This window comes from Bos mutus, unplaced genomic scaffold, assembly GCF_027580195.1.
Source record: "Bos mutus isolate GX-2022 unplaced genomic scaffold, NWIPB_WYAK_1.1 CTG384, whole genome shotgun sequence".
In the NCBI taxonomy this organism is placed as follows: Eukaryota; Metazoa; Chordata; class Mammalia; order Artiodactyla; family Bovidae; genus Bos; species Bos mutus.
The window spans coordinates 1-65,128 of record NW_027219870.1 but is presented as its reverse complement, the minus strand read 5'-3'; the positions used below and the strand labels follow the sequence as shown (position 1 = coordinate 65,128).

The window sequence follows — 65,128 nt, the reverse complement described above, 5'->3', positions numbered from 1 at the left end:
CCTGATGTTCAAACTGGTTTTAGAAAAGGCAGAGGAACCAGAGATTAAATTGCCAACATCCGCTGGATCATTGAAAAAGCAAGAGAGTTCCAGAAAAACATCTATTTCTGCTTTAGTGACTATGCCAAAGCCTTTGACTGTGTGGATCACAATAAACTGTGGAAAATTCTGAAAGAGATGCGAATACCAGACCACCTGACCTGCCTCTTGAGAAACCTGTATGCAGGTCAGGAAGCAACAGTTAGAACTGGACAGGGAACAACAAACTGGTTCCAAATAGGAAAAGGAGTACATCAAGGCTGTATATTGTCACCCTGCTTGTTTAACTTTTATGCAGAGTACATCATGAGAAACGCTGGACTGGAAGAAACGCGAGCTGGAATCAAGATTTCCAGGAGAAATATCAATAACCTCAGATATGCAGATGACACCACCCTTATGGCAGAAAGTGAAGAAGAACTAAAAAGCCTCTTGATGAAGATGAAAGAGAAGAGTGAAAAAGTTGGCTTAAAGCTCAACATTCAGAAAACGAAGATCATGGCATCTGGTCCCACCACTTCATGGGAAATAGATGGGGAAACAGTGGAAACAGTGTCAGACTTTAGTTTTCTGGGCTCCAAAATCACTGCAGATGGTGACTGCAGCCATGAAATGAAAAGACGCTTACTCCTTGGAAGAAAAGTTATGACCAACCTAGACAGCACATTCAAAAGCAGAAACATTACTTTGCCAACAAAGGTTCGTCTAGTCAAGGCTATGGTTTTTCCTGTGCTCATGTATGGATGTGAGAGTTGGACTGTGAAGAAGGCTGAGCACCGAAGTATTGATGCTTTTGAACTGTGGTGTTGGAGAAGACTCTTGAGAGTCCCTTGGACTGCAAGGAGATCCAATCCAGTCCATTCTGAAGGAGATCAGCCCTGGGATTTCTTTGGAAGGAATGATGCTAAAGCTGAAACTCTAGTACTTTGGCCACCTCATGTGAAGAGTTGACTCATTGGAAAAGGCTCTGATGCTGGGAGGGATTGGGGGCAAGAGGAGAAGGGGACGACAGAGGATGAGATGGCTGGATGGCATCACTGACTCAATGGACGTGAGTCTGAGTGAACTCCGGGATTTGGTGATGACAGGGAGGCCTGGCATGCTGCGATTCATGGGGTCGCAAAGAGTTGGACATGAATGAGCGACTGATCTGATCTGATCTGATCTGAAGGCTGTATATTGTCATCTTGCTTATTTAACTTATATGCAGAGTACATCATACAAAATGAAGGACTGGATGAAGCACAAGCTGGAATCAAGATTGCTGGGAGAGAGATCAATAACCTCAGATATGCAGATAACACCAGCCTTATGGCAGAAAGTGAAGATGAACTAAAAAGCCTCCTGATGAAAGTGAAAGAAGAGAGTGAAAAAGTTGACTGAAAGCTCAACATTCAGAAAACTAAGATTATGGCAACCAGTCCCATCACTTCATGGCAAATAGATGGGGAAACAGTGGAAACAGTGGCTGACTTTATTTTTCTGGGCTCCAAAATCACTGTAGTTAGTGACTGAAGCCATGAAATTAAAAGACTCTTACTCCTAGGAAGAAAAGTTATGTCCAACCTAGACAGCACATTAAAAAGCAGAGACATTACTTTGCCAGCAAGGTCTGTCTAGTCAATGCTATGTTTTTTCCAGTAGCCATGTATGGATGTGAGAATTGGACTATAAAGAAAACTAAGCACTGAAGAATTGATGCTTTTGAACTGTGGTGTTGGAGAAGACTCTTGAGAGTCCCTTGGACTGCAAGGAGATGAAAGCAGTCAATCCTAAAGGAGATCAACACTGAATATTCATTGGAAAGACTGATGCTAAAGTTGAAACTCCAATATTTTGGTCACCTGATGCAAAGAACTGACTCATTGGAACAGACCCCGATGCTTGAAAAGATTGAAGGCAGGAAGAGAAGGGTACGACAAAGGATGAGATGGTTGGATGGCATCACTGACTTGATGTACATGAGTTTGAGCAAGCTCCAGGTATTGGTGATGGACAGGGCAGCCTGGCGTCCTGCAGTCCATGGTCTTGCAAGGGATTAGACATGACTGAGTGGCTAAACTTAACTACTGGGTTTTTTCAGTGTTTGATCTGGAGAGTCTGAGAACTTTGGCTCTACCCTTGTGGAATATTGGGATTTTTATTTTTTATTTTTTTTATTTTTTTGCACCATAGTATGCTGTGAGAACATTAGACAGCAAACTATTCAGTCCAGATACCCCCTCCTCCACACTCCATATAAGCAAATGTGGTGGCCAGTAAATTAGAACTGTTTATGTTCTCCCTCAAGGTGAGGGGGGGTCTGTGCCATAAATAATACCACTGTTTTCTTGAAACAGTAACTGATAGTATGTCTTAAGGTCACTGCTGAAGGCACCAGTAAAAACAGGGACACCCGACTGCTGTATTCAGAAGGCTTAAACTTGCTTCATCCTTGTGCTCTGAAGGACTACTGACGTCTTGAGGTTTAGTTTCAGATCCTACTGCCAAGCTGCCTCTGGATGCTTAGGCTGACTTTTTTTTTTCTCAGCTTAATGACAAGTATGTAGCTGCTTTTCATGGGTTTATTGGGTACCTATTTGCAAAAGTGAGCATAACAGCAGTCACAGAACAGTGCATAAAATCTGGATGGCATTTGGTTGCCTTTCTCTAGCTAACACTTTTTGTTTGTTTTTAAAACTTTTAATTTTGTACTGGGGTAGAGCCAAATTACAAGCAATGTTGTGATGGTTTCAGATGAGCAGTGAAGAGACTCAGCCATAAATATATTTGTATCCATTCCCCCCCAAACTCCCCTCCCATCCAGCCTGTCACATAACATTCCATGTACTGTACAAAATAGGCCCTTGTTGGTTATTTGTTTTAAATATAGCAATATGTACATGTCTATCCCAAACTCCCTAACTATCCCTTCCTCCCATCCTTCCTCCCAGAAACCGTAAGTTCATTGTCTCAGTCTGTGAGTTTCTGTTTGTAAGTAAGTTTATTTATTTCATTTTTTTAGATTCCACATATAAGGGATGTCATATGATATTTCTCTCTATCTGACATACTTAATTCAGTAAGTAATGACACTCTAGGTCTACCCATGCAGCTGAAAATGGCATTATTTCATTCTTTTTAATGGTCTAAACAACTCTTCACATTTAGCAGTGCCTGAATGATGAAGCCATATCCAAATTCTGTCTGAAAGTGTGCTGTGATCAACTAGCAATGTCTGCCACAGGCATTGCTGGCAGAAGGTTAGCATATTTGCCATGTGTATTCAGACTATGGATCCTCATGTCTGCTGTTTTAAGTGTTCTCATACCAGATTTCTAGGGACTTTATTCAACCTCAGGTGCTTAGTAAGATGTACAGTAATGACTAAGGTGGTTGGATATTAGCTAAGGAAGATTTGGGGTTTTCTGAACATAAAGTCTGGAGAAAAATATATTTAATCACACATGGGGATCCCTAACCCTCATTATTCTCCCTCTGAGACATTACAGTTGGAATTAAAAGCAAAAGCATGGGATTAAAACAGAGTTGGGTCTGACACCTGCTCTACCATTTAGGTGGGTTAATTTACTTAATCTGGGCAGGGAGTGCTCTTAATCGCTCAGTCTCTGGAAGTCTCATGAGGGTTTCTGGAGTCAGTGCTTGTCAAGTGCTTGCAGACTACTACCAAAGACACCAAAACCTTGAACATGAGGGAATTCAGAGCATAATAACCACTAGCAGGTCTCACATAGAGTGATGATAACCCACAGCAGGGCTATCAGCCAAGGGTCCTTGCATGTAGTTCTCTGCCCTCCCCCTGCCAGGGAAGATCTTCAGTCTTTGTGGGGTGTGTTCTGAATCTTCAGGGTTGTGGACACACAGCTGTCAGTCATATGAAAGGTAGGGTTACACGTGTGTGTGATTGTAGACTGACGCCTTGGCTCTTATAGGATAGTGAGCTCAGTGTTTGTGGGAAAGAGGGTATTTCACTGCCCAAGATAAGACCAGGGCCTTGATATCCCCACTTCCCTGACCAGTTAATCTTCTGTGGATACCCTCCAGTTCACTCATCCGGGAATCCTGCTCAGCCCTAAGTGGGGTTTGAAAGAAACAGCATAGATTTTCACTGTTCTGCATTCCCTTGCTGCTGCCAAGTTGCTGCAGTCGTGTCTGACTCTGTGCGACCCCACAGACGGCAGCCCAGCAGGCTCCCCCGTCCCTGGGATTCTCCAGGCAAGAGTACTGGAGTGGGGTGCCATTGCCTTCTCTGTCTGCATTCCCTTAGACCACTGTAACTGTTGGATATGAGGTGAAGTTGGTGATGGGGTCTTTGAGTTTCCTAGTGTTTAAACGGGGTGACACAGGCTTCTAGAGTTGACCCCACCCTCCCTACTGGAGAGAATCAGCTGCAGCATTGATCTTCTGACAGGGAAGCAGGTGAGGGAGGCCATGCTGAAAAGTTCTCTCCAGGACTCTCCCTGGGTGAACAGCCATGTGCTTCCTCCTCAGAAGCCTTGTTGGTGATGAACATCACAAGATTTGTTGACATAGTGTTGACATCACAACATTTGCTGTGGAAGTGAGAGCCTGGTTCTAGTGAATTTTCTGTGGTCTCTGTAGTTGGACTCTTAGTCTCCTCCTTACAGGATGATGGGCTCAGACTTCACCTGCATCATCGCTGTGAGCACCCTACTTCCAGATGTACTGAGTTCTGTGGGTGAGTTGGCATACCTGCTGGGGCTGCAGAAAAGGCCTGTGCAGAGCTCCCAGGCTTTCTTATTTGGAGCATGAGCTCAGTCTGTGTTCATGTTGCACTTACAAGTACAAAGTTATAGGAAGCTAAAATAAAAAGTTAATAGGATGGACAGAGAGACCAATGTGGATGCTGGAATAAGACCACAGACATGTAACTATACAGTCATAAACACCACCAAATCATTTCAGGCTCTTTGCCTAAATTAAGTACAGAGGGGAAATATTCGATCTTGTTCCAATTCAGAGGTTTTTATTTTATTTTTCCCATCACAGGTCAGGGACTCTATAATTATGGTTCCTGGTCAGATGTCCCAGGTGGAAAGAACCCAGGACTGAGTGGATGGACAGATAGCCCCAGCCCAGACTTTCCTCCCCCAGCCCAGGGCTTTCAGCCCCCTCTGAGCCCTGTGTCTCACAGGAGGAATCCTGCTGTTTCCTCCTTGTAGAACCAGGGACGCTAAGCACAAAAGGTGGTTCTGTGTCTTTGCTCGTTTGTACCCCAGAGCCTTCCCATACACACACACAGCTGCAGTGCCCATATGCTCGTCGGTACCAACTGAACTGTCACCCAGATAGGCATTCAGTTGCCAGGCTAAAGAGTCATGTCCTGAAAATATTTTGGAGTTTCCATTTTGATTCTTTTTCCTCCATCATTTAAAAAAGTTTCTGTATTCTCCTATAAGATAAGTTACCCTAACTTCCTCAAAACATCCTGTGAGGTTTTACTTACAGGTTTTCTCTAGGAGATGCATAGGTAACAAAGTGATGTCAGTATTTTCTGATGATAAAGCACAAGTTATCACTCATCCCAGACAGAGGACACAGGCTCACTCTCCGCCCCCAAAACAGCTAGTTACAGCCTTGTTTCTGGTGGGGAATGAGAACCATAAGGGTCCTTCCTGCCCAGCAGCCTGCAGTCCACCTGTTCCAGGATGTGCAGAAGCCTGACCCTGGGGCTTGTGGTCAGCATGCTCTTAGAGAAGATGGCAGGAAATGAATGGTCAGTCATGTGTCACCTGACCCCAAACCTATATGAAGTCACTCAGAAGAGAATGGACACTAAGGCTACTGTCAGATTCTCAAAGGGTGATGTGAATGTCACAAATCACAGTGACCTCCAAACACCAGGACACGCATTCAGCAGATATAAAAACACCCATCAGGTTACCCGAGCAGAAGTCAAGACTGTTCAAAAGCTCCTCATCTGCCGGGTCCTGTGGGCACAAGGGTGGTGCAGTGTCAGGTGCTCCATGACCCACACAGAGGCTCCTGGCACAGATGCAGGGAGACGCCCAGGATGGGGGAGGCAGCAGACTGTCCCCTCCCCTCACTTGTCTCACCCTCCACTGTCTGGCCCTGCTCCAGGGTAGGGGATGTACTGACTCTATCCCAGCCCTTAGCTTACTCATCTGAGGTGGAGACGGCCCATAGGGAGCTCAGCAAAATTCAGGGTGGTGAGGACTGTCATGGAGAATTAAATTTTGAAATGTTACTGTCTCAAAAATTAGTAGTAATTACTCAGTTATGGAAAGGAATGACGTGTTGCCACTTGTAGCAACATGGATGGACATAGAGGGATATTATTCTTGGTAAGGATAGTAAGACAAAGACAAATACTATATGGCATCCCTTCTATGTAGAATCTACAGAATAATATAATGAATATATATACAAAACAGAAATAGAGACAGAAAGCAAACTTACAGTTCAGTTCAGTTGCTCAGTCGTGGTCAACTCTTTGAGACCCCATGAACCACAGCACGCCAGGACTCCCTGTCCATCACCAACACCTGGAGTTTACCCAAACTCATGTCCATTGAGTCCATGATGCCATCCAACCATCTCATCCTCTGTTGTACCATTCTCCTCCTGCCCTCAATCTTTCCCAGCATCAGGGGTTTTTTCCAAAGAGTCAGCTTTTCTCATCAAGTGGCCAAAGTATTGGAGTTTCAGCTTCAGCATCAGTCTTTCCAATGAATATTCAGGACTGACCTCCTTTAGGATGGACGGGTTGGATCTCCTTGCAGTCCAAGGAACTCTCAAGAGTCTTCTCCAACACCACAGTTCAAAAGCATCAATTCTTCGGCACTCAGCTTTCTTTATAGTCCAACTCTCACATCCATACATGACTACTGGAAAAACCATAGCCTTGACTAGACAGACCTTTGTTGACAAAGTAATGTCTTTGCTTTTTATTTATTATTTTTTTTTACTTTACCAAGTAATCTTTTATTTTTTTATTGCACACTTCAACATTTTACAGAAAAAGGATAATCATTTAATGTTAGGCTCCAGATAACTACATATATGCTTTCTATTGATGCTTTTTAATGTAGTGACCTAAATTTTTACATAATCAGTAAACAGAATAATTTATATTCTACTTAACATTTTTGAGTCTCACAAATATTTTTGCATATAATTTACAATTATTATTTAATAATTATAAAAAACCACCATAGCAGTAACATTACACCAAAATTCATTTATCCATTTCCTAATTTGGTAGCTTTAACAAAACTCATGTGAATGAAATTGTTAGAACAACTTTGTACAAGTAGCTTTTTCTTTTAAATATTTTCTTGGGCATGTTACTCAAAGTTAGTATGTCAAAAGATAGACCTATTATAGAGCTCTTATAAAAGATTAATTAGTGTACAATGCTATTGGCATGAGGGTACATGTAGTTAATTTTTTGCTAATATATTAGCAGGAACAAGGTCACAGTTTCAATTTTCATTTTTAATATTAGGAAATATTATTATTATTATTTTAATATGCTGTCTGGGTTGGGCAAAACTTTCCTTCCAAGGATTAAACGTCTTTTAATTTCATGGTTGCAATCACCATCTGCAGTGATTTTTCAGCCCCCCGAAATAAAGTCAGCTACTGTTTCCACTATTTCCCCATCTATTTGCCATGAAGTGATGGTACTAGATGCCATGATCTGAGTTTTCTGAATGTTCAGCTTTAAGCCAACTTTTTCATTTTCCTCTTTCACTTTCATCAACAGGCTCTTTAGTTCTTCTTCACTTTCTGCCATAAGGGTGGTGTCGTCTGCATATCTGAGGTTATTGATATTTCCCCCAGCATTCTTGATTCCAGCTTTTGCTTCCTCCAGCCCAGCGTTTCTCATGATGTACTCTGCATATAAGTTAAATAAGCAGGGTGACTATATACAGCCTTGACTTAATCCTTTTCCTATTTGGAACCAGTCTGTTGTTCCATGTCCAGTTCTAACTGTTGTTTCCTGATCTGCATACAGGTTTCTCAAGAGGCAGGTCAGGTGGTCTGGTATTCCCATCTCTTTCAGAATTTTCCACAGTTTATTGTGACCCACACAGTCAAAGGCTTTGCTGCTGCTGCTGCTGCTGCTAAGTCGCTTCAGTTGTGTCTGACTCTATGCAACCCCATAGACAGCAGCCCACCAGGCTTCCCCATCCCTGGGATTCTCCAGGCAAGAACACTGGAGTGGGTTGCCATTTCCTTCTCCAATGCATGAAAGTGAAAAGTGAAAATGAAGTCGCTCAGTCGTGTCCGACTCTAGCGACCCCATGGACTGCAAGGCTTTGGCATAGTCAATAAAGCAGAAATAGAGAAATTTTTCTCTTGCTTTTTCAATGATCCAGCAGATGTTGGCAATTTGATCTCTGGTTCCTTTGCCTTTTCTAAAACCAGCTTGAACATCTGGAAGGTCATGGTTCACATATTGCTGAAGCCTGACTTGGAGAATTTTGAACATTACTAGTGTGTGAGATGAATGCAATTGTGCAGTAGTTTGGGCATCCTTTGGCATTGCCTTTCTTTGGGATTGGAATGAATACTGACCTTTTTGAGTCCTGTGGCCACTGCTGAGTTTTCCAAATTTGCTGACATATTGAGTGCAGCATTTTTATAGCATCATGTTTTAGGATTTGAAATAGTTCAACTGGAATTCCATCATCTCCACTAGCTTTGTTCATAGTGATACTTTCTAAGGTTCACTTGACTTCACATTCCAGGATATCTGGCTCTAGGTGAGTGATCACACCATCATGATTATCTGGGTCATGAAGATCTTTTTTTGTACAGTTCTTCTGTGTATTCTTGCCACCTCTTCTTAATGTCTGCTGCTCCTGTTAGGTCCATACCATTTCTGTCCTTTATCAAGCCCATCTTTGTATGAAATGTTCCCTTGGTATCTCTAATTTTCTTGTATTGATCTCTAGTCTTTCACATTCTATTGTTTTCCTCTATTTCTTTGCATTGATCTCTAAGAAAGGCTTTCTTATCTCTCCTTGCTATTCTTTGAACCTCTGCATTCAAATGGGTATATCTTTCCTTTTCTCCTGTGCTTTGGCTTCTCTTCTTTTCACAGCTATTTGTAAGTCCTCCTCAGACAGCCATTTTGCCTTTTTGCATTTCTTTTTTTTTGTCAATGTTCTTGATCCCTGTCTTCTGTACAATGTCACGAACCTCTGTCCTTAGTTTAATAGGCACTCTGTCTATCAGATCTAGTCCCTTAAATCTTATTTCCCACATCCTCTGTATAATCATAAGGGTTTTGATTTAGGTCATACCTAAATGGTCTAATGATTTTCCCCACTTTCTTCAATTAAAGTCTGAATTTGGCAATAAGGAGTTCATGATCTGAACCACAGTTAGCTCCTGGTCTTGTTTTTGCTGACTGTATAGAGCTTCTCCATCTTTGGCTGCAAAGAATATAATCAATCTGATTTTGGTATTGACCATCTGGTGATGTCCATGTGTAGAGTCTTCTCTTGCCTTGTTGGAAGAGATTGTTTGCTATGATCAGTGCATTCTCTTGGCACAACCCTATTAGCTTTTGCTCTGCTTCATTTTGTACTCCAAGGCCTAATTTGCCAGTTACTCCAGGTGTTTCTTGACTTCCTACTTTGGTATTCCAGTCCCCTGTAATGATAAGGACATCTTTTTTGGGTGTTAGTTCTAAAAGGTCTTGTAGGTCTTCATAGAACCATTCAACTTACAGTTACCGTAGGGCAAAGAGAGGAAAGGAGCAACAAATTAGGAATATGGAATTAAGAAGTACACCCTACTGTGCACCAAATAGGTAAGGAACATGAATTTACTGTACAGCTCAGGGAATTTTACTTACTATCTTGTATTAGCCTATCTAGGGACAGTTCTAGCCTCACTTGTGCTCATGTTTATTTGCTCAGTCATGGGCAATTCTTTCAATCCTATGGACCATATCCCACCAGGCTCCACTGTCCATGGGATTCTCCAGGCAAGAATATTGGAGTGGGTTGCTACTTATTCCTCCAGGGGATCTTCACAACCCAGGGATCGAACCCACATCTATATCTCCTACGTGCAGGTGAATTCTTAAACTGCTGAGTAATCCTATAATGGGATATAATCAGAAAAAAAATAACCACAGCACTATGTTGTAACCTGAAACATTGTAATTCAACCATACATATATATAGACACATATATATTTATTTAATTTGGAGGGGTGTATGCTGAGGAGGACCTTGATGAATGAGCTAGTAAAGAATTTCTTTATCTAAATCTAGCTGTGATTTGAATTTGTTAAAAAAAAAAGGGGGTTCAAAGAGAATCTTTCATTTCCAGGTTGTTAAAGTGAAGGTTGGTGTGAGCAGGAATTCAAGGGTCATGTGGAGGATCCTCTCTGAAGAGGCATCATCCTTCCTCCCCAGGCAGCTCTCCAGGAAGCCCCAGGTGTGCCCTTTGTTGGGATGTGTGACCACAGAGCATGAGAGGCTGTTGGCTTCCTCACATCCAGCTTCCCTGACTTTCTCTGTTGTGTGTCTGTCTCTGCTTCCCCAGCACGGAGCCCAGTATTTTCCCACTTAGCATCTTCTCTCCGGGGACTCTGGACCATCCGGGCGTACAAAGCTGAACAGAGTTTTCAGGAGCTGTTTGATGCACACCAGGACTTGCATTCAGGTCTGTAAGTTTCTGGAGATGATTTTGAAGGATGGAATGTTCTGCCTCGTGAGGCCTGACTTCCCTGTCAGGTGGCCTGGCTGGCCAGCACTTTCCTGTGCTGCCCCATGGCTCCCTCTGCAAACCTGCCTCCCCAACCCCTTCCTCTCACCAACTGTCTGTGCACCCCTCTTCCCTTCCATCCCCTGCTTGCCTCCCCTGACTGGCTTGTGCTGTCCTTTCATCACTGTGCCCTGTGGTTTTCTGTCTCTTTAGGGCAGGAGTCAACAAAGAGCCAGCTTTGTGTGCTGTCCTGTGTCTGTTGTAACTTCTCGAGTTTCCTGTTGTAGCACAAAGGATGGCAAAGCTAATGCATCAGCAAATGGCCGTGCCTGTGAGCCACTAAAACTTCACTTATGGAACCAGGTGCTGGCCATTCCTGGCCTCCAGGCTGTAGTTGTCAGCTCTCCTTTCAGAGCATGTAAAATCTGACTGAGGAAAATAATTTCCTGATTAGCATATTTGCTGTTCTCTTCATGTATATTATTCTTTGTGTCAGTGAAGATTTGTTCTAGGTAGAAATTTCAGAATTTACTACAAGTTATAAAATCCTGGCCTGTATCTTCAATCTGTATTGTATTGTATTTTGAAGATAAAATGGCATTTTAAAAGCCGCATGCAGGTACTGTTAGCTGATAGTTATTTACACACTGGCTCTGAAGGGTAAACACTGTGCAGGACCCTGTAGAAATTGCAGAGGGTGCTAGAAACAGTATGAGCTGTGCTTTCTGCTATCAGAGAGCTGGGAATAGTCAACATGTGAAAGGGTGATCTTCAAGTTGAGGCCCAGCACTGCAGGAAACACACTGATGAGACTGTTTTTCTGTCTTCTTTCTCTTGATGAAATTTCTGTTTATAACCTGTGGATTGAGTAAAGTGCATGCTTCCCACAGAGCCCCTGGACTGATTCCTGTGTGTGTCAAATGTTGTCATGTCAAAACCTAGCTTTCTGGACTCTGGGCTCCTTGGATATAGGATAATATAACTTTGATATCCTACCTGTGTAAAAATCTTCTGTTGCTCAACTGAACAGAATGCTTTTTCTCATTTGAAGCATCTAACATGGCTGTTCTACTGATTTATTATACTTATTATGGTTCACAAATGCAGAGGCTTGGTTCCTGCTTTTGACGACATCCCGATGGCTCGCTGTGTATCTAGATGTCATCTGTGCCATCTTTGTCACTGTTGTTGCCTTTGGGGCCCTGATTCTTGCACATGGTGAGTATAGATGTAGTTACTTATAATATGAATACAGTTTATAGTTTCATTTACATTTATTAAATAAAGCTCCTGCTGTCTTATCTAGTATATACTGTTTCACTCTAATGAATTAGTGTTTGCAGTATAGGATTCTACGATATGGTCTATATAAAATCATTTGTGTCTTGATCAGACCTTTTTATCTCTTTCTTTGAATGGGTTGAGGTCTATGCAAATATAGCAAGCTGACTTGCTGAACATTCCAGGTAGTGTTGGGAGGAGCAAACCAGGTTTACTCTTATATTAAGCTTTTGTCCAGTTAGCTTTAGAGCTACTTGAATCTCTTAGTTGCAGGTGCCTGATTCACTGAGGTGATAAAGATTCTCTGTAGGAAAGAACAGTGTCCTCACTGCTGTGTGGGTACCAGAAGAGCAGGTGTCAGCATCTGTGCCATTAATTCACCATCTCTATTCCATAGAAATTGCACTGAATCAAAATCTTTAATAAGGAGCAATGAGAGTAGCAGTTTAGACTTAAAAGCACTGGCTCTTAGAACCCATTATTTTGTTTTTCATGGTTTCAACTGCAGCTGCCTTGAATGTAGAAAGTGAAATTTACACAAAGGTTCTTGAAACCCTAATGATGAAAGTCAGAATAATGACATGATTCCTCACCTTTGTAATGCTGTCAAGTGTGTCAATCCTGCTGGGATTAATAAACTCATTTTGTAGTCTTTTTGAATTTGAAGTGTTTTTTTCATTGTATCATGGTCTCAATCAAGACATAGTAAAAGTATGTGTCATATTATCATTATATAGAAATGATTTAAATATTATAAAGGAGTCTGCTTCATAAAATGACAGAAGGCTCTAGGTGAGGGGTTAAGAACAGGACTGACTTTATTCTCCTTCTTTCTTATTTAGCTTTGACTCCTGGGCAGGTTGGCCTGGTCCTGTCTCTTGCCCTCACACTCACGGGGATGTTCCAGTGGTGCATCAGGCAAAGGACCGAAGTTGAGAACCTGGTGATGTTTATTTTAACCTTCTTAGCCCTTTCAAGTCCCCTTGCCATTAAATGGCATAAAAGCAATTCTTATGTAAAATATTAAAGCTGTTGCAATTACATCATAGCTAACAGAGTTTTTTATATCCTCCTCCATCTGGTTAAAGTCAATGTAAAATAAAATCTATACATATTGTCCTTAATCTTATGTATGTCATGTCGGCAGGTTTTATATTCATTGTCAGCTCTCTTCAAGTAAAATAAATGTCTCTTCATAATTATATTTTGTAGGTATAATGAAAGTAGGGGGAAGGTTCTGAAATGCTAGAGAGAATATATGCTAATTTCTTAGGAACTTGTTTATTTTTGTTTCTTAAGAGATAATTCCTCATTCTTGGTAAAATAATTATGTATTTTGAGGGTTTTTGTTTGTTTGATTAATAGGTACACCTACTTCATTTTAGCATTTATTCCTGTATGTGTTGAACATCTGAATTTGCTAGTGTCCCTTCTTTCTGGTAGGATAACCTACTTCTCAGATTGGCCCTTCTGTAGCCACACATTACTGATTGATGTCCATAAGTATTCTTTTCTTTAACAAAATTCTCTTGTTTCTTTTATCCATATGTGAAAAGTAGGTAAATAAAACTTTATCATTCAGTTCTGTAATTCTTTTAGCTTTAATATGATGTTTAAGGATGAAATGCTAAATGAAAATATTACAAGACAATGAACAAATTTGGAGATCATCAAAGCTCTCATCAAACTCCTATTTCTGTCCTTTGGGAATGATAAGACTTGAGATATTTTAAGCCAGTTACATATAAAAGCAGCACATATCATTTACAATCTTGGAACACCTATAAACGAGACCTTCTGTCCTGACCCGTGTGATGTCATGTGTCTTTCAGATGATTTCAGTGGAAAGAGTGATGGGATATTTAGACCTTGAGAAAGAAGCTCCCTGGGAATACAAGGATCATCCCCCACCACCCTGGAGTAATGAAGGAAGGATGCATTTTTACACTGTTAACTTCAGGCACACCTCAGATGGGCCTCTGGTATTGAAGAACCTGTCTGCAGTCATTGAATCAACAAAAAAGGTTTGTTTAACCCAGTTGTCTCTTTAAAATCCAGCTAAAAAGTTAGCACCATATTTGTTCTTGGCTTCCTTGTTGCTGTGTCAGGGGACTCTTTGTTCCTCATGGATGCACGTTCGATAAGTTGCTTCAGTTGTGTCCGAGTCTTTGTGACCCCATGGGCTGTAGCCTGTCAGGCTCCTCTGTCCATGGAATTCTCCAGGAAAGAATACTGGAGTGGGTTGCCATATACTCATCCAGGGGACCTTCCCAACCCAGTGATCAAACTGGCATCTCTTACGTCTCCTGCATTGGCAAACAGGTTCTTTACCACTAGTGTCACCTGAGAAGTTGTGTAGTGACATGGTAAGTGCATCATTCTTGGAAATTGACCACTGAAGGGGGACCCCAGCATTTTTTTGTGTTGCGAGCTCCCTCATGGTGCTTGGAGGGCCCTGGGCCCTGGAGCTGGAACTTAACCTGAGCTGGGATACTATGTGTTTTACCCAATTATTCATGAGGAGTCTCAGAAGTCAGCCCTGGCTCCCTGTCTCTCCTAACTCTTAGCCCTAACTCTCCTATGTCTCATTTCTTGCCATCTTTTCTTCTTTTTACCTCTGGAATCTTCTCTTCCTCCCATGATGCCTTTCAATTGAAGCCTCCTCCTCTATCCCTTGGCCCTTCCCATAGACTTGTCTTCCACTCACCCACACTTAGCTGTCATCCCCTTCCTCTCACCCCACAGGCTGCTTCTTTCTTTAGCACAGATCTGATCCTTACTGGCCTGGGTAAGATGATGCTCAAACCATAGTTCAGCCCCAGGTCCTCTCCAAACAGGGACTGTGTGGCCATCAGAGAAGAGCTCAGAATCGTGATTCAGTCAGGGCTGAGGAACAAAAGCCCCCCGTGGAGGCAGGACCCAGAGATTTGCTTAAAGTTGATGAAAACAACCCAAAAGGAGCAGAGGAGGATCCATGTGGGAGATGACAGAGAGGTTTGTTTCCTGGTCCTGTCAGCATCCATGGCTGCTGGTGACGTTCTTTTCACACTCAGCTTGGGTCCTCCAACTCAGACCAGGAGAGATGCTTGAAGAAGAAATTGAACCAGAACAGACAAAGTAGTAGGAAGCTCTTGCCCACATACCTGACCATCCTTGGGTCCTAACATTCCCACCCCCTCTGCACTCAGGTCCTGTGTAGATTCTCCCAAAGCGACATGTCCTCCCTGCTTCCAGTGTGCACATGTCACGAAGCTGGTGAAAAATCTCATTTTCTGAGTGAAAGTTTTACTCACTTAGTCATGTTTGACTCTTTGTGACTCCATGGACTGTGTGTCCATGGAATTCTCCAGGCAAGATTATTGGAGTGGGTTGCCATTTGCTTGTCCACAGGATCTTTCCCACCCAGGAATCAAACCTATTTCTCCTGCATCACAGCTGGATTATTTACCATCTGAGTCACCAGGGAAGCCCCTCATCTTCTGAGTTAATCCTAATATATCTGGTTCTGTGAGATACTTGATTTTTCATCAGCATTATATAATTCTTTAAAGATAGCATTTATGGTATACCCATGTTCATAGCAGTATTATTCACAGTAGCCAAAATTTGGAAGCATCCCAAGATTTATATCATTTATCAGGTGAATGGATAAGCAAATCCTTACAAGGTAGTATATCCCCACAATGAAATATTATCATTCAACCTTAAAAAGAAAGAAAATTGTAATCTATAGGTGAGCCTTGAGGACATCATGTTACGTGAAATAAGCCAGAAACAAAAGGAATGAATACTATATAATTCCATGTATGAGAATCCTAGAGCAATCAAATTTATAAAGACAACAGTAGACTATTGGTAGCCAGGGACTGGAGTGAGAGGGATGGGGAGCTGATGTTTATTGGGTACAGAATTTCAGTTTTACATGAGAGGAAATATTCTGGAAATTGGTTGCAAAAAAGTGTGAATGTACTTAACACTAAACTATCCTCTTAAAAATTGTTCAATTCAGTTGTCACTCAGGCGTATCTGACTCTTTGCGACCCCAAGGACCACAGCACACCAGGTTTCCCTGTCCATCACCAACTCCTTGAGCTTGCTCAAACTCATGTCCATCGAGTCAGTGATGCCATCCAACCATCTCATCCGCTGTCATCCCCTTCTCCTCCCACTTTCAAACTTTTGCAGCATCAGGGTCTTTTCAAATGAGTCAGTTCTTCACATCATGTGGCCAAAGTCCTGGAGTTTTAGCTTCACCATCAGTCCTTCCAATGAATATTCAGGGCTGATTTCCTTTAGGGTTCATTCAGAACTGATTCCTGGTTGTTCATTAAAACCTTCTTTTACATTGATCAGATCAGATCAGTCGCTCAGTCGTGTCCGACTCTTTGCGACCCCATGAATTGCAGCACGCCAGGCCTCCCTGTCCATCACCAATTCCCGGAGTTCACCCAAACTCATGTCCATTGAATTAGTGATGCCATCCAGCCATCTCATCCTCTGTCGCCCCCTTCTCCTTCTGCCCCCAATCCCTCCCAGCATCAGTCTTTTCCAGTGAGTCAATTCTTCGCATCAGGTGGCCAAAGTACTGGAGTTTCAGCTTTAGCATCATTCCTTCCAAAGAACACCCAGGACTGCACTCCTTTAGAATGGACTGGTTGGATCTCCTTGCAGTCCAAGGGACTCTCAAGAGTCTTCTCCAACATCACAGCTCAGAAGCATCAATTCTCTGGTGTTCAGCCTTCTTTATCATTCAACTCTCACATCCATTATGTCTACTGGAAAAATCATAGCTTTGACTAGACAGACTTTTGTTGATAAAGTAATGTCTCTGCTTTTTAATATGCTGTCTATATTGGTCATAATTTTTCTTCCAAGAAGTAAGAATTTTTAATTTTATGGCTGCAGTGATTTGGGAGCCCCCCCCAAAATCAAGTCTGTCACTGTTTCCATTGTTTACCCATCTATTTGTCATGAAGTGATGGGAACATATGCCATGATCTTAATTTTTTGAATGTTGAGTTTTAAGCCAGCTTTTTCACACTCCTCTTTCATCTTCATCAAGAGGCTCTTTGTTCCTCTTTTCTTTCTGCCATAAAGGTGGTGTCATCTGCATATCTGAGGTTTTTGATATGTTCTTCCTGCATGTTATACTCCGTATATAAGTTAAATAAGCAGGTTGACAATATATAGCCTTGATGTATATTGGTGTAGTCAATAAAGCAAAAGTAGATGTTTTTCTGGAACTCTCTTGCTTTTTCTTTGATCCAGTGGATGTTGACAATGTGATCTCTGGTTCCTCTCCATTTTCTAAATCCAGCTTGAACACCTGGAAGTTCTCAGTTCATGTACTGTTGAAGCCTATCTTGGAGAATTTTGAGCATTACTTTGCTAGCATGCAAGATGAGTGCAGTTGTGCAGCAGTTTGAACATTCTTTGGCATTGCCTTTCTTTGAGATTGGAATGAAAACTGACCTTTTCCAGTCCTGTGGCCACTGCTGAGTTTCCCAAATTTGTTGGCATATTGAGTGCAGCACTTTAACAGTGTCATCTTTTAGGATTTGAAATAGAAATTGTTAAGCTGGTAAATTTTAGGTTACATGTTTTACCAAAATTAAAAGATATCATCTGTGGCATGCTTTGTAATTTTCATCTGTATCTCACAGAACCCTGAGGCTTCTTAAGATCAGGTAACATCTTGTTTTCATCTTGTTCCCCAGGAAATGGCATTCTGCAGGGCACAGTGAGAGTACTAAGGGACTTCTGGCTAAGACAGTGAGTGAGTAGCACACAGGTCTGAGCAACCAGTAACCAACACACACACATTTCTCAGCTAGCTCAGTGGTAAAGAATCTGCCTGCAATGCAGTGGATGCGGGTTCAATCCCTGGGTGGGGAAGATCCTCTGGAGAAGGCAATGACAACCTGCTCCAGTATTCTTGCCTGGGAAATTCCATGGACAGAGGAGCCTCGTGGGCTACAGTCAATGGGGTCACAAAGAGTCAGACATGACTTAGTGACTGAGCACGCAGGCACCCTTTTAACATGAAATGCTCAAATGATAGATACCCAGAGAGAAGCTTCAGTTAGTCACAGGGCAAAAACTTGCTCCAATTGTTTCCATTTTCATTGTTGGTCAGGAGGAAGATGAGAATTAGTATGGCAGGAAAGCATTAACTACATTAGCTACAATTTTTATGAAATCCTGTCCCTGAGAGCACTGTAGATGATGTTTGCTTACTTGGAGACAATGTGTCCATCAGATTTCCTGTTGTAAATATAATTCTGTTAATGTGTACTGATCTTAAATTTCTCCCAAACCAAAAATATGAATATCTATGAAACTATGTAGTACAACTTAAGACTGTAACAGATTTGTATTCTTTTATCTTAAAATCCCCAAATCCTAGGGTTATCTGAGGTTCTAAAGTTTGTGAGGGAAGATTGAGTTTGAAGACTGAATTAATAATTGCAGTAACTTGACTTTTGATCCATGTTTTGGTCAACTCTCAGTGTCACTGTTAGCTTCATTTCTGTGTTTGTAGGTGATACTTGTGCAGTGTGTTCATGAAGTGATTTCACTCCACTTGTGTACATCTCAGGTGTCCTCTCCTGCTCACCCGTTCCAGCCCCTGACACTCCAGGACACCTCTTTGGTGTTGGATTTGATTGAGAGGCTGCTTTGGGGGACACAGGAGTGAGCCCGCCTAGCAGAAGTGGGGCTCTGTTCTCTTTCCATCATGTCCTCTGCTGTCCCAGTTCCTGGAAATTAGAGTCAACAGGAAAGTGTAGTAGGTACCATGCAGGTTTCTCATTCATGGAAGAAATAGCTAGTAAAAGTAAAGACCCAAAATGAGGTAAATAGAACCCTAGGCTTCCTGGTTAGATTCCAAACACAGGCTGAGTTTTTCATTTAAATGGTTTTGTGCTTCATTTGATCATTTTAGAGAGTGCTGGGTCATTTTAAAGCTTTTCCAGCTCTCGAGGTAGGTTGATTTTGATTTGTTATCTTCTTTTCTTGTCCAGAGCTATTACTTGCTTAATACATTTTTACAGATGCTTACTATACCTTGCTATAATGTACAAAATATTGCTGTCCTACATTTTCTCCTTTTTTAACATATTTTCTCCACAACCCCTCCTCTCACACTGATTGTCCCCCTTTCCCTGCTGGCTTCCTCATTCCTTGTGACTCAGCCGGTGGTGTCAGGGCCAGCAGTACCTGAATCACCTGGAATTTCTTAGAAATGCAGAGTCTCAGGCTCGCCCAGACCTCTTGATTCAGCATCACATTTGAACAAGATCTTCCAGTAAAGTCCTTTCTCTCCCATGGGCAATTTTTGATGAGTGATAAACTATGATATCCAAGCATTGTACTTTGCCAGTTTGAAATGGAGTCATGAATCACCCAAACACCTGTTGAGTCTGAGCAGGAGGCTCTAGAATGTTCTGTGCCACTTACCTTACTGATTTATTTGCTTTTATATTCTGGAAATCATACCTTTATATTATAATCCAACTCTATGTTATTTCAATGCATTTATCTGCATCTTTTCCAGTGGAGTCTGTCTTCATCACAGATAGTTTTCATCCTTCTTCCACCTTTCCCACACCAGCCTCCTACAGGGGCTGGAGGGACTTCTCACAGGCTCATCCCTGCCTGGACCTGAAGTCAGATACAGCCCAGTGCAGCAGTGTATGTGCAGCTCTTTCACTACCTGATGGTATCAAAAATGAGGCTTGCTGTTCCAAACAGGACATTAACTCTGTTTGACCCATTTCCCAGGAACCATTGTCCCACTTAGCTGAAGGTTTCTCTCCCAGCCCAGCTGTGGGTGCTGGTTCTTCCTGCTTACAGCCAGCCCACCTGACCTCAAGTACCCCTTTCTTCTCTGTGATGTTGGCCATCTTGTCCCACTCACCACATTTTCTGCATCCATATCCACATAATGCTTTAACTCTCTGGCAACAGGATTTCTATGGTAGGGCTGTTCCTTTAACTGCAACTATATAAAGAAGGCTGAGCACTAAAGAACTGGAGTTTTCAAACTGTAATGCTGGATAAGACTCTTGAGAGTTTCTTGAACAGCAAGGAGATCAAACCAGTCAATCCTAAAGGAAATAAACCCTGAATATTCATTGGAAAAACTGATACTGAAGCTCCAACACTTTGGCCATCTGATGCAAAGAGCCAACTCCTTGGCAAAGACCCTGATGCTTGGGAGGAATGAGGGCAAGAGGAGAACGGGGTGACAGAGGATGAGATGATTAGATGGCATCATTGAGGCATTGGACATGAGTTTGAGCAAACTCTGGGAGAGAGTGAAGGACAGGGAAGTCTGGTTTGCTGCAGTCCATGGGGTAGCAGAGTTAGACATGACTTAGTGACTGAACAACAACACACCTCTCCCCAATTTCTCTGTTTAAGCTACATAGAAGGGCATAATAAGGTATCAGTCCATCAAGGAGATAAGGAGACCACCAACAAAACGAAAAAGAGGCTGGCACATATGGATCTGAGTCCCATGCTATGACTTAAGGGCTCTGCTATTTCAGGCAGACTAATTAATCTTATAAGCCTTGACCTTCTCATTTGCAAAATGGAAGTGATGGGACTTAACATCTAGTTTTGATCTGCAACTTAAACAAAATAAGACATATTAAACACTCAGCGTGAAGACCAACACGCTGTAAATACTTGGACAAAGATAGATGGTTGTCATTTTCATAGGATCTAAAACCTTAGGGGCTTCCCAGGTGGCACTAGTGGTAAAGAATCCACTTGCCAATATAGGAGACTTAAGAGACCAGGGTTTGCTTCCTGGATGGGGCAGATTCCCTGAAGAAGGGCATGGCAACCCACTGCAGTATTCTTGCCTGGAGAATCCCATGGACAGAGGAGCCTAAAGTGCTTCAGTTCATAGGGTCACAGAGTCAGACACGACTAAAGCAACGTAGCACACAGCACAAAATGACCTTAACTACTTATGCTGCATAAATTGTCATCTGTCCTGTGAAAATAAGGGGTTGGCCAATTGCAATCATATTTATGGCTATAGGATCCATCTGCCGTATCTATTTCTCTGTCTAGCTTATCTTATACCTAAATAATATAGTAATAGATTATCCATATCAATAACCTCAGATGCAGATGACACCACCCTTATGGCAGAAAGTGAAGAGGAACTAAAAAGCTTCTTGATGAAAGTGAAAGAGGAGAGTGAAAAAGTTGGCTTAAATCTCAACATTCAGAAAACCAAGATCATGGCATCTGGTCCCATCACTTCATGGGAAATAGATGGGGAAACATTAGAAACAGTGTCAGACTTTATTTTTTGGGGCTCCAAAATCACTGCAGATGTTAACTGCAGCCATGAAATTAAAAGACGCTTACTCCTTGGAAGGAAAGTTATGACCAACTAGATAGCATATTACAAAGCAGAGACATTACTTTGCCAATAAAGGTCCGTCTAGTCAAGGCTATGGTTTTTCCAGTGTTCATGTATGGATGTGAGAGTTGGACAGTGAAGAAAGCTGAGTACCAAAGAATTGATGCTTTTGAACTGTGGTGTTGGAGAAGACTCTTGAGAGTCCCTTGGACTGCAAGGAGATCCAACCAGTCCACGCTAAAGGAGATCAGTCCTGGGTGTGCATTGGAAGGACTGATGCTGAAGCTGAAACCCCAATACTTTGGCCACCTCATGCGAAGAGTTGATTCATTGGAAAAGACCCTGATGTTGGGAGGGATTAGGGGCAGGAGAAGGGGATGACGGTGAAAGAGATGAACTGGATGGCATCACTGACTCAATGGATATGAGTTTGGGTAAACTCTGGAGGTGGTGATGGACAGGGAGACCTGGCGTGCTGCTATTCATTGGGTCACAAAGAGTCGGACATGACTGACTGACTGAACTGAACTGAACTGAGATTATCCATAAATTTCTCCAGTCTGAGTTAAAAACCTCAGCCCCCTATGAAAGCCTCTGTCTCATGATACCTCAGGTAATACAAATAATACAAAGGCAAATTCAATACAGATCCTGGTTTTAGCACATACAGTTCACTTGAAGAAATAAGAAAATGCTTGTATCAGCTTTGTAATATAGAAAACAGTTATAATTTTTATAGGAGTTTAGAAAAGATGATATAACATCCATTAGGGTTGAGAGAAGTCCATATAAGGAACAAGTAGAGTATTTCTGAGAGATTAGGCATGTGAAATACACTTAGTGACTTGCTAGGATTTCAGTAGGTGGAAACATTTATGAAAGTCATTCCAGGAGGTGGGACCAACATTAGCAAAGGCTTGATGCCCTGATTCAGTGAATGAAGAATTAGGCATCTACAGAGCATTCGGGGAAAAGAACTACCAGGTGTATAACACACATATTCACACAACCCTCACAACTACCCAGAAAGCCCAAGGAGCTGACTTGTGGAGATGAAGGATGGAGAAATTAGTGAGTGCAGTTTTGTACAGGTGACTTCCTGGGGCACATGTCCAGCATAAAGCCGTCCTTTGGGAGTTTAGTCTGAGAAGTGAGTGCACATGGAGCAGAGTGGGCAGATGTGGGAGACACAGAGCCAGTAGCTGTTTTACCTCCAGCAAGACATCATGGGAAACCGATTCCACCTTTTGGGATCAAACTCATGTTAATTAAAACATAGTTATAACACACGAGTTTGTGAATGTGCAAGGAAACTAGTAGGAGTAGAAAATGGTATCATATTTCTGAGAGGTAGGCTGGCAGTACTTAACAGCCTTCTCAGAAAATGTTCATACCTGGTTCTCAGCAATTCCACATCTGAGAGTTTATCTTCAGGAAATAATTAAGGTTGTTTAGAAAGATTTAGCTTCAGGGATATATAGCCCGTTATTTATAACTGCAAAATATTGGAGACCACCTAAAATATCCAACAATAGGCGATTTGTTAAGTAAATGATCACATATACTATAATATTAATAGCCATTAAAATAAATACATTTTTTGAAGTGCTGAATAAAAATAGATTACAACAGTATGTTCATAATAATTCCATTTTGTTTAAATATATGAACTTTTATCTTTAAGAACACATGTATAGAAATAAGGTTTTCCTTGGTGGGTCAGTGGTAAAGAATCAGCCTGCCAAGTGGGAGATGTGAATTTGATCCCAGGTTCAGGAAGATCCACTGGAGGAGGAAATGGCAACCCACTCCAGTATTCTTGCCTGAGAAATCCCATGGACAGAGGAACCTGGTGGACTACTGTCATTGGGGTCACAGAGAATCAGATATGACTTAGTTGACTAAACAACAATTAAATAAGAAAGGAGAAAGAACACATATTCAAATCTAGAAAGAAAACACATCACCATGTTACAAATGGTTTTATCAGAGTGCTGGGGTGATGGCTAGTATTTATGTACTTTTCAGATTCATTTACACTGATTACAATTAAGGAAAGAATTTTTCTTTAAACTTTTAATTTTGTATTAGAGTATAGCTGATTAACAATGTTGTGATAGTTTCAGGTGAAGAACAAAGGGACTCAGCCATACATATACATATACATGTATCCATTCTCCCCCAAACTCCCTCCCATCCAAGCTGCCACATAACATTGAGCAGAGTTCCCTTTGCTACACAGTAGGTCCTTGTTGTTATCCATTTTAAATATAGCAGTGTGTACATGTAGATCCCAAACTCCCTAACTATCCCTTCTCCATAGCCTTCCTCCTGGCAACTGTAAGTTTCTTCTCTAAGTCTGTGAGACTGTTTCTGTTTTGTAAATAAGTTGATTTGTATCACAACTTTTTAGATTCCCCATATAAGGGATGCCATGGGCTTCTCTGGTGGCGCAGTAGTAAAGAATCTGCCTATAATGCAAGAGATGCAGGAAACGCAGGTTTGATCCTTGGAAGAGGAAATCGCAACCCACTCCAGTATTCTTGCCTGGAGAATCTCATGGACGGAGGAGCCTGGCGGGCTACAGTTCATGCAGTAGCAAAGAGTCAGACACAACTGAAGCAACTAAGCACAGCACAGAACATAAAGGATGCCATATGATGTTTCTGCTTCTCTGTCTGACTTCACTCAGTATGACAATCTCTAGGTCCAGCCGTCTTGCTGCAAATGGCATTATTTCACTTTTTAATGGATGAATAATTTCCACTTTAAATATTAATACATATCACACCCTTTTATCCATTCCTATGTCAGTGGACTTTTAGGTTGCTTCCATGTCTTGGCTATTGTAAATAATGCTGCAATGAACATTGGAGTGTATGTATCCTTTTGGACCATGTTTTTCTCTGGATATATGCCCAGAGAGTAGCAACATAAGACACACTTAGTGACTTGTGGTTAAGATTTCAGCAGGTGGAAATATTTGTGAAAGGCATTCCAGGAGGTGGGACGAGCATGAAAATCTGATTCATACCTGAGTCTCAGCAATTCTGCATCTGAAAATTTATCTTAAGGAAATATCTGAGTTTGAAAAGATTTAGGTTTAAGAATATATCAGTTCAGTTCAGTCGCCCATTAATGTCTGACTCTTTGTGACGCAATGGATGGCAGCAGGCCAGGGCTCCATGTCTATTACCAACTCGTGAGTTTACTCAAACTCATGTCCATTGAGTTCGTATTGCCATCCAACCATCTCATCCTCTGTCATCCACTTCTCCTCCCACCTTCAACCTTTCCCAGCATCAGAATCTTTTCAAATGAGTCAGTTCTTTGCATCAGGTGGCCAAAGTATTGGAGTTTCAGCTTCAACATCAGTCCTTCCAATGAATATTCAGTGCTGATTTCCTTTAGCATGGATTGGTTGGATCTCCTTGCAGCCCAAGGAACTCTCAAGAGTCTTCTCCAACACCACAGTTCAAAAGCATAAATTCTTCAGTGCTCAGCTTTCTTTATAGTTCAACTCTCACATCCATACATGACTACTGGATAAACCATAGCTTTGACCCGACGGACCTTTGTTTGCAAAGTAATGCTTCTGCTTTTTAATATGCTGTCTAGGTTGGTTATAACTTTTCTTCCAAGGAGCAAGCATATTTTAATTTCATGGCCGCAGTCACCATCTGCATTGATTTTGGAGCCCCCCAAAATAAAGTCAGCCACTGTTTCCACTGTTTCCCCATCTATTTCCCATGAAGTAATGAAACCAGATGCCATGATCTTAGTTTTCTCTATGTTGAGTTTTAAGCCAACGTTTTCACTCTCCTCTTTCACTTTGGTCAAGAGGCTGTTCTTCTTCGCTTTCTGCCATAAGGGTGGTGTCATCTGCATATATGAGGTTATTCATATTTCTCCTGGCAATCTTGATTCCAGCTTGTGCTTCATCCAGCCCAGCATTTCTCATGACATACTCTCTGTATATAAGTTAAATAAGCAGGGTGACAATGTACAGTCTTGACGTACTCCTTTCCTGATTTGGAACCAGCCTGTTGTTTCGTGTCTAGTTCTAACTGTTGCTTCCTGACCTGCATACAGATTTCTCAGGAGGGAGGTCAGGTGGTCTAGTATTCCCATTTCTTTCAGAATTTTCCACAGTTTGTTGTGATCCATACAGTCAAAGTCTTTGCCATAGTCAATAAAGCAGAAGTGGGTGTATGTTTTGGAACTCTCTTGCTTTTTCCATGATCCAGCAAATGTTGGCAATTTGATCTCTGGTTCCTCTGCCTTTTCTAAAACTAGCTTGAACATCTGGAAGTTCATGGTTCATGGACTGTTGAAATCTGGCTTGGAGAATTTTGAGCATTACTTTACTAGTGTGTGAGATGAGTGCAATTGTGTGGTACTTTGAGCATTCTTTGGCATTGCCTTTCTTTGGGATTGGAATGAAAACTGATCTTTTCCAGTCCTGTGACCACTGATGAGTTTTCCAAATTTGCTGACATATTGAGTGCATCACTTTTTAGCAATAAAGTATTTGAAAATTAAGGTATGCATCAATACATTGCTTTTTAGACATAATGCTTTTAGACAGTTAGTAAACTACATTACAGTATCAACATAACTTTAATATGCACAGAGTAACAAAAATATTTGTATGACTCACCTTATTTTGTGGTGTTCACTTTATTGAGGTGGTCTGGAACCAAATCCACAATATCTTTGAAATATGCCTATACACAGAACATATAAGTCACATATATACACATTAAAACCTACCTGTATGTAGAGAATGACCCATTTAAGTTACATAAATTACAGTTTACCATAAGGTACAAAATGACTACCAGGATAAATAAACTGAAGCCCCTTTTACTATGTGTGTGTTTGTTAGTCCCTCAGTCATGTCTGACTCTTATATTTAATCTCTATAAAAACAAATTCTTTTTATAATGAAAACTGATCTTTTCCAGTCCTGTGACCACTGATGAGTTTTCCAAATTTGCTGACATTTTGAGTATGTGATATTCCCAACATGCAATCTGTCCTCAGAAAGGTCTAACTTCTCTGTTTAAAGGCTTGAGTTTTTAAAATTTACTGAATTAATTTACAAATGACTGAAAGCATGTCTTACATCCCTCACTGATTCCAGATTCTTAAACAGAAATGAAATTATCTCTTGGGAAGCTTCCACCAGGAATCATCAGTTGGGCAAACTTATTGGTTTAAAAAAAAAAAAAAAGCCAGTTTATGCATACGTTTGAATGCAGTCAGCTAAAAGCTGGCTTTTTCAACACAGTTACATTCCTCAACAGCATTTTACCTGCTTTATTTATCTCTTACACGTGCTTAGTGTGTTCGTCTTTTTGCAACCTCAAGGACTGAAGCCTGCCAGGCTCCTCTGTCTATGCTTTATGTTGATCTTTGAATATACTGTTCAGTTCAGTTCAGTCACTCAGTCGTGTCCAACTCTTTGCGACCCCATGAATTGCAGCACGCCAGGCCTCCCTGTCCATCACCAACTCCTGGAGTTCACCCAGACTCACGTCCATCAAATCAGGAACTCCCCAAGTCAGTAGGTGCCCAATATGCTACTGGAGATCAGTGGAGAAATAACTCCAGCAAGAATGAAGGGATGGAGCCAAAGCAAAAACAATACCCAGCTGTGGATGTGACTGGTGATAGAAGCAAGGTCCGATGCTGTAAAGAGCAGTACTGCATAGGAACCTGAAATGTCAGGTGCGTGAATCAAGGCAAATTGGAAGTGGTCAAACAAGAGATGGCAAGAGTGAAGGTCGACATTCTAGGGAACAGCGAACTAAAATGGACTGGAATGGGTGAATTTAACTCAGATGATCATTATATCTACTACTGGGGGCAGGAATCCCTAAGAAGAAATGGAGTAGCCATCATGGTCAACAAAAGAGTCTGAAATGCAGTACTTGGATGCAATCTCAAAACCGACAGCATGATCTCTGTTCGTTTCCAAGGCAAACCATTCAATATCACAGTAATCCAAGTCTATGCCCCAACCAGTAATGCTGAAGAAGCTGAAGTTGAACGGTTCTATGAAGACCTACAAGACCTTTTAGAACCAACACCCCAAAAAGATGTCCTTTTCATTATAGGGGACTGGAATGCAAAAGTAGGAAGTCAAGAAACACCTGCAGTAACAGGCAAATTTGGCCTTGGAATACAGAATAAAGCAGGGCAAAGACTAATAGAGTTTTGCCAAGAAAATGCACTGGTCACAACAAACACCCTCTTCCAACAACACAAGAGAAAACTCTACACATGGACATCACCAGATGGTCAGCACCGAAATCAGATTGATTACATTCTTTGCAGCCAAAGATGGAGAAGCTCTATACAGTCAGCAAAAACAAGACCGGGAGCTGACTGTGGCTCAGATCATGAACTCCTTATTGCCAAATTCAGACTTAAATTGAAGAAAGTAGGGAAAACCACTAGACCATTCAGGTATGACCTAAATTAAATCCCTTATGATTATACAGTGGAAATGAGAAATAGATTTAAGGGCCTAGATCTGATAGATAGAGTGCCTGATGAACTATGGACTGAAGTTCGTGACATTGTACAGGAGACAGGGATCAAGACCATCCCCATGGAAAAGAAATGCAAAAAAGCAAGATGGCTGTCTGCGGAGGCCTTACAAATAGCTGTGAAAAGAAGAGAATATACTGTTAGTTCACTTAATTTCTCGTTGCTTTGGTTTTGATAAATAGAGTGATACTTCACATGTGTCTTTCTAAGATGTGATTGTAGATATCAGCTGGTTTATAAAATCCCTTTTGAAGTGCTGAGGTGACAGTTTCTGTATAACTAGCAATGGACGGAGGAGGCTGGTGGGCTGCAGTCCATGGGGTTGCAAAGAGTCGGACACGACTGAGCGACTTCACTTTCACTTTTCACTTTCATGCATTGGAGAAGGAAATGGCAACCCACTCCAGTGTTCTTGCCTGGAGAATCCCAGGGACAGGGAAGCCTTGGTGGGCTGCCGTCTATGGGGTCGCACAGAGTCGGACACGACTGAAGCGACTTAGCAGCAGCAGCAGCAGCAAATATTAATTGTATTGTTAATCTCATTATGTGAATTTTGCCTATTGGCTGCTGCCCATTAAGACAGCGAGACCTGTGTTTTACAATTGTAAGATGTTTTCTTCAAGGACAGAATGTCATTAAGGTATTTAATGTTAGGAAGTGACTTAATTTTTCTACCAAAAAAAAAATCCTCTCAAATAATAGAACTCTCAGAAAATGGATAGTTATTTGTGTATAACACTTCTGACTTGTTAACACTGCTGTAAAATTATCCACATAATTCTCAACATAGAAATACCCAGACATTAGGAATAAACATAATTTAAACTTAATTTTTATGGATCACTTAGGAGACTGCTGGCTTTTCACTGCCTATAGATTAATTCTGTTATTATTAACTCTTCTTTGAGACACAGGGTCTCAACTAGGGGACATTTGTCAATGTCTGGCATTTTTGGTTGCCGAAATGTGAGGAATGTTTCTGGTTTCTAGTGGTTAGAGTCCAAAATACTACTGAAAATCCTACAATATACAAGATTTTGGGCATATATCCAGACAAAACCAACTATAATTAATTATCCCCCAATAATGAATTATCTGGGCCCAAATTTCAACAGTTGAATTGACTGAGAAATGTTTAGACTACATTCTACATAGACTTTAAAAATTCTTTCACAACTGACAGGATTTCTCCTAGGTTTGTTGCATGTTGTTAATTTTTAATCCCTTCTGGATCTCATTACAGGTTGGCATTGTGGGAAGAACAGGAGCTGGGAAAAGTTCTATTTTTTCTGCGGTTTTTCGATTGTCAGAATTTGAAGGCTTACTTTCAGTTGATAGCTGTTGGATACAAGCCACTGGACTTCACAATTTAAGGAAGAAAATGTCAATCATACTACAGGTATGCACATCAGAGCATTCTCATATGTTCTTTTTATAAGGCACCAAGTTTAAATGATTTGAATTTGATTTTTATTTGTTTTCAAATTGGATAAAAATGTTGATCCTTTTGCCCCCAGTAGAGCATATTTTTAGCAGCAGGTATTTTCAACAGATAATCTAATCACATACCAGATTTAAAAATATATATATTTTATATTGAAATATAGTTAATATACAATGTTGTGTTAGTTTCTACTGTACAGCAAAGTGATTCAGTTTATACATATATACTTTTCATGTTGTTTCCACTATGATTTATTTCAGTTTTTGGTTCAGTTCAGTTGCTCAGTTATGTCTGACTTTTTGTGACTCCATGGACTGCAGCACGCAGACTTCCCTGTCCATCACCAACTGCCAGAGCTTGCTCAAACTCATATCTATCGAGTCAGTGAGCCATCCAACCATTTCATCCTCCATCGTCCCCTTCTCTTCCTGCCTTCAGTCTTTTCCAGCATCAAGGTCTTTTCCTATGAATCAGTTGGCCAAAGTATTGGAGATTCAGCTTCAGCATCAGTCCTTCCAAAGAACATTCAGGTTTGATCTCCTTTAGGATTGACTGTTTTGATCTCCTTGCAGTCCAAGGGACTCTCAAGAGTCCTATCCAACCCCACACTTCAAAAGCATCGATTCTTCAGCACTCAACTTTCTTTATAGTCCAATTCTCACATTCATACATGACTTCTGAAAAAACCATACCTTTGACTAGATGGACATTCATTGGGAAAGTAATGCCTCTATTTTTTAATATGCTGTCTAGGTTAGTTATAGCTTTTCTTCCACAGAGTAAGAGTCTTTTAATTTCATGGCTGCAGTCAACATCTGCAGTGTTTTTTGGAACCCAAGAAAATAAAGTCTGTCGTTGTTTCCATTGTTTCCCCATCTATTTGCCGTGAAGAGATGGGTCTAGAGGCCATGATCTTAGTTTTCTGAATGTTGAATTTTAAGCCAACATTTTCACTCTCCTTTTTCACTTTAATCAAGAGGTTCTTTAGTTCCTCCTCACTTTCTGCCATAAGGGTGGTGTCATCTGCATATCTGAAGTTACTGATATTTCTCCTGGTAATCTTGATTCCAGTTTGTGCTTCATCCAGCCCTGCATTTCTTATGATGTACTCTGCATATAAGTTAAATAAGCAGGGTGACAAAATATAGCCTTGATGTGTGCCTTTCCTGATTTAGAAGCAGTCTTTTTTTTCCATGTCCAGTTCTAATTGTTGCATCTGGACCTGCATATGTATCTCTCAGAAGGCACGTAAGGTGGTCTGTTAGTCCCATCTCTTTAGGAATTTTCCACAGTTTGTTGTGATCCACACAGTCAAAAGGCTTTGGTGTAGTCAATAAAGCAGAAGTAGATGTTTTTATGGATATGGTTATTTATTACAGGATATTAAATATTCTTCCCTGTGCAACAGTATGACTTTGTTGTCTATACACTGTATACATAATAGTATCAATCTGTGAATCCCACACTCTCAGTCCATCCCTCCCCCCTGCTCCATTCCTGTGGCAACCACAAGTCTGTTCTCTATCTGTGAGTCTGTTTCTGTTTTGTAGATAAGTTCATTTGTTTCATATTTTAAATTACACATATAAATGATATCATACGATGTTTGTCTTTCTAACTTATTTCATACATTATGGTAGTCTCTAGGTCCAGCAATGTTGTTGAAAATGACATTATTGCATTGTTTTTATGGCTGAGTAGTATTTCATTACATATATATATATATATAAAACATCTTCTTTATCCATTCATCTATTAATGCACATTTATTAATAGGTTCCTTCCATGTCTTGGCTATTATGAATAGTGCTGCTGTAAACATAGAGATGCATGTATATTTTGAAATACAGTTTTTTCCTGGATATATGCCCAGGAGTGGGATTGCTGGACCATATGGCAACTCTGTAGTTTTTTTTTTTTCCCCTTCCTCTCATCTCCCTCCCCATCCCACTCCTCTAGGTTGATACAGAACCTCTGTTTGAGTTTCCTTAGCCATACAACAAATTCCCATTGGCCATCTATTTTACACATGGTAATGTAAGTTTCCATGTTACTCTTTCCATGCATTTCACCCTCTCCTCCCCTCTCCCTGTGTCCACAGGTCTATTCTCCATATCTGTTTCTCCACTGCTGCCCTGTGCATAGATTGTTAGTACCATTTTTCTAGATTCTGTGTATATACATTAGAATACCATATTTATATTTCTCTTTCTGACTTACTTCACTCTGTGTAATAGGTTCTAGGTTCATCCACCCCATCAGAACTGACTCAAAACCATTCCTCTTCACGGCTGAGTAATATTCCACTGTGTATATATACCACAACTTTTTTATCCATTCATCTGTTTATGGAAATCTAGGTTGCTTCATGTTATAGCTATTGTCAATAGTGCTGCCACGAACAATGGGATACATGTGTCTTTTTCAATTTTGATTTCCTCAGGGTATATGCCTAGGAGTGTGATTACTGGGTCATATGGTGGTTTTATTCCTAGGTTTTAAAAGAATATCCATACCGTCTTCCATAGTGGCTGTATCAACTTACATTCCCACCAAGAGTGCAAGAGTGTACCCTTTTCTCCACACCCTCTCCAGCATTTATTGTTTGTAGACTTTCTGATGATGGCCATTCTGACCAGCGTGAGGTGATGTCTCTTTGTAGTTTTAATTTGCATTTCTCTAATAATGAGCGATGTTGAGCATCTTTTCATGTGTTTGTTAGCCATTTGTATGTCTTCTTTGGGGAAATCAAAGCAAGATCTGATCCTCTATGACCCACCTCCTAAAGTAATGGAAATAAAAACAAAAGTAAACAAGTGGGACCTGACTAAACTATTTGTAGGTTTTTTTTTTTTATTTTTTAAAAAATTTTATTTTTAAACTTTGCATAATTGTATTAGTTTTGCAATCTCCATACCATCTTCCATAGAGGCTGTATCAATTTACATTCCCACCAAAATTGTAATAGAGTTGCCTTTTTTCCATATCCTCTCCAGCATTTCTTATTTGTAGACTTTTAAATCATGGCCATCCTGACCAGTGTGAAGTAGTACCTCAGTGTTGTTTGCATTTCTCTAGTGATTAGCAATTTTAAGCATCTTTTGTTGTGCCTGTTGGCCAATGTGTGTCTTCTTCACAGAAATGTACCACAACTTTATCCATTCATCTGTTGATGGAAATTTAGATTGCTTCCATGTTACAGCTATTGTAAATAGTTCTGAAATGAACAACAGAATACACGTGTCTTTTTCAATTTTGGTTTCCTCAGGGTATGTGACTAGGAATGAGATTGCTGTGTCATATGGTGGTTTTATTCCTTGTTTTTTTAAGGAGTCTCCAATACTGCCTTCTGCTACTTAGATATTCTGCTCATTTTTCAGTTGGGGTTGTTTGGGTTTTTTTTGTTGTTGTTGAGTTATATATATTAACTGTTTGTATATTTTGGAAATGAAGCACTTATTGGTCACAAAATTTTCAAATACTTTCTCCTATCCATAGGTTGTCTTTTCCTTTTGTTTATGATTTCCTTTGCTGTGCAAAAGTTTGTACATTTGATTAGGCCCCATTTGTTTATTTTTCCTTTTATTTCTATTCCCTTGGGGGACTGACATAAAGCATTGGTATGATTCATGTCAAAGAATGTTTTGTCTATGTTGTCCTCTGAAGGTTTTATGGTGTCATGTCTTATATTTAAATCTTTAAGTCATTTTGGGGTATGGTAAGAGTGTGCTCTAACTTCATTGATTCATATGTAGCAGTCCAGATTCCCATAGTAGGAATCTGAAGAGGCAGTCTTTTCTCTATTACATAATCCTGCATTACTTATTGAAGATTATCTGAGTGTAAGTGTATGGATTCATTTCTAGGGTCTCTATTATTTTCCATTGATCTATATGTTTATTTTCATGCCAATACCATACGTTTTGATTATTGTAACTTTGTAGTGTGGTCTGAAGTCTGGGAGGGCTATGACTCCTGCTTCGTTATTTTTCTTCAGGATTGTTTTGGCAATGCTTGATCTCTTATGGTTTCATTTAAATTTTATGGTGATTTTTTCTAGTCTGTGAAATATTTGATAGGAATCATTTTAAACCTGTAGATTGCTTTGGGTAGCATGGCCATTTTAATAATATTAATTATTCTAATTCAGGAGCATGGGGTATTTTTCCATTTCTTTGAATCATCTTTAATTTCCTTTATCAATGTTGTTTATTCTTAGCAAAGAACTCTTTCACTCCTTGATGAGATTTGTTTCTAAGTATTTTAGCTTGTAGATGCCATTTTAAAAGAGATTGCTTTTTTTTAATATTTTTTTTATTATATCCCCTTTCTGATATTTCATTGTTAGTGTAATGAAATATAACTGATTTCTTTATGTTAATCTTGTATCCTGCTATCTTGCTGAATTCATTTATTGGTTCTAAGAGTTTTTGTGGGGAGTCTTTAGAATGTTCTATGTAACATATAATCTACATAATAAGGACAGTTTTCCCACTTCTTTTTCATTTGGATACCTTTTTTTTTTTCTTGACTCATTCCTGTGACTAGGACTTCCAATACTATGTTGAATAAAAATGGTGAGAATGGGCATCCTTTTCTTGTTCCATATTTTAGTGTGAGGGTTTCAGCTTCTCACTGTTGAGTTGTATGTTAGCTGTGGGTTTGTCATAAATAGCTTTTAGTAAGGTTAAGATATTTTCCCATTATACCCACTTTGGTAGGCCTTTTCTTCATCATGGATGGATATCAGATGCTTTTTATACATCTATTGGAATGGCCATGTGGTTTTTGTCTTTCCCTTCTGTTGATGTGGTGTGTCACGTTGATTGGCCTGTGTGTGTTGAACAATCTTTGTGCCCTGGGAAGAACCCAACTTGGTCATGATGCCTAATCTTCTTTTATCTGTTGTTGGATTTAGTTTCCTAATATTTTGTTGAGAAATTTTGCATCTATGTTCATCTAAGTTATTAAGCTGTCATTTTCTTTTTTGTTAGTGTCTTTGTCTGGTTTTTGTATCAGTGTAGTCGTGGCCTCATAGAGTGACTTTGGGAGTGTCCCCTCATTTTCTGTCTTTTGGAAGAGCTTGATAAGGATTGGTATAGGTTCTTCTTTTTATGTTCGGTAGAATTCCCCAGTGAAGACATCTTTTCATGGACTTTATTTGCAGGGATTTTTAAAAAAATATTGCAGAATCTGTTTTACTTCTAGTGTGTAGTGTGCTCAAATTATCTGTTTCTTCTTGATTCGGTTTTGATGCACACTGGGTTTCTAGAAACTTGTCCATTTATTCTAACCTCTCAAATTTGTTGGCATCTAAATCTTTGTAGTATTCTCTCTCTTTTTTATTTCTACAATATAAGGTCTTATTTCTCCTGTTTCTTTTTGTTTACTTATGTCCTCTCTTTTCTTCTTGTTGAGACTAGACAAAGGTTTGTCAATTCTTTTTTTTTTTTACCCTTTCAAAGAAACAGCTCTAGGTTTTCTTGATTTTTTAATCCCTATATATTTCCTCTCTGATCTTTATTTTTTCCTTCCTTCTGCTGACTTTAGGTTTTGTTTGTTCTTTTTTTTCCTTAATTCCTAGGTGATAGGTTAAGCTATTTACTTGCTTTTTTTTTTCTTTTTCTTTCTTTCTAAGGAAGATCTGTATTGCTATGAAATTCCTTCTAAGAACTGCTTTTGCTTCATCCTGTAGGTTTTGTCTGGTTGTGTTTTCACTGTTATTTGTCTCAAGGTATAAAATTTTTCTTTGATGTCATCATTGACCCACTGTTTGTTTTAGTAACATATTACATAGTCTCCATATAATTATGCTTTCCTCATTTCTCTTTCCATGTTTGATTTCTAGTTTCATGACCTTGTGGCCAAAAAAGATGCTTCAAATAATTTATTTTCTTTCAAATTTGTTGAGGCTTGTTTTATGCCCTAGTATGTGGTCTATTCTAGGGAATGTTCTATGTACACTTGAAAATTTATACTCTGTGTTTTGGGGGGTTGTAATGTAATATCCTGAAAATATCAGTTAAGTCTAACTATTTTAATATATCATTTAGGATCGCTGTTGCTGTATTGATTTCTGTCTGGGAAATCTGTCCATTGATGTCAGTGGGGTGTTAAGGTCTCCTACTATTACTGTGTTTCTGTCAGCTTCTACCTTTATTTCAGTTAGTATTTGTTTTATGAATTTGGGTGTTCCTATATTAGGTGCATTTATGTTGATGAATGTAATATCCTCTTCTTGTATTAGCCCTTTTATGATTATATAATTTCCTTTTTTGTCTTCCTTTATGGCCTTTGTCTTAAAGTCTTTTTTGTCTGACATGAATATTGTGAGCTCCCACTTCCTTGTCATTTCCATTTGCATGAAATACCTTTTTTTTATCCCTTCACTTTCAGTCTACATGTGTCCTTTGCCCTGTTGCATGTCTCACACTGGCAACAAATTATAGATTCTTTTTTTTTTTTTTTTTAATCCAATCTGCCACTCTTTGTCTTTTTATATGAGCATTTAGTCCATTGACATTTAAAGTAATTATCAATAGATATGTATTTGTTTCCAGTTAGTTTTGTATTTCATCTTTCATTTGATTTTCCTTCTTTGATTTGATGGTTTTCTTTTGTATTGTGCTTATGCTTTCTTCTTTTTGGTTTTTGTGAGTCTGCTGTATGTTTTTGATTTGTTTTACAAGTATATTAACCTCTTCCTATAGCTGATGACACTTATTTTAGATTGGTAGTCATATTAGGCTCAAATGCATTCTAAGAAAAATCTACATTTTCTTACTTTCCTCCCCCACATTTTGTGATTTTCATGTTCTGCTTCACATCTTCATGTTTACCCTTTTACTGTTCATTGTAGTTATCATTGCTTTCACCAAAAAAAATTTTTTTTAAGTCTATATACTGGATTATTTAAGTGATTTATTTTCCAATTGTGATTTTCTTTCTTTTTTTTTTTTTTTTTTGCTTGCTTTTTTATTTAGAGAAAACTTTCAATATATCTTCTAGGATAGGCTTACTATTACTGTATCCTTTTAGTTTTTGCTTGTCTAAGAAATTCTTTACCTTTCATATTCTAAATGATTATTTTGTTGGGTAGAGTATCCTAGGTTGCAGGTTTTTCCCTTCCAGTACATTGAATGTATTTGGCCACCTCTTGATTTCTATGGAGAAATCAACTGATAGCCTTATGGAAATTACCTTGTAATTAACTCTTTTTCTCTTGCTGCCTTTATAATACTTTCTTTAACTTTTGCCATTTTAAATACGTTTTTGTGTAGATCTGTTTCTATCTATCTAGTTTGGGACCTTCTGTTCTTTCTGTACTTGAATATTTGGTTCCTTCTTTAGATTTGGGAAGTTTTAAGCCCTACTTTCTTCAAAAACATTTTTATTTCCAATTTTCTCTTTATTTTCCTGTTGGGATCCCCATCATGTATAGATTGGCACACTTTATATTGTTCCATAGGATCGCAATTGCTTTCATTTTTTTATTTGTCCATCTGCTGTTCTGATTTGGTGATTTCCATTGTTCTAACTTCCATATCATGTATTCATTCTTCTGCAATTTGCTATTTATTGTCTATATTGTTTGTTGTTCAGTTGCTATGATATGTCAGACTCTGGCAACCCCTTGGACTGTGGCACATCAGGCTCCTCTGTCTCCCAGAGATTACTCAAATTCACATCCATTGAGTTGGTGATGCTATCAAACCATCTCATGCTTTGCTAGCCTCTTCTTCTTTTGCCTTCAGTCTTTTTCAGCATCTGGTCTTTTCTAATGAGTCAGCTCTTCACATCACTTGGCCAAAGTATTGGAGCTTTAGCTTCAGCAAGACTGTAGCTCAGCTTTTGCCTCAGAAAATAAGTTTTCTAATTTTTTTTGGTTCCTCATTGTAGTTTCTAGTTCACTTTTAGAGTCATCTACATTTCTATTGATAGTCTTTCTTAATTTCTTCAGAATTTTCATTTCTTTCTTTTTGAACTCAGAGTCTATTAGACTGAAGAAATCTGTTTCATCATTCTTTCAGGGGATTGCTCTTGATCTTTTGATTAGGAGTGGTTTCTGTGCTTCTTCATTTTGCTTATATTTCTCTTACTCTAGGAATTTAAGAGAAAGAGTTATCTACTGTGGTCTGGCAAGGATGTTTTTATATGGGAATGTCCCTATTTCGATTGTGTGAGTTTAATGTTTTTAGTGTGAGACTGTTTTTATTACCATTATGGATGCCTCCTGCATCTTTCCTCAGTGTGTGCTGGTGGCTATCCCCTCTATAGGGGGTATGCCTGGTGTGGTGACCAAAGCCTGCACTTGATGTTGTGTGGAGCTTCCTCTTTGCTCTGTGGTTTCATAGTCCTCTCAGGGAAAGGGTCTGCTTCCCAGTTATTAGAGTCAGTTCAGTTCAGTCACTCAGTCGTGTCCAACTCTTTGCGACCCCATGAATCATACCATGCCAGGCCTCCCTGTCCATTACTAACTCCCAGAGTTTACTCAGACTCATGTCCATTGAGTCGGTGATGCCATCCAGCCATCTCATCCTCTGTCATCCCCTTCTCCTCCTGCCCTCAATCCCTCCCAGCATCAGAGTCTTTTCCAATGAGTCAATTCTTCGCATCAGGTGGCCAAAGTACTGGAGTTTCAGCTTTAGCATCATTCCTTCCAAAGAATACCCAGGTCTGATCTCCTTTAGAATGGACTGGTTGGATCTCCTTGCAGTCCAAGGGACTCTCAAGAGTGTTCTCCAACACCACAGTTCAAAAGCATCCATTCTTTGGTGCTCAGCTTTCTTCACAGTCCAACTCTCACATCCATACATGACCACTGGAAAAACCATAGCCTTGACTAGATGGACCTTTATTGGCAAAGTAATGTCTCTGCTTTTCAATATGCTATCTAGGTTGGCCATAACTTCCCTTCCAAGGGATAAGTGTCTTTTAATTTCATGGCTGCAATCACCATCTTCAGTGATTTTGGAGCCCCCCAAAATAAAGTCTGACACTGTTTCCACTGTTCCCCCATCTATTTCCCATGAAGTGGTGGGACCAGATGCCATGATCTTGGTTTTCTGAATGTTGAGCTTTAAGCCAGCTTTTTCATATTCCTCCTTCACTTTCATCAAGAGGCTTTTTAGTTCCTCTTCACTTTCTGCCATAAGGGTGGTGTCATCTGCATATCTGAGGTTATTGATATTTCTCCCAGCAATCTTGATTCCAGCTTGTACTTCTTCCAGCCCAGAGTTTTTCATGATGTACTCTGCATATAAGTTAAATAAGTAGGGTGACAATATACAGCCTTGACATTGCCGGGGTCCAGCCCTGGTGGATCCAGGGAATTCGAAGGGGAGAAGGCTTCGGCAATCAGGAAACAACAGCTTATTTAAATGTTAATTAAAGATATAAAGAGTGGTTAAATAAGGGTAGCTCAGTGAGGAAATTCAGTGGAGAAAAGAGACTGAATAATTCAGCCAGAAGGTGAGAGAAAGAACGACATGAGGAGACCAAGTTTTGGTGAATAAGGCCCGCACTTTATTTTCCAAAGTAGTTTTTATACCTTAAGTTATGCATAGAGGATAATGGGGGAAGGGGTAGAGTCATGCAGTAAGCCAGGCTTTCTTCCTGAAAACTTATATGCAAAAGTTTGGGTGATTTGCATCATCTTCTGGCCCGGAGGCCTGTTAACATTTTAAGATCCTTTCTTCAGAAAACTTATTTTTCTCTAAAGGTGATTAGTCAGGTGCCACCCTCCAAAAGTATTAGATAAAGTTGCATTCCTATAGGGCAAAGGTGTGGTGGGCTATAACAAGAAAAAGAATTAACTCAAGGGTCCAAGGTTACAAACATTAAAGCTACTACTTACACCAATTATATTAATCAATACACTGCCAGGGACACAGTAGGTAAGGGATATGGAGACTTAGCAGCAAATATTGGCCCAAAAAGGTGAAAAACCCTTCACCAATACAATTTCTAATCAATCTTTTAACTGCTCAAAGGAATCTGTATTTAGACAGTTTAGAACATCTCATGCCTCTCACAGTTGGGAGACTCTGAACAATCACATGTGGCCGGAAAAACCTATTCAGGCAGGCTAGAGGACTTCCAAAGGAGTTTGTAGGTTGAAACACTGTCCCACCCAAGAATTATTAACTGGAGCTGTAAGTTAACTCTTTTTTCAGAGAGAGGTAGTGGGGGATATCCCCCCATAAAGTCAGAGGTGTAGGTGAGAGCACAAAGCAGAAAGTAGGCAGACTCTGGTTTAGGGGGTAGATGCTCGAGAATTTCCAGGGGGACTTCTGGAGGCTTGATCCCGCCTTTGTGTATGCCGAGCCTCCTTCCTCATGACCTTTGCCATGGGTGGAGCTCCTCACTGCCGGCTCCCAGCATGACATACTCCTTTTTCTATTTGGAACCAGTCTGTTGGTCCATGTCCAGTTCTAACTGTTGCTTCCTGAGCTGCATACACATTTCTCAGGAGGGAGGTCAGTTGGTCTGGTATTCCCATCTCTTTCAGAATTTTCACAGTTTATTGTGATCCACACAGTCAAAGGTATGGCATAGTCAATAAAGCAGAAATAGGTGTTTTTCTGGAACTCTCTTGCTTTTTCCATGATCCAGCGGATGTTGGCAATTTGATCTCTGGTTCCTCTGCCTTTTCTAAAACCAGCTTGAACATCTGGAAGTTCATGGTTCACGTATTATAGTAGAAGTCCCCGTATCTGTTTCTGAGCTGCAGTGTAGGCAGACCTGGAGCTCTCCCACTGGGAGAGGAACCATTGAGTATTCCTGTGCTAGAACTGTCCACCAAGGAGTGGGTTCCCTGGTGTAACCTGTCACCTATTGTGTGGGCTCATGAAATACATTCTTTTGGCACTATCCTTGGCTCTGCATCAACTATGAGAATGCAGGCAATCAGCCCTGGTGTCCTCAATACACTGTGCTCTTAAAGCCACCATCACAAATCCATAGCTGCAGATCAATTGAAGTCAGATTTCAGGACTATAGTAGTTTCTCATGGAATATTATTCAGCCTTATAAAGGAAGGAAATTCTGAGGCATGCTACAACACAGAAAAACCTTGAGATCATTGTACTAAGTGAAATAATACAGTCACAAATGACAAATATTGTATTATTCTACTAATGTGAGGTACCTAGTGTAGTCAATTCATGGAGACAGAAACAAGAGAGAGGGTTACCAGGAATTGCAAGGACAAAGGGGAGGGGAGTAGTTGTTTAATAGGTACAGAGTTTCAGTTTTGAAAGATAAAAGAAATTCTATGCCTGGATTGTAGTGATGGCTCTATGACAATGGGAATGTGTTTAATAGCACTGAACTGTACACTTAAAGTGGTTAAGCAGAAAATTTTATGTGTATTTTACCGCAATTAGGGCTTCCCTTGTGACTCAGCTGGTAAAGAATCTGCCTGCGATGTGGGAGACCTGGGTTGGGAAGATCCCCTGAAGAAGGGAAAGGCTACCCACTCCAATACTCTGGCCTGGAGAATTCCATGGACTATACAGTCCATTGGGTCACAAAGATTCAGACACAACTGAGTGACTTTCACCACAATTTAAATTAAAAAAAAAATCCCTTTCAGGAAAAATGGGAAGAAATTTTCAGCACATAAAATCTATATTTTAAGATTCTCTCTATCTATTAGGTTCATCACTTAGTGATTATGGTAGGAAATAAATTGATGATCAAAACCATGCACAGGAAAAAGAAATACAAAAAGGCAAATGGTTGTCTGAGGAGGCCTTACAAAAAGCTGAGAAAAGTAGAGATGATAAAGGCAAAGGAGAAAAGGAAAGATATACCCATTTGAATGCAGAGTTCCAGAGAATAGCAAGGAGAGATAAGAGAGCTTTTTTAGGCACACAATCAAAGAAATAGAGGAAATCAACAAAATGGGAAAAACTAGAGATCTCTTCAAGAAAATTAGAGATACCAAGGGAACATTTCATGCAAAGATAGGCACAATAAAGGACAGAAATGGCATGGACTTAACAGAAGCAAAAGATATTAAGAAGAGGTGGCAAGAATACACAGAAGAACTATACAAAAAAATCTTTATGACCTGGATAATTGTGATGGTAGGATCATTCACCTAGAGCCAGACATCATGAAGTGTGAAATCAAGTGGGCCTTAGGAAGAATCACTATGAAAAAAAAAAATAGTGGAGTTGATGGAATTCCAGCTGAGCTATTTCAAAGCCTCAAAGATGATGCTGTAAAAGTGCAGCACTCAGTATGCCAGCAAATTTGGAAACTCAGCAGTGGCCACAGGAGTGGAAGAGGTCAGTTTTCATTCCAATCCCAAAGAAGGACAATGCCAAGAAATGTTCAAACTAATGAACAATTGTACTCATTTCACATTCTAGCAAAGTAATTCTCAAAATCCTTCAAGCTAGGCTTCAACAATACATGAACCTTGAACTTCCAGATGTCCAAGCCAGGTTTAGAAAAGGCAGAGAAACCAGAGATCAAATTGCCAACATCCACTGGATCATAGAAAAAGCAAGAGAATTCCAGAAAAACATCTCCTTCTGCTTCATTGGCGACACTAAAGATTTTGTGTAGATCACAACAAACCGTGGAAAATTCTTAAGGAGATGGGAATACCAGGCCACCTTATCTGCCTCCTGAGAAACCTGTATGCAGTTCTAGAAGCAACAGTTAGAACCAGACATGGAACAGGAGACCAGTCCCAAATTGGGAAAGCAGTATGTCAAGGCTGTATATTGTTACCCTGCTTATTTAACTTATATGCAGAGTACATCATGTGAAATGCTGGACTGAATGAAGCACAAGCTGAAATCAGGATTGCTGGGAGAAATATCAATAACCTCAGATACACAGATGACACCACCCTTATGGTAGAAAGCAAAGAGGAACTAAAGAGCCTCTTGATGAAGGCAAGAGTGAAAGTGAAAGAGGAGAGTGAAAAAGCTGGCTTAAAACTCAACATTCAAAAATAAAGATCATGGCATCTGGTCCCATCACTTTATGGGAAATAGAGAAACAATGGAAACAGTTAGAGACTTTATTTTTGGGGGCTCCAAAATCACTGCAGATGGTGACTGCAGCCATGAAATTAAAAGAAACTTGCTCCTTGGAAGAAAAGTCATGACTAAACTAGACAGCATATTAAAAAGCAGAGACATTACTTTGTCTACAAAGGTCTGTATAGTCAAAGCTTTAATTTTTTCAGTAGTCATGTTTGGATGTGAGAGCTGGACATAAAAAAGGCTGAGCACTGAAAAACTGATGCCTTCCAACTGTGGATGTGGAGAAGACTGTTGAGACTCCCTTGCTCAGCCAGGAGATCAAACCAGTCAATCCTAAAGACAATCAGTCCTGAATATTCATTTTGGAAGGACTAATGCTGAAGCTGAAGCTCCAATACTTTAGCCACCTGTTGTGAAGATCTGACTCATTGGAATGACCCTGATGCTGAGAAAGATGGAAGACAGGAAGAACTCAATGGAAATTAGTTTGAGTAAACTCTGGGTGATGGTCCATGGGGTGAGAGAATTGGAGGTGACTACACGACTGAACAACAAGAAGAGCAAAATGAGTTTAAATTTCCAAGATTTATGTTTTGATTGTACCCATCTCTGAAATGGGCCAGATGAAATTAGTTTTGGAAATAATTAGCACGTCTGCAAATTACTTTTATGTCCTTGGATGAAAGTATCTATAAATGTGCCCTGTTGATGCTTCTTGATAAGAAAAGTTTGTATGTGTGTGTATATAAAAGTACTCCATAAATAAAGATATAACACCAAATGATTCTTGGCTCTGCAAGTAATATTTTAGCAGTACATGTGAGCAAAGACTAAACATCCCTTGACATCACCAGGTTTTGGATTTGTTCCATCAGTTTCCATCCTACGTTTGGGCCTGCTCTAGGTACACACTCCAGAGAGTTTGCTTACAAAACATTATTAAGCTTTGTATCCACCAACCATTGTAAATACAGAACATTTATATGCTTTTATATCCAATGTACAGTAATGGTTGACTCAAGAGAGAGAATCTGAAGAGATCTTGCAATGTTTTAAAGGTCCAAGAAAGTCATTCAGGAGGCAGCCAGTGATAGAGTGTTTAAAAGTGTAGAACACATGTATACCTGTGGCGGATTCATTTTGATATTTGGCAAAACTAATACAATTATGTAAAATTTAAAAATAAAATTAGAAAAAAAAAAGTGTAGATCAAGTATAAACATGACCCACATTTTTATTTCTGCTCTGCCTCATATGACTATGGGGCCTTGATGAAGTCATTCAGCTTCTAAGGTTCATCATCCTGGTCCTTAAACCAGTTCTAGGAATTACTGCTGCACAGATTTGCTGTAAAGATATAACTGGATAAGAAAACAGTTGTGGCCCATTTCTAGTTCTTAGGAATCCTCAGTCAGTAGCACCTATTACCATCCTTAAGGATCAGGGCATTGAACTTTCCAGTGTTACTTCTAGTTAAGTGAAAAGAGTAACACATTCTGGACTGATTTTGCTACTTAATTTCTGTTTATATTTTTGTGGTTTTGGGTGATTTTCTTTACATTTATTGTTTATAGTGTAAAGCACATTGTTAATATAAATGTAAAGAGTGAAGGGAAAGAAAATTAGCAAAATAGGAGTTTTAGGGAAAGGCAAAATAGAAAAATCTGTCTTTTCAATAAGGAACAAGAGGAGAGACTATCACTTCCTTTTTATCTTTTGATTTCTGATTCCCATCTCATAATGTTCTTTCCTGACCGCCACCCTGTACCCACTTATACTTTCCAGTCCCCCATGAAGATCTCTGGTATTTTTTTAGCCCTCCTCACATTCTTGACTATTTTCTTCCTCTCCTTGAGGACAGGGCCTCTGTCTCTAATTTCTGCTGCTCTAGTGTTTGTTTCAGGCTCTGAGAGGTTATATAGGTATTGATAATAATCCCTAACATTTGTGGAGTCCTTAGCTCTGGGCATTGGTGATGGACAGGGAAGGCTGGCATGCTGCAGTCCATGGGGTCACAAAGAGTCGGACACAACTGAGTGATTTTCACTTTAACATGTTTTACCCTCTTTCTCTACCATCTCCCACTTTTTGCTCAAAAGAATTCTATGGTTATCCTTATCTTACAGATTTTAAATCTGGGGCACTGGAAACTTAACTTACCAAGCGGCAAAGCCTGGACTTCAATTTAGAGAGATTCCAAACTCCAGAATCCAGCAGGGCAAAATCTGATACTGTGGTTACTTAAAGTTACTTGTCTCAGAGCAGAAAACTTAGGATCCTCTTTCCCCAAACAAATAGGAAGCAGTGATCCTTGTTTTCTCAAGACCTTGATTTAGTAGTCCTAGCAAGCTGAGCTCAGACTCTGCAAAGGGGGAGCCCAGTGCTGTTTCTTTGAGTTGCCCCACTTAGGTGATCCAGGTCTGCATCATCTTCCCTGACTCCCTCTGCCCTATGATCCTGTGAGCAGCAGCAGCTTCCAGGATGGTGTCTCTCTCCCACATCACTATTGACCCCATCATGAACAGGTCAGAAATGGGGAGATGTGACAGCAACAAGGACTTGCCTAGGAATCAGAGGCAGGGGAGTGGTGACATAGACAGTCAGTCCTGGAGTTTTAGGGGGAACTTTCAAAGACAAATACTGTGTAATCTTAGGAAGGTACTCCTCAATTTGTGTTCAAAATTTCAGGAAAAAGCAAAATATGAAAGTACTTCTTAGATAATTTCCTTAAGTGGAACAGGTATCTGAAGTCTGTGCATCCTTTGTGCTCAGAATGTGAAGCAGTTAAGTATATTCCCCAGAAAGAACACCAAAGTGAGATTGTATTTACGGAGTAGCTGCTTATCTGAAAGGATCTGGAAAATGAATTTCAAAACTTCTTTGGATGATATTCTACACATAGAACTCCTTATCCTATTGGCACAAATAAGATGTTTTCAATTGAAGTGAGACTGCTTGTGAATTCATTATTTATGATTGTAGCCTAAAGGTTGGCACAGATCAACAGCATCTTTATTGTGGTTACATAGATTTATTTTTATGTTTGATGGGTTTTTTTTTTTCTTCTTCTTTTAAATCAAAGCAAAAGCTAAGTATTTTTTACACAGCCCGTTCTGCTCTTTGGTATTTCCATTCCCTGAGTTTTCTTCAGTAGGCTGAAGAAGGTGAATCAGAGTTGTTCTGACTTCTCTGATATATTCTAGATATACTTTAGTAGAGGACAGTTTCTTGCTTTGGGACTGAAATGATGAGGATAAAGACTGTGCTTTATCTGCCTCGTTTGTAACCACTTGTATGGTTTTTGTCTGGGCCCTGGGTCATTTTAACCTTCAGTTAGTGGGTAGGGTGTCTTTTCAATATAGTTTATAGTCATTCTTCCAGCAGCATATACAAAGGTCCAGTAAGACTGAAGTTTTCTGTCTGCGGTTGTGTTGAGGGGTTATCAATTTATTGCACTAAACGCTCTGATTCAGAGTGGCTATTTTTGGGTCACACGTAAAATGACTTTGTGTTATGTTTGTAACAAAGGAAAAAGTCAGTACTGAATATGACACAATGAATTACATTTTAAAAAGTATAATCTTTAAATCATAATGAAAAAACAGTTTTGAAACTAATGTTTCATTTAAATTGTTACATTGAATAAGAATGTTTTCCTGACTGTTTTGCCAGCCAACTCTTATTCAATGAGGTTTATTTGTACTTTCAGGAAAAAAAAATGTAGTGTATATTTACATGAAGGTTGTGTGACCTACTGTTGCAAGAAGGGGGACCCCTTCCAGGGCTTGAAACTGGGTTCTTGTCTAACACTCAGAAATGAATTGTCCGAGGAGACATATGTGCTGACAAAGCAAGAGATTTTATTGGGAAAGGGCACCCGGGTGGAGAGCAGTAGGGTAAGGGAACCCAGGAGAACACCTGTGCCATATGGCTTGCAGTCTTGGGTTTTAAGGTGATGGGATGAGTTTCTGGGTTGTCTTTAGCCAATCATTCTGACTCAGAGTCCTTCCTGGTGGTGCATGCTTTGTTCAGCCAAGATGGATGCCAGAGTGAAGGATTCTGGGAGGTGGTCGGACATGTGGTGTCTCATTCTGACCTTTCCTGAATTCTTCTGGTTGGTGGTGGCTTATTATTTCCATGTTCCTTACCAGGACCTCCTATCGTAAAATAACTCATGCAAACGGTTACTATGGTGCCTGGCTAAGGTGCACGGTGTCAGTCAGTGTGCTTGCAGGTAGTAATGAGGTTCTGTGATGCAGGTCATCTGACACACAGGTGAGAGAAGTGGGGACCAGCTGATGCAGACTCAAAGGTAATCTCTACATAGACAGAGGAGCCTTCAGTTCAGTTCAGTTGCTCAGTTGTGTCTGCCTCTTTGAGACCCCATGGACTGCAGCACACCAGGCTTCCTTGTCCATCACCAACTCCCAAAGCATGCTCAAACTCATGTCCATCGAACTGGTGATGCCATCCAACCATCTCATCCTCTGTCATCTCATTCTCCTCTTGCCTTCAATCTTTCCCAGCATCAGGATCTTTTCCAAGGAGTTCTTCGCATCAGGTAGCTAAAGTATTGGTTTCAGCTTCAGCATTGGTCCTTCCAATGAATATTCAGGACTGATTTCCCTTAGGATGGACTGGTTTGATCTCGTTGCAGTCCAAAGAACTCTCAAGAGTCTTCTCTAACACCACAGTTCAAAAGCATCAAGTCTTTGGCCCTAAGAGAAGCCTTGCTGCTAAGTCGCTTCAGTCGTGTTAGACTCTGTGCAACCCCATAGACGGCAGTCCACCAGGCTCCCCCATCCCTGGGATTCTCCAGCCAAGAACACTGAAGTGGGTTGCCATCTCCTTCTCAATGCATGAAAGTGAAAAGTGAAAGTGAAGTCGCTCAGTCGTGTCCAACTCCTAGCGACCCCATGGACTGCAGCCTACCAGGCTCCTCCGTCCATGGGATTTTCCAGGCAAGAACACTGGAGTGGGGTGCCATTGCCTTCTCCAAAGAGAAGCCTTAGGCCCCCGTAATTGACATTCTCTTTGCATGTGCGGAGATGTTTCATTCACAGATGTGGAAAGGTTCCAGATCCTGGGAAGGCTGTTTTACCAGTAGAGAAAATAGCCTGCTTTATTCTTCAGTGCCAGTGTGAAACTATTTAATAGTTCTGCTTTGAGGCACAAACCTGAAAGGTTATGGCTGTGAGCTGTGAATGGTGTCAGTATTCTTGGCTTCCAGAGGAGAGAATTTCAATCCAGGACCAAAGACAGCCACTTTTGACCACTCAGAGCTTTTGTGTAGCAAAGTTTTTAAATGTAACAGGAGTATAGAAAGCTTCCAGCAAAAGGTGCTGGAAGGGAGGGCCTAGGAGAGTACCCCCTTGCTAGTCTTTAGCAAGGCATTATATATTGTTAGTGAGCTGCTAATCATAGATAAAAGAAACACAAGGCTGGCTGAGAGAAATGCACCAGGCTCCTCTCCCATAACATACATCCTGAGAGAGCATCTGCAAGAGGGGAGCAGTCTCCCACTGAGGTATCTCTGGGTGAGATAAATTGTATCCATAAAGCAGTTGACATTAGTTTTTAAAGAAAAACAGGTTTCTAATAAAGATACATTGTTTCATTAACATAGCTTAAGACAGGATATTCCCTTGAGCAAGATATACTGTTTTGCTGAGCAGATAGGAGCTGGAGGTTTGAAAAAGTTAGTTTTAGATAGTCCCCATAGCAACACAGGATTTGAGAAACCTCCTGCTATGCCAAGGAATGTGCCTTTTTGCCTTCTCCCCATGTTTGGAGACCCTGGCCTCCATATCTGCCTGACTATTAACCCTTTCAAACCTCAACTAATCATGCTCTTGCTATTTCCTAGTATCATACCAGAATTGACAGTTTATCTAGTGCTGTTGGTGTATAATTTATCAAATAATTATATCCTCATTTTTTTTATTAGGTAGGTATTACCAGGGAGGCCTTGAAAAAAATCAAATCTTCCTTTCTGTTCTTCAGGTTTTTCTTAAGGTGACACACCTCAGCATTCTTTTGTTACTGTTCAATGGTCAAGTGGATATTTTGCAGCACAGTTTATACAACTGAAAATTATTTTAGAGATACTGTTTTTGTAAACAGGCATTTACAACCTTATTATTAAAGATTTTAATATAAATGTATTTATTTTAATTGGAGGCTAATTACTTTACAATAATGTATTGGTTTTGCCAGACATCAACATGAATCTGCCACGGGTGTACATGTGTTCCCCATCCTGAACCCCCCTCCCACCTCCCTCCCAATACCATCCCTCTGGATTTCAGTGAATTTTGATTTTGTTCATTTTAATTCTGTAAATACTGGAATAAATGGATAAAGTGGACTAATAACATTTACTTATTTTCGGTTATTTAGGAGCCTGTTTTATTCATGGAAACAATGAGGAAAAATCTGGATCCTTTTAATGAACATACAGATAAGGAACTATGGAATGCCTTAAAAGAGGTAATTTATTAAATGTTATTAGTTTGTTAGCATCAGTATATGTGTGTGTACATTTATAGCACTGCAGGCAATTAAAGGAGCTTATCCATGTAACTGACTTTGTTTACCTCCTAGCAGAATATTGATGACCTGTGTATTGATTTTGATGGAAAGCAAGAATATAATGCCTCATATTTCCACTGTAGCTTTTCCCCTAGAATCCAAAGCAACTAGACACATTACCTTGTCTTTGTGTTATATTATATTCAGTTCTACAGCCGTGTTTGACACATTGGGACTTCATGGACTGCAGCATGCTAGGCCTCCCTGTCCTTCACTATCTTCCAAAGTTTGCCCAGGTTCATGTCCATTGCATCTGTGATGCCATCCAGCCATCTCATCCTCTGATGCCCTCTTCTGCTGTCAATCTTTCCCAGCATCATGGGCTTTTCCAATGAGTTGGCTGTTCATATCAGGTGACCAAAATACTGGAGCTTCATCTTCAGCATCAGTCCTTCCAATGAGTATTCAGGGTTGATTTCCTTAAGATTGACTGGTTTGATCTCCTTTTTGTCCAAGGAATCTTCTCTAGTACCACAGTTTGAAGGCATCAATTCTTTGGTGCTCTACGTTCTTTACAGTTCAGCTCTCACAACCATACGTGACCCTGGGAAGACCATAGCTTTGACTATAGCAGAGCACTAAATTAGATTTTTAAACTATGGGTTCAAATTCTATTGGTGACCTAGTGAATTAATTACCCTAATTACCCTGTAGTATTTATTTTATTCCTCTGGTATTAGGGAACATTTACTAAGTGAAGACAATAATAGCTTTTCACTATTAACTGAAAGATAAATGAGATGATACTACTAAAACAGTGTGATGTTTCATAAGTGTTTATAAGGGTAAATTATACAGTTGGAATGTGATAATAATTATATATTGACTGCTATTTTAATGCTGCAGAGTAAATGCAAGTAACAGAACCCTGGAGCTTTTGTGATGTTTTTATAGTTTTAAGTTCATTTCTAGAAGATGTTCTATTTGTGTAGTGTTTCCCTTTGGACTACTTCTTTGAATCTCCTCACCATTTCATGGAATGGATTTTGAGTGTTAAGGTGTTGTTAGTTGGTATATTTTAATAAAATTAGAAAAAAAAAAAATGCTATATTTTTTCACATATAATATATAAAAAGCATTCTAATAAAAGTGTGGAAGTTTAACCAAAAGAAAAATTTGTGTATTTGCCCCAGTTTTTAAAATTGATTCTAAGCAACTTATGGCAGAAAATGTATCTCAACCTCTAAACTATAGACAGATTTTAAACCTTCATAGGACTTAGCTCAGTTTTCTGCTTTTAAAAAGTAAGCACTTAATAAATACTTAATGTTTGATTGATCTCTTCAGTTCAGAGAAGCATGGCTTATTTCTCTCAAAACAAAAATGTTTTTTTTTTTCTCCTACAAATCCCAGTGACACAGTGTTGTTGTTTTGAATTGGTACTTTTTGTCATTTCGTGTCACCCTTTCAGGGGTAGCTCTCAAATCTGTAATACACAGATGAATTTGACTGTGAGCAAGCTGACTTGAAGGCCTGATAATCTCCTGCCAATATTTATGGTTTCTGAAGGATGTCAGCACTGAGTCTCACACACCCACCCTGCTTTCCAGCAACTGTGAGGATTTCATGCTCTTAAATCAGGTCGATTGCTTCACCTTCTACTTGAGAAGCAGTGGACCTCTGATTCCGTTTAAGTCAGTGAGTCTTTCTACAGTGAAATTCTAGAAGAGAAGAGGTAGGAAGAGCAGTTATAAAGGAAGATGGGGGATCCACTTCTACTGGACTCAGAGGAAAGATTTAATGATGAAATTAGTACACACCTTTCAAAACACTAGAAATATTGGTAACTTATTTTCCAATTTGTTTCCAAGCCTGAGATCTCTCTTCACAGATCCTCCAGTAGTAAAATTACTATAGAATTTTAGAGCACATTGTTCCATGGACAGTGAAGAAACATTAATTGGAAGATAAATCCTTTGAAAAGCTATCTTAGAACCTGGATATAACTTATATTTAATTCATCTGTAGGAGCCAAAATCAAAATAAAATTTAGTAGCCTCTGAATTCTAATAATGATGAAGTGCTGGAAGTGGTAGACAATACTAAGATCTACCTTTAAATAAAGTACATTTGGAAATTTCTTTTTTTTTTTTTATTTTATTTTTAAACTTTACATAATTGGGTTAGTTTTGCCAAATATCAAAATGAATCCGCCACAGGTATACATGTGTTCCCCATCCTGAACCCTCCTCCCTCCTGCCTCCCCATACCATCCCTCTGGGTCATCCCAGTGCACTAGCCCCAAGCATCCAGTATCGTGCATCGAACCTGGACTGGCATCTCGTTTCATACATGATATTTTACATGTTTCAATGCCATTCTCCCAAATCTTCCCACCCTCTCCCTCTCCCATAAAGTCCATAAGACTGTTCTATACATCAGTGTCTCTTTTGCTGTCTCGTACACAGGGTTATTGTTACCATCTTTCTAAATTCCATATATATGTGTTATTATACTGTATTGGTGTTTTTCCTTCTGGCTTACTTCACTCTGTATAATAGGCTCCAGTTTCATCCACCTCATTAGAACTGATTCAAATGTTTTCTTTTTAATGGCTGAGTAATACTCCATTGTGTGTATGTACCATAGCTTTATTATCCATTCATCTGCTGATGGACATCTAGGTTGCTTCCATGTCCTGTCTATTATAAACAGTGTTGCGATGAACATTGGGGTACACGTGTCTCTTTCCCTTCTGGTTTCCTCAGTGTGTATGCCCAGCAGTGGGATTGCTGGATCATAAGGCAGTTCTGTTTCCAGTTTTTTAAGGAATCTCCACACTGTTCTCCATAGTGGCTGTACTAATTTGCATTCCCACCAACAGTGTAAGAGGGTTCCCTTTTCTCCACACCCTCTCCAGCATTTATTATTTGTAGACTTTTGGATCGCAGCCATTCTGACTGGTGTGAAATGGTACCTCATAGTGGAAATTTCTGTAAATAGAAATAAACATGAGTTTATTTCACAAAGTGAAGTGTGTGGTTTCCATATGCCACTTCCAGAAGTGGTCCTGTTACTTTAGTGGTATTTCTTAGGGAGGAATCATCCCATCATTGTATTTCTCTAGGAATTGTTCCTTTATGACTTTTATGTGATATTCTAATTTTTAGAATATCTACTAAATCTTTCATTGATAAACATGAAAATGTCATAAAGAAATACTTCCTAGGGGCGGCTGGTCGGAGGTGTCTCGGAGCTAGTTCTTCCCGATCTCTGTTCCGTGGGTCGACACCGACGTGCATTTCGAGCTCTAGGCCGGCTCTGGGGGCACGCGCTGAGATGATGCTGAGAGGAAACCTGAAGCAAGTGCATATTGAGAAGAACCCGGCGTGCCTCCGCGCTCTGGAGTCGGCGGCCGGAGAGAGGGACCCGGCAGCCCTGGCCCTCGCGCTGATAAAAAAAAAAAAAAAAAAAAAAGAAATACTTCCTATAGTAACAGAGTGATGAGATGATTTGTCAGTCTAAGAAGTATAACTCAAGCAAAAAGATCAATTTTTAGGTGGATTCTGTTCAGTTCAGTTCAGGCACTCAGTCGTGTCTGACTCTTTGTGACCCCATGAATCGCAGCATGCCAGGCCTCCCTGTCCATCACCATCTCCTGGAGTTCACTCAGACTCACGTCCATCGAGTCGGTGATGCCATCCAGCCAACACCCCCCAGTAATTGGTTTATAAGTGATGCAGAACAAATGGAAAATGTGAACCCTAACTCAGAGTCTTTCTGAGAGTAGGAAGGCACCACTACGTTTTCTTCTTTAAGAACTTCAGTTAAAAGTAAAAGAAGTTTTTTAAATTTATTTTTAAATCCTTAGTTCTGTCTACTCCTTCCTCCTTGACTGATCTGGACACTCAGAAGGGAGACAGTTTTATGAATGCTGCCCATCCCACCTTAGTTGTTTTTTTCAAGGTATTCTGAAAATAATTTTTTTCATGTAATGATAAATAGCTTACAGTAAATTGAGGAAAGTTCATCAGAAATTAATGCCGATTGGGACACCTAAAAAGCAAGGGCAGCTCTACCAATATAACATGAGTAGTACCTGAAGATGAAGCACTTTATCTCTCAAAGGTTAAGGAATCATGGTAAATAAAACTCTGAAAAAGAAGGGTAGTCATGTTGATGTATCACAGAGACCACCACAACATTATAAAACAATTATCCTCTAGTTATAAAACAAATAAACAAACCAAAAACTCTTGAAAATAATCAGCAGCATGTTGCTTCTGTTAAAAAAAGAAAACAGCTTTATTTCTGGAATAGACAACTAAGGATGGCATATTTCATAAGGCATGAAAACTGTGAAGAAATAACCCAGTTATGTTTGACGTTGATAATATCTCTGTTAGGACACAAGTGTATCTCATCATACAGGAAACCAAGATTCAAAATCTGGGTGTCAGCAGCCTGTGCATCAGGAATCACATGATTCAATCCTGACTGTAGAGAAAGCTCACACACCCATTTTCTGGGACCTTGTATTTAGGTGAATGGACTCCCCCTTTACTTCCTTTACTGCTGGTCCTGCTCTAGTAAAAGCTCTTCTCCATCTGTTGATTGTATTTCAGTGTCTCTTCCAACCCACACCAGCCTTTCTTTTTGAAGAGTAGGAAGATTCTACAAAATATGGAGACCATCTGACATCTCACGATCTCCTGTGAGGGGCATTGGCACCTGGCTAGTAGATACAGTATATATAGTAGGTTACTCTGAAATCATGATAATAGAAGTGGTTGTCTTATAAATTCAGATTATTACTTTCAGTTTTGCTGTAGCTTATTACTTTCCCAAGCTCAAGAACAATCTCAAGCATTTTATACTGAGATATATAGTTTTCAAGAGTATTCTCTCTGTTTTCCTTAAATTATAACTTTTAAAATGCCTTCCACAGTTTACATTATGATGTTATGTTATCTTGGAGCCAGTTAATTGTTAGAAGAATATATTTTTTTACACTTCCATTTAGTAAGAAAATAGTATTATATGTAAATTATCTGTGTGGATTTGTTTCCTAATTTATAGGAACAGATGTCACAAGATAAGATGCACTTATTGCTTCATTCATACATCCAACAAATATTTATTGAGAGACCTTTAGACAGGCATTGTTGTAGATTCTAGGATCATCACAGTCATCAAAATTGATAAAGTCTCTACCATTTTGCTTAAACTCTTGTGGAGAAGATGGAAAACCAGTCAATGCATGTGTAATAAGTTCTCAGTGCTGATACATGTAAAGAAGAAAATAAAGCAGAACATGAGAGGCCAGCTGACAGCATTATTAATAATAGACAATATATGTTTATTTCTTTGTATCAACCACTACAAACTCTACACATACTGATTCATTTTATACTCTGACGATGTTAGCAAGTACATACCTTTATTATTTCATCTTCATGTTAGTCTCATTCTCACAGTCTCAGAAAGCAGTGTTTACTGGCAAACATTTTCACCTCACAAAAGCCTCAGTCCTATTAGGCCAAAGTGGAAAACCTGAAGGAAAGTAAAACAAAAAACAAAACAAACAAACAAACAAAAAAAACAGCTTAGTGATGAAATATCCAAATTGAGAGCAAGTGTGAGATTATTTCCTTAAAGTTAAGACATCAGTCTTATGAAAGACCAATTTGATGTACAAAGATTACTAATGTCAGCTCAGAAGGAAAAGTGATAAAAGCTTTGCCACTGTCACACCTTTGATTAGTCCCATCACTGGATGCAGATGTATGAATTTGTTTCATAGATAGAATACTAAGTCCTCTTCCTTGTAATGGAGGAAAGGGGGTGACTAAGCTGACATCTTCCTTTTTATAATATAACCACAAGCACTTGTATCACAATCCAAATCTTACCCTTTAGATTCTGTAAATATCAATACCATACTTAATCCTAAATCAGAATTCCCTCTTTCTGAGCTTGAACTCCATCAGCAGCATAATTCAGGATCATATTCATAGAACTACTCCAGCATTTAGGACACCATGAAAATGTTGCCCTGTCATCCCTAGTGTTTTGTTATTTAACACTGTAATTCTGGGTCCCTGCTCACTGGCCATCACTCATCAATCTGTTGGTCTCTTAATCTGAAGTATATTTACTTTTTGTTCTTTAACTTCAAGCATAGTATGGGTTTGGTTCTTATTCCACAATATTTCTTCAAAACAAATATTCGTTGAAATGACTCCTACCAACCAGTGACTTTCAGATTATCTCTGGCAGTTAAAAGTTTGTTTTATTTAATCTTATGATTACAATTTTTTTTTTTTTTGAAGGATAATTGCTTTACAGAATTTTGTGGTTTTCTGTCATACATCTACAAGAATCAGCCATAGGTACACTCATGTCCCCTCCCTCCGGAACCTCTCTCCCATCTCCCTCCCCAACCCACCCTTCAGCCTATTACAGAACCCCTGTTTGAGTTCCCTGAGTCATACAGCAAATTCCCATTGGCTGTCTATTTTACATATGGTATTGTAAACTTCTATGTTACTCTCTCCATACAACTCCCCTTCTTCTTCTTCCCCTCCCCTCATGTCCATAGGTCTGTTCTCTATGTCTGTTTCTCTGAAACTGGAGCCTATTACACAGAATGATTGCAATTTTTTCAGAGTAGATTAATATACACACCACCCATACCCATGGTCTGGGGGAAATAAGATGTTATGTTGTATGCTGTTTTTCCTGAGTTTTCTCACTGCAAAACATTTATGATACTGAAGAAAATCCAGTTGACTGGTAAAACAAAGATGGGATTAAATTTGGGAAGGAACCAAAGCCAAAGTAGGTTCCAGGTTTAATAATATATGAGGTACAGTTTTCCATTGTTTGAATTTGTATTTTTTTAAACCTTTAGCTCTTCCAAAATGGTAAAGTACTGATAATATTATATCTTTAGAGACTCATACTTCCTACAATAATTTTGTTAAAAATTTTTTTCCCTTAGTGTACTAACACCTAGGCAAAATATACTTTGGGAAAACTGTAAAGATCCTTTTAACTTTTCTGTTTAGATCAGATTGGGAGAAATAGCTTCATTTCTTGAGAGACTTCCTTAACTAATCCCTGGTGGAGTTTCTGGTGGATGTCCTATGGCAGGGATAGGGGACACTGAGATCTTTCTGTCCTGAGTTGACTCCACCATCTTTCTCAGTGAACACTCCTTGGAAGGAGCTCTCCCCATCAGGTGGCTGTACATGTAAGAGATGTAAGAGATATAAGAAATCCTGAGGATATCAAAACTCTAATGTATGAGGCTTCTCTGCTTCAGCAGAAATTTGTGTAGGAAAATGTTCTTCTTTCTGTATCCACAGGTACAACTTAAAGAAACCATCGAAGGTCTTCCTGGTAAAATGGATACTGCCTTAGCAGAAACAGGAGCAAATTTGAGTGTTGGACAGAGACAACTCGTGTGTCTTGCCAGGGTTATTCTCAAGAAAAATCAGATATTGATTATTGACAAAGCCACATCGAATGTGGACCCAAGGTGAGGGGCTGAGGTCCATGAAACCTGGAATCTGAATTTTAAATGTGGTAAATGCAAAATGCTTGATGATGCTTAAAAATGTTTTCAAGTGTTCTCTTTGTCCCAAAGATATCTCTTGATAAGATTAATTCTAGAAACTAAAGTATGTTATATGGCATTAATATTGTTATGAGACTTCCTAAGAGAGCAAAATTCCTAAATCTAGCTTCTGATAATTTCAAGGGAAGAATATTTCCCATTGCTTTATGAAAAATGGTAAATTTGTAAGTAGACTTTTTATACTTAGTTTTTCAGAAAAAAAGATTAAGTCATAAAGCATGGATTTTTAAAAAAATATCATTTTTATATATAATATTTTTTTAAGTCTTAAGTCTGCTTTTCCTGTCTTTACTAACTAAACTGATCTTCTTTGATTCCAGAACTGATGAGTTAATAAAAAAAGCAATCCATGAGAAATTTGCCCAGTGCACTGTGATAACCATCACACACAGATTGAGCACCATTATTGACAGTGACATGATAATGGTAAGACCCTTACCTGTGGAATTTCAGTTATTTAGATTTTCATTCAATTTTGCAAAATATCCTTCCTTGAAAAACTTTATAGGAACCTCTAATAAGTTAACTTTCTCTTAATTTTTCTCCATTCCTGACAATAACTCAAGTACTTACCTATACCTTCAGAATGTGCTATTAAATAATATATCCAATAATTTCATATTTTCACATTAAAAATTTATTTACACTGTCATTTTTCTTAAAGATGGCCAACCATGAAAATATTCCAAATCTAAGATAAGTCTCCATATTTCAGAGTAGTAGAACATGGTCATTTTTACTATGCCACAGTTGTTTCATTATTTTTAGATTCCCAGAATCAAAAAATGAGACCTTTGGGAATTTCCTGGCTCTCCAGTGATCAGGACTTCATGCTCTCACTGCCAAGGGCCAAGGTTTGATCCCTGGTTGGAGAACTAAGATCCCACAAGCCACATGGCATGGCAGATTTTTTTTTTAATAGCCTTTTATAAAGAACTAAACAGACATTTCTCCAAAGAAATATATAGATGGGTAACAAACACATGAAAAGATGCTCAACATCACTCATTATCAGAGAAATGCACATCAAAACCACAATGAGGTACCATTTCATGCCAGTCAGAATGGCTGCTATCCAAAAGTCTACAAGCAATAAATGCTGGAGAGGGTGTGGAGAAAAGGGAACCCTCTTATAATATAGCCTATTATACAGTGTGAAGTGGGAATGCACACTAGTATAGCGACTGTGGAGAACAGTGTGGAGTTTCCTTAAAAAACTGGAAATAGAACTGCCTTATGACCCAGCAGTCCCACTGCTGGGCATACACACTGAGGAAACCAGAAGGGAAAGAGACACGTGTACCCCAATGTTCATCGCAGCACTGTTTATAATAGCCAGGACATGGAAGCAACCTAGATGTCCATCAGCAGACAAATGGATAAGAAAGATGTGGTACATATACATGATGGAGTATTACTCAGCCATTAAAAAGAATACATTTGAATCCATTCTAATGAGGTGGGTGAAACTGGAGCCTATTATACAGAGTGAAATAAGCAAGAAAGAAAAACACCAATACAGTATACTAACACATATATATGGACTTTAGAAAGATGATAATGATAACCCTGTATGTGAGACAGCAAAAGAGACCCAGATGTATAGAACAGTCTTTTGGACTCTGTGGGAGAGGGAGAAGGTGGGATGATTTGGGAGAATGGCATTGAAACATGTATAATATCATATATGAAATGAATTGCCAGTCCAGGTTTGATGCATGATAAAGATGCTTGGTGCTGGTGCACTGGGATGACCCAGAGGGATGGTACGGGGAGGGAGGTGGGAGGGAGCTTCAGGATGGGGCACACGTGTATATCCGTGGTGGATTCATGTTGATGTATGGCAAAACCAATACAATATTGTAAAGTAATTAGCCTCCAATTAAAATAAATAAATTTATATTAAAAAAAAATATTACCAGGAGGCTGTTGGCTAAAGTTGAAGAATTTCTGAGCTGTTGGTGTCAGAGGAGAAGAAACGGCCTTGTGAAAAAGACAAAGTATTTTCACAGAAAATATTTAATAAAGGAAATATGTCACATAGCAATTGGAGGGCTAGAAATGTTAGAAACACAGGGTTAATCATTTTAGCAGGCAGCTACTATGTCCTAGGACAAATCTCCAGACCCAAGTACTCAAGAGGATAGGCCCTAAAGAGTTGGTGCTCAGACCTCCATGGAGCAGTCACTGCTCAGTTGCTGGTAATATTTGTGGAGGAGCAGGATGGGGCTGGTTCTCCACATGCTAATGGAACCTGGAATCTGGAGTCAGGTCCCACTGCTGAGGTGATGCTGCAGAATTAGCAGAAACTAAATAATCTGTTTGCTCTGTGATTCCCTCTAGTGCTCCCTACTGGTAGGATCTAACAAAGAGCCAGCTGGCCAAAAGTGAAAGTGAAAATCACTGAGTCATGTCACTTCTCTAGGTCAGAAAACTGGAGAGGGTAGCCTTTCCCTTCTCAAGGGGATTTTCCTTTCCCAACCCAAGGATTGAACCTAGGTATCCTGCATTGCAGGCCGGTTCTTTACCAGCTGAGCCACAAGGGAAGCCCAAGAATACTGGAGTGGGTAGCCTATCCCTTTTCCAGGGGATCTTCCCAACCCTGGAATCGAACTGAGGTCGCCTGCATTGCAGGTGGATTCTTTACCAAATAAGCTATCGGGGCAAAGTGTTTCTGAAATGTGATTTGCAAAGAGCCAGCCTCTGCATCACAAAAGAGTGTAGAAAGAAAGTTAGGTCAGTTCTAAGAGACTATAGATAAACAACTAGCAAGTCTCTTAAATAGTAGATCTGGACTCAGCACACAGAGCAGGCTCTAAGCTTTGGTGGTTGGATATCTGTCTAGTATCTTTCATGCAATTTTGATTTGTTCTTTTTCCTCAGAAATTTAGTATTTCCTTCCTTAGCTTTGTTTTCCTCCTTCCTCCCTCCCTTCCTTTTTTCTCTCTTTTTTCTACCTCTCTCTTTCTTTTTTTTCCCTCTGTTGCTGAATTTCAATAAATCTTAGGATGTGGATTTATAAAATGACAAGGAAAATCATTCCTTGAAGAGAAATCTTTGGCTGCAAATAAGCCCTCAGGAATTCAAGTTGTTTTCAAGCTAATTCCCAGCCGGTGGAAACAAGCTGATCTTAACTCATTTTACAGATGCTAACTGCTGTCACATGATCCTGCAGTATCCAGTGTTGCTGATTAGAGATGAAGTAAATAGATAAAGAAAGCCTGCATAGTGCTTAAGAAGCATCAGAGTTAACTTTTATTTCAATGGTTTATACCAAACAGGTTAGTCAGTATATACTCAGTTTAGTTCAGTTCAGTCGCTTAGTCGTGTCCAACTCTTTGCAACCCCATGAACCGCAGCACACCAGTCCTCCCTGTCCATCACCAACTCCCGGAGTTTACCCAAATTCATGTCCATTGAGTTGGTGATGCCATCTAACCATCTCATCCTCTGTCATCCCCTTCTCCTCCTGCCTTCAATCTTTCCCAACAGTATATACTAAACAAGTAATAATCAGTAATAAATGGTCACTAATACTCAAAATTCCTTATGTCCAGGGATAACGAAGCTGTCTCTACTGACTTGTTTAACAGTTCCTGGAATATCACCTCCCTCCCTACTCCCCATGCATTGTCAGGTGGGATCACCAGTGGGGACACTGAGTAGATACCAGACTGTCAGCCCTGAGGCCATGCCTGTGGCCTCACTCCTCCAAACTGGTCATACTTAGGAGTGAGCTCTGGAGAGGCAAACGACAAAAGTGAGGCATCTGCAACCAAAGGGATGCTCTAGGTTCCAAGCAGTGTCTGGTCACCTGAACTAAAGCATCTCAGTCGGAAGCAGGCCTCTCCTACAGAGTTTTGTGAGGGACCTGGTGACATTCCAAGATTTTAGGACAGTGACTTTGAAATGCCAACAAATTTGTTTAGCATCAAGCATCCTTAGTCCTTTGTTTTTGTTCTTGAATGCTAATTTGAAAAGTAACCTTTTATTTCTACTCTTTATCTGTCACTTTGTTATTCTCATGTCTCAGACTGTATTTTGCAGACTGCCCCCCAAAGGCATACTTCTTTCACAAGGAATGAATGATGCTGTAAAATTTCCCCTTTGAAACCTTTAGTGAAGCTTTAGCGGCAGCAGCACAAAGATGGCTTGATCTCTGGTGCAAATAAATTCTTTGCTTCTAAATGTACCCTGGAGATGTATTTTTGGGTTTTGGCATTACAGCATTCATGGAAGCAGCTTCCTGTTACTACCTAATTCTTACACATGCTGGCACCTTGGAATGTAGCATCTCTGGTAGCTCAGATGGTAAAGAATCTGCCTGCAGTACAAGAGACTTGGGTTTGCTCCCTGGGTCAAGAAGATCCCCTAGAGAAGGGAATGGCAACCCACTCCAGTGTTCTTGCCTGGAAAATCCCATGGGCAGAAGAGCCTGGTGGGCTACAGTCCATGGGGTCACAAGAAGTTGGACACAACTGAGCAACTAATACTTTCACTTTGGAATGTATGATTGGTTAAGGAAACAGTAAAAAATGACAGCATTTGGCAGACGTGTCAGTTGCTTAGTTCTGAGTCTTTATCTATCTGTACTTGATCCATAGTTGTAAATGTCTAGTTCACAAGTAGCTCCTTAATCAATCATCTTTGTTGCCATTATCAAAAGATGTCCATTTGTTAAATATTTTACTTACCAGTCAGTTCAGTTCAGTTCAGTCGCTCAGTCATGTCTGACTCTTTGTGATCCCATGGACTGCAGTACTCCAGGCCTCCCTGTCCATCACCAACTCCCAGAGTTTACTCAGACTCATGTCCATTGAGTCGGTGATGTAACCTCAGATTTTTCCCTGTTTGTCAATATGTTCAATAAGTCCTTAACCTAGTTTTACAAAACAATTTACAGCCCGGCCCTTCCCCACCTTTCTAGTTTTGTCCCTCTCTGCTCCCCCGCCTTCCTTCACAGCTAAAACCACACTGATGGTCTTTCAGGTCTCCAAATGCAGTCTCTTACAGTGTGTCCTTTCTCAACTGTTGGTGGCTTAGACTAATGTCCCTGCAGTGGAAATAGTGAGATGGCTGGGTTTAGGATAGACACTGAAGAGGAGCCAAGTGATGGACTGAACGTGGGATCTGAGGGAAGAGAAGGGAAATACAAGGGTTCTCTTTGGAGCCTGTGATGATGACCTTGTTTTCCATGGTGACCTTGCCCTTCACTGTGGAGCTGACCTTTCTGTTTCTGTTTTGGGAGACCTTCAGTTTAAGGCTCTCTGGTCAAGGTCATCAGTGATGTCATAAGGAGATCCCAGTAGGAGATGTAAATCTGGCCACTTGTTTACATCTTGGTCTGACCTGGTTGCAGTTGATGACTCCTCAGGGCTGGAGAATCATTCTCTGTTCTACACCCACACCGGGTGTAAACCTTGTATTATTTTCTAGAGCTTTGGATTACCAGTCGACTTTCAATCAGCAAAAGCACCATAAGTATTGTTCTTTTTCAAAACTTTGACTTTCAAGGCACCTGTTTTTCTTGATTGATTTAGAAATACAGGAATGTGGGGAATGGATAAATTAGGAATTTGGGATTAATAGATACACACTACTACATATAAACAACAGGACCTACTCTATAGCACAAGTAACTATTTTCAATATCTTGTAGTAACATGTAATAGATAAAAATCTGAAAAAATATATAATCTGTCTCTATATATATTTATATATGTACAACTGAATCACTTTGCTGTATACTTGAAACATTATAAATCAGCTATACTTCAGTTAAAAAAAAAAGTAAAAAGAAATATAGGCATATCTTGTTTTACTGTACTTCACGGATACCGACTTTTTTTTTTTTTTTTAACATTGGATGTTTGTCACAACCCTACATCAAGTAAGTATATTGGTGCCATTTTTAAAAAACAACATTTGCTCACCCCAAGTCTCTGTGTCACATTTTGCTAATTCTCACAATATTTCAAAGTTTTTCACTATCATTACTTTTTTATGGTGATCTGTGACCAGTGAACTTTAATATTACTACTATAACTTACTGAAAGCTCAGATGATGTTTAGCATTGTTTAGCAGTAAAATATTTTTAAATTAAGGTCTGCACATTGTTTGTTTGTTTGTTTGTTTTTCAGTCACAATGCTATTACACACTTGATAGGCTACAGTGTGGTATAAACTTAACTTCTTTATGCTCTGGGAAACCATAAAATTTATGTGACTCTTTATTGTGATATTCACTTCATTGTGGTGTTCTGAAACTGAACCCGCAATATAGCCAAGTTTCCTTTCTGGAATGCAAGTGATTATCTGTTCCAAAAGCTTTGAGGACATAAGTTAAGTTAATGAGCTGTAAAGCCTAATGCTCTAGAGGGCAGGGAGCCAGCCTAGGGGAGTGACTGGGTAAGTGATACATACTGATGAAGGGCATAATCAACAGTGTTGTCCCTATGGTCATATATTTCCAAGTGCTTTTGTTGTTGCGCAGTCACTCAGTTGTGTCTGACTGCCAGCCCATGGACTGTAGCATGCCAGGCTTCCCTGTCCTTCACTGTCTCCCACAGTTTGTTCAAACTCATGTACATTGAGTCAGTGATGCCATCCAACCATCTCATCCTCTGTCATCCCCTTCTCCTGTTGCCCTCAATCTTTTCCAGCATCAGGGTCTTTTCTAATGAGTCAGCTTTTTGCATCAAGTGGCCAAGTATTGGAGTTTCACCTGCAGCATCAGTCCTTCCAACGAATATTCAGGGTTGATTTCCTTTAGGATTGACTGGTTGGATCTCTTTGCTGCCCAAGGGACTCCCAAGAGTCTTCTCCAGCACCACGGTTTGAAAGCATCAATTTTTGCTCACTCAGTCTTCTTTATGGTCCAACTCTCACATCTGTACATGACTACTGGAAAAACCATAGATTTGACTATATGGATCTTTGTCGGCAAAGTGATGTCTCTACTTTTGAACACACTGTCTAGATTTGTCATAACTTTTCTTCCAAGGAGGAAGCGTCTTTTAATTTCATGGCTGCAGTCACCATCTGCAGTGATTTTGGAGCCCCAGAAAATAAAATCTGTTACTTTTTCCGTTGTTTCCCCATCTATTTGCTATGAAGTGATGGGACCAGATGCCATGACCTTAGTTGAATGTTGAGTTTTAAGCCAGTTTTTTCACTTTCTTCTTTGACTTTAATCAAGAGGTTCTTTGGTTCCTCTTTGCTTTCTGCAATTAGGGTGGTATCATCTGCATATCTGAGATTATTGATATTTCTCCCAACAATCTTGATTCTAGCTTGAGCTTCATCCAGCCCAGCATTTCACATGATGTACTCTGCCTATTGGTTAAATAAGCAGGGTGACAATATAAAACCTTGAGGTACTCCTTTCCCAATTTGGAACCAGTTTGTTGTTCCATGTCCAGTTCTGACTGTTGCTTCTTGACCTGCATACAGGTATCTCAGGAGGCAGGTAAGGTATTCTCATTTCTTTAAGAATTTTCCACAGTTTGTTGTGATCCACAGAGTCAAAAGCTTTAGTGTAGTCATTGAAACAGAAGTAGATGTTTTTCTGGAATTCTCTTGCTTTTTCTATGATCTACTGGATATTAGAAATTTGATCTCTGGTTCCTCTGCCTTTTCTAAATCCAGCTTATACATCTGAAATTTCTTGGTTCATGTTCTGTTGAAGCCTAGCTTGGAGGATTTTGGGCATGACCTTGCTGGGTTGTTAAATGAGTGCAATTGTGTGGTAATTTGAACATTCTTTGGAATTGCCCTTCTTTGAAATTGGAATGAAAACTGACCTTTTCCAGTCTGGTGGACACTGCCAAGTTGAGACATGCAAATCAAAACTACAGTGAGATCTCGTACCAGTCAGAATGATGATCATCAAAAAAATCTACAAATAAATGCTAGAGAGGGTGTAGAGAAAAGGGAGTCCTCCTACGTTGTGGGTAGAATGTAAATTTGTGCAGACACTATTGAAAAACTGGAGGGATTTTCCTGGTGGCCCAGTGGTAAAGAATCTGCCTTCCAATGTAGAGGACTTGGGTTCAATCCCTAGTCAGGGAACTAAAGTCCCACCTGCTCGGGCGACTAAGCCCACACACCACAACTACTGAGCTCGTGCATCACAATGAAGATCCCTCATGCCACAGCTTTGACCCAGCACAGCAACAAACAAACAAATGAAGAAAAACTATGAAGGTTCCATAAGAAGCTAAAAACAGCCCCTGTGTGATCCAACAATTCCACTCCTGGGTATATACTCAGAGAAAAACATGGATACCTGCACCCCAGTGATCACTGAAACACTGTTTACAATACTTAAGACATGGAAGCAATTCAAATGTCAATTGACATATGAATGGATAAAGAAGATGTGATACATATATACAATGGAATATTGTGCTGTGCTGTGCTTAGTTGCTCAATGGTATCCGACTCTTTGTGACCTCATGGACGGTAGCCTGCCAATCTCCTCTGTCTGTGGGGATTTTCCAGGCAAGAATACAGCAGTGGATTTTCA

At 39.7% G+C, this 65,128-nt stretch overlaps 1 protein-coding gene across 1 annotated transcript; it reads left to right on the top strand.

Annotated features, from left to right (window-relative positions):
* Positions 1 to 4,668: 4,668 nt before the first annotated feature.
* On the top strand, positions 4,669 to 57,026 carry LOC102278624 (ATP-binding cassette sub-family C member 4-like; the record flags this gene model as incomplete). Its single annotated transcript, XM_070366977.1, has 9 exons — positions 4,669 to 4,738; positions 10,591 to 10,710; positions 11,860 to 11,970; positions 12,876 to 12,976; positions 13,866 to 14,057; positions 29,220 to 29,375; positions 48,827 to 48,916; positions 56,329 to 56,501; positions 56,921 to 57,026. Coding segments are annotated over exons 1-9 (1,119 nt in total), but the record flags the coding sequence as incomplete, so codon positions are not given.
* Between the last annotated feature and the right edge of the window lie 8,102 nt (positions 57,027 to 65,128).